Below are 72,089 nucleotides of genomic sequence, written 5' to 3' on the forward strand. Positions count from 1 at the left end.
ACCCTTTAGTCTCACATTCCTTACACTTACATTACTCCTTACCCACATCCACTTGCCTTTTCATCACTCAAATTCGCGAATATATCACTCACCATGTCTCACCAAAACTTGCACCATGCCTCAATCAGCTCATCAATGTTTTTTTTTTCACTTCTCAGCACAACCACATATAGCTCATCTCCTCCCACCAAACTCATACTCATCATAAGGTGCCACTCACCACCCCATAAGATTGGGTAACTTACGTATCAAGACCAACATACATGTAAAACAATGCATAAAGAAGCAAAATAACAACTTTGAATTAAACATAATATGCAACTAAGTCCAAAGATAAGCATATGACCTGAATCATTGGTCACTAGATCGAGTACCGGCCACTCGATCGAGTAAGGGGCTTACTCGATCGAGTAGGTGATGATCAGAAGCACGTAAAACAAATCACCAGGGCTACTCGATCGAGTAACTAACGTACTTGATCGAGTTCCCCCTTACTCGATCGAGTACCAAGGCTACTCGATCGAGTAATTTAATTCTCAGCACTGTCCAATTTTCATAAAACAGTCATAACTCACTCATTACTTGGTCGTTTTGGGCGTGTGACCTATCGTTAGAATCGTAAAAGGAAAGGCTATCACCTCCAATTGGAATCACATCAAAATCATTTATGCATCTCAAGTTATAACAGTTTAAAGACAACCTCTTTATAATCGAAAAACACAACTACTTGATTTTACTTCCAAACAACTTAAACAACAACCAAGCAAACAATACCAGTCCAAAACTCATAAAACCAGTATTCATACTCATATGTTACTATTTTCAAGAGCCAAGCAACAACATTAATCATGCACATAGATTATTTAACTTGTCAATCACGATTTACCCACATGCTTTTATTTTATAACTTTACGTACACAATAACATAATATATATACGACATAAAATCCCCTATTCACATGTTACAAACATTGCAATATTATTAAAATCCATTATCCACATAACATGTTCCACACATGAATTTCATATTTTTATGCAATTACTTACTTAATCTCTTCCAACCAATTCATCCATTACAGTTACACACTTCTTACCACATATACACATGAACAATAGTGGACAAGTACATAAACTTATCATACAACCTTATGCAAACCAAATATACGTATACGACACAACATTCCTATGCACATGTTATTATTATGCCACATTATGAATCATCCATCCTGCAACATCATCATTCATCACATATTATCACGTATGAACTACTTCCTTTTTCTGCCACATCATTCATCATTCTCATATACTTTTCCTACAATTCAAAACAACATTGTAAACCAACTATCATGCTTTCAATCAATAGCTTACGAAATCACACCATCACCATCTTTTCTACACGTTCCCCATTCTCCACATACATACATCCACTGATTCATGCCACTCATCACCATATAGGTACACAATTCACAAGATAAACACATAGCGATCCCGACCCATATCCCATGGTGACCGGTTCAAAATTGTAGGGCGAGTTCGCGACTTTAGGACGTCTCCGAAGCCTTTGCATTATCTCCTACAACCTTTACCCCGGGTTCATTTTAATTGAATCCCTATATTCATTAAATTCATTGGTTACAGGTTTCAGGATCGTCGCTCTGATACCATTTGTAACACCCCCATACTCCAAGTGCCTTACCAGGACCACTCAGGTATAAGGATGCCACCATCTCGGTTTTCCGAGACAATGATAATCATAAGACAATAACGAAACATACTTAAAAGTAAATAATGTTTAATGTGATTACATAGCAATTCCAAACTGATAAAAAGAAATACAAGATTCTTAGACGGCCTACTGCTAAAACTATCAAAGCTATAAAACATCGTCTGACACAGCGGAAGACTTCTAACTGCCAGGTGATGACTCATCCCAGCTATCCCATACGCGTCATATCATACCTGCTCAATAACTGCTCACCACCCCCGAATGGATCACCACAGTTTTTAAAACATTTAAACGGGGTCAGTACTAATCACACAATTTATATAATCCAACAACACAGCTCAAACGGTGACACACACACAATCACACAACTCCCATCAATCTCCGTCACCGACTGTCCACTGGACCAGCCCTGCCAGTGGGGGACCGCAGCCGTTCCCACCTAAGCCCCGCTCATCACACCGAGCGATAACCCTGTCCCATTAATGTGCACATCCCCTCCCGTGGCGGGTTCCACGGAGGGCGAAACTATGGCGTGAAGCCACTCCCGCAAGTGACTCCACTCAGCCGAGAACGCATCTCGAGAACTAGAGACAAACAATCACATCCATCAACAACAATCAATCAACAACCGTCACGAAACCAATCAACAAGCACTAATTACAACACAATAACCACACATTATGTAACTAATACTGAGTAGGGAAACCCTACCTGGAAAGCACAACAGTCAGACGGTATCAACAGCTGTATCAAAAAGCCTCTTGTACAAAACCTCCTCCTATCATACAAACACATAAACACTACCAAATCACAATCTACACAAAACCCCAAAATCCCCATATTAGGGTTTAACCAACTTAAAGGAAATACTATAAAAACGGTACATAGATCTTACCCTCGACGCAAGGATCCCAACGGTATAACGAACGGTGAAATCCGACCTTCCAAACTCCGGGATTTGCTAACAATGCGATTAAAGTGAAGAACGTACTTTGCTTTCTCTCTTGACAGTAATCTAGGTTTTGAAAAGTGTTTAAGAACAATGACGGAAAATATTATATACCTAATCGCATAATTAACAAAACCCGAGAAATGACTCCCCGTAAACCGGCTACTCGATCGAGTAGCTAAGGTACTCGATCGAGTATCCTAGTTACTCGATCGAGTACCCAACAGGTCAGAAACTATTTTAAAATGCAAATCAACCTTACTCGACAGAGTAAGGCCTACTCGATAGAGTACCCAAAGACTCATAAATACGGAGTATTACAGTCAAGACTGCATATGACTGCGCTTCCACCCATTTTTGTGAAGTAGTCGATGGCGATGAGGACGAAGCAATGCCCTTTACTGCCTACCGGGTTGACTTTCTCGATGATGTCGATGCCCCAGGTTGAGAAAGGCCAGGGTGAGGTCATGGTGTATAAAAGGGATGGTGGTATATGTTGTATATTGGCGAAGATTTCGCAATTGTGGCAATGTTTGACGTAGTTACGGCAATCAGCTTCCATGGTGGTCCAGTAGTAACCTAGCAACTGTGGGGTAATATCCGTATAAAACCCTTAAATTGTAGGACTATAACGCAAATTTAATACGTGATTTATTGTCATAAACGAAAAACAATGAAAAACGATAAAGCACAAGAATTAACCTTCGGTCCTAGTGCAATTCGGCAATGAGAGATCAAAGTAGATCTCCTCCTAATTGTTGCACCCAAGATCGTCTGAGAATATGCCCTTGTGCTAGAAATGTGTTCTCTAATTGCCTTGCAATATTGAGAGAACTTGATGTGAGTTTTCTTTAGATGTGAGATCTGAATTTTTGAGAGGATATGTTTCTCAAAAACCCTAATTTTGTTGTTAAAAATGAATTAGGTCACAAAAGGAGAGAGGGCTCTCCTTTTGTTATCTAGCATTCGGCCAAACCGAGCTCATCATGGGGAAGTGGGCTTCCACTTCCTCTTAATTTAAACTCGTGGTCCGGTTCGTAAATTGCTAAAATGTATATGACGCGGTTTTGTTATAAATTGACATCGGTTATCGGTTATTAAAGCATCAACTAATAACACGGATTAGTTGAATTATTAATACATGTCCGACAAAGACAATATCGTATAATTAATTTATTCAATATACATTAATCAAATATAAATCGCTTTATATTTAATTTACGAATTAACCGCTTAATTCGTCTTAGCCATTTTTATTTAATCCGTATTAAATAATTATCTCAACATCGTGTTTGACTAATTACTAGTCAATAACTCCGACTAACTGGTTAGTCAAAATTTGGCATCAACATGACTGTATTTTCATACCGTCACATCTCTCAAACGTATCCTATAGGTGTGACTTTTAGGGACCAGTTGATCACTGCCATCTGTATGACAATAACGTCAAACTTATCTAGCAAGCCAACCGTTATTGATAAACGTGGACCAACTGATTATGATACAAAAGTATACCCTTTGATCCTTTTAGAGATTTATAAGTCCTTGCACTAATCGTAAGGACACCAGCCCAACAAGCTCCCACTTGTCCGTACAAGTGTATGTGCAATGACGTTATCCGCACTAACTGGAGGACACAGCTCCAACAAACTCCCACTTGTCCGTACAAGTGTACGTGCGATAACCGATTCTCATATTCATTTAAAATTTCTCCCACTCAATGTAAAACAATTTGCAGATCCGGATCCGCAAAGGTCGTATTTTACAATCGATCTGTATCTAGAGTGGTTTCCTCGACTAGAGTGTAACTCAACTGATAAAACGAATTCGTATTCGAGCATGGCCATGCATTTCAGTTACAGCTCCTCGAGTGGCCCTGAGAAATATCGAGTACCTGATAAAGGCTGAATATTTTCTTCAAATCGACTCCTTCCGATCTATGCACAACATGAAATGACCCAGAAAAAATCTACTTGGCCCCCTGTTACGGATGACCGTGAGAAAGAAACCAAAGTCACCCAAAATATGCCTTAGTCTCAAGAGACAGTCGATAGTCAAAAGAATCGACTCTTAGGATCACCATGGGGGTCCTATCCACGACCGGGCACCGAATGTTATAAAACATTTAGGACTCCACGTCGATGTCATCATTGTGTCCTATGAAATATCCGTATAAATCGCCTCTGTGATTGGTCAGTCAACCGGTTGACTTATGGCTCGTTGAACCCACCATCAACCAACGTCACAAAATAATTGCCAGAGTTATCAGCTCATGTGGGCAATTAAGGACTAAAAATATAATGTTTGTTCAGTTCACTTTGTGGTGTTCAAAATTGTCGTACAAATCCACATGAAAAACAAAATATATAAATATCAAAACGATGATGTCGTATAGAGTACAAAAGAGAATGAATCTAATCCATAAAAGAGTACTACAACTTAGGAACACGTTTAATTCCCATGGAATTAACATGCCCTTCATGCTTATCTTGTCGTAATGGTTTAGTGAGAGGATCTGCTATGTTATCATCTGTAGCAATCTTTTCTATCACTACTTCCTTTTGCTCCACGTAATCTCGGATTAGATGAGCTTTCCGTTGTACATGTCTAGACTTGTTGCTAGACTTTGGCTCTTTAGCTTGGAAGATGGCACCTCTATTGTCGCAATAGATGGTGATCGGGTCATTCGAACTAGGCACTACAGATAGTCCTTGTAAGAATTGACGCATCCATATCGCTTCCTTTGTAGCTTCACGCGGCATAGTACTCGACTCGATCGTAGAATCTGCTTTGTAACACTTTGTTTGGAACTCTTCCACTGATCAGTGCCATTAAGAGTAAAAAACGAATCGAGACCGAGATTTCGAGTCATCTCGATCCGTTTGGAAGCTAGCATCTGCGTAACCGGTTGCGCATAGCTTTGATCGCCTCCATAAGTCAATGCCCAATCTTTAGTCCTCCGTAGGTACTTAAGAATGTTCTTGACACCATCCAATGTGATTCACCCGGATGCTTTGTTGGAATCGACTTGTCATACTCAATGCATATGCCACGTCCGGACGTGTGCATATCATGGCATACATGATTGATCCTATAGCCGAGGCATAAGGAATCCGTGTCATGCGCTCTTTCTCTTCCGGTGTCTCTGGTGCCTGAGACTTGCTCAAATGCACCCCTGGAGCCATAGGAAGAAACCCCTTCTTGGAGTTAGTCATGCTGAATCTCTCTAGGACTTTGTCTATGTAAGACTCTGATCGAGAGATAACATCCGTCGTGATCTATCTCGATAGATACGGATGCCTAGAATTCTTTGTGCCTCTCCCAGATCTTTCATCCGGAAATGGTTTTTCAACCATACTTTCACCGAAGTTAAGAGAGGTATGTCATTCCCAATCAGGAGTATGTCATCGACATACAATATTAGGAAGACAATCTTGCTCCCACTCGACTTGATATAAAGACATGGTTCCTCGACCGATCGAGTAAAACCATTTTCTTTAATCACTTGGTCGAAGCGATGATTCCAACTCCGAGATGCTTGCTTAAGTCCATAAATGGAACGCTTAAGCTTGCACACTTTCTTAGGATTTTGTGGATCGATGAAACCTTCGGGTTGTACCATGTACAACTCTTCCTCCAAAAAGCCGTTTAAGAAGGCGGTTTTCACATCCATCTGCCAAATTTCATAGTCATGAAAAGCGGCAATCGCTAAGATAATCCGAATGGAACGCAAAGATGACTACGGGTGCAAAAATTTCATCGTAGTGCACTGCACTTGGTGAAACCTTTAGCAACTAGTCGTGCTTTATAGATATCTTGTCGACCTTCCACATAATGCTTTATCTTGTAAAGCCATTTGCATTGAAGGGGACGAACCTTATCAGGTAAGTCAACAAGATCCCATACGTTGTTCTCATACATAGAGTCCATCTCGGATTGAATGGCCTCAAGCCATAGCTTTGAGTCGGAACTGGTCATGGCACCTTTATAGGTTGCGGGTTCACTACTCGTTAAGAGTAGAATGTCATCTATGTCATGTTCCTCGACCATACCAATGTATCTGTCCGGAGGAATATAGACTCTTCCCGACCTCCTAGGTTCCTCAGGAATATTCACCGCAGCCGGGATTGAAGGAATTGGTTCCTCTAATGGTTGCTCGGTATTTGATTCTGGAATCTCCGACAGGTCGAAGGTTCTATCACTCTTTGCATTCTCGAGAAATTCCTTCTCTAAGAATGTCGCACTAGCCGCAACAAAAACACGTTGTTCGGTTGGCGAATAGAAGTAATGACCAAGTGTTCCTTTAGGATAACCTAAAAAGTATGTCTTGACCGATCGCGGGCCGAGCTTATCCTCGTGTCTCCACTTGACATAAGCCTCGCAGCCCCAAACCCGTATAAAGGACAAGTTAGGGACCGTTCCCTTCCATAGTTCATATGGAGTCTTGTCAACAGCTTTAGACGGACTTGGTTAAGTATTAGAGCAAATGACACAGAAGAGCATAACCCCACAATGAGTCAGGCAACACGGTGTGACTCATCATGGATCGAACCATATCAAGTAGTGTTCGATTTCTCCGTTCGGACACACCATTCAACTGAGGTGTTCCAGGTGGAGTTAACTGTAGGGCAATCCCACAGTCCTTAAGGTGTTGATCAAACTCGTGAGAAAGATACTCGCCACCACGGTCCGAGCGCATGTTTTAATCTTTCTGCCCGATGAGGTTCTGACCCGATTCTCGGTATTCCTTGAATTTCTCAAAGGATTCACTTTTGTGCTTCATTAAGTAGACATAGCCATATCTACTTAAATCATCCGTGAAAGTGATGAAATACCTATAGCCTTCTCGTGCGGTGATTGACATAGGCCCACATACATCCGTATGTATGAGTCCTAATAGGTCAGCAGCGCGCATTCCAACACCTTGGAAGGAAATTCGAGTCATCTTACCGATGAGACATGATACACACGTGCCAAATGATTGAAAATCAAAGGCCGAGATAGCTTCATTTTTGATGAGCTGTTTAACGCGTTTCTCATTAATGTGTCCCATACGGCAAAGCGATTACCATAGATACGTTTGATCTTTGTCACCTACCTTTAACTTTTTATTCATTACGTGTAATATTTCGGTGGTCTGATCTAAAACATAAATTCCGTTCATGGAGACTGCCTTGCCATAAATCATATCGTGTAATGAGAAAATGCAAGTATTATTCTCTATTACAAATTAAAATCCAAGTTTGTCAAGTGCGGCCGAAATAATGTTTTTGGAAAGACTGGGTACATAATAGCAGATTATATAAAAATAACTCAAATCCGTTAGGAAGTCGGATCACATATGTTCCCCTCGAGACGGCAGCCACTCGTGCTCCATTCCCGACACGCAGTCCACCTCACCCTTTACGAGGGGTTCGATGTTTCGAGCCCCGCACATGATTACACAGATGAGAAACACAACCAGTATCAAGTACCCAAGTTCCGTAATTTGCGTGGTTAATCTCAATCATATGAATAAAAGTAGAAGAGGATGAAGACATACCAACAGGTTTAACACGACCTGCCTTTAAGTCCTCATGATAAACAGGACATGTACGCCTCCAATGCCCAGTCTTGTGGCAATGATGGCATTCCATGTTTTCATTCTTGATCTTTGTCGCGCCTGATGAGGTGCTCGACTCACCAGGCCCACTCTTACCTGAACCCGACTTCTTGAACTTCGGTTTACCTCTCGTTAGGTTTGCCCGAGCTTTGCCCTTACCCTTGCCCTTGTTTGTCACGACGAGAACATCTTGTTTCATGCTCCCACTGAACTTCATGTCCTTCTCGGTGCATACGAGAAGGAGTGCGATTCATGGGGACTTTTCTTCAAATCATTCATATAGTAATTGGCTCTAAAGAGCGCAAAACCATCGTGGAGTGAATGAAGCATGCGGTCTATCACAATGTTCTCGCTGATTTTACAATGAAGCGCCTCCAGTCTCTCGACATTCTCAATCATGCAGAGAATGTGTGGGCTAACCGGTTGGCCCTTCTGGAGTCTCGCATCAAAGAAGCGAGTGGTATGCTCATAGGTCACGATTCTCGGTGCTTTCGAGAATTCCTTAGTGAGCGTGGTGAAAATCTTGTTTGCACCTTGGGCTATGAAGCGTTTCTGCAAATTGGATTCCATTGCAAAAATGAGTACGTTTTTAATCGCACCCGCTTCCATGACGAAGTCGCTATACGTGGAGACCTCGTTAACTCGAGTCGTGGGGCCTGGGGCTGGGAGGGGCTCGATCGATACTTCACTTCCCGTCAGCGGGCGCATTCTCGTAATGCCGCCTCCCATTCCGCGAAGTTTGATCCATCATTCTTCGCCTAGTGGACTGATTCATCTGATTCATGAAGATCCGAAGCCAGGACTCACGGTCCAATGCGGCACTTGGCATTGGGTCATCGAGGATGCCAGCCATTATGTTATTAGCAGTTTAAAAAACGCTATCTACGCTGAAAAAGAAAGAAAAACAAAAACGAAATAAGCAACTCATCGAGGTGATTTAAGTCTATTAGAATTCATTTTAATCGTGTAGACTCATTGCACTTGCATAATTGATCTCCCTCAAGAATAATACAAGTGATCCCAAGACTCAATTTTTGTAAATTGATAAGCCAACTGTTTAGCTAGTTCTTCCGTAAAAACTCTTGGTCGATAGATTTCCGTAAATCCTATCTATAGTCCACCATAATCACAGGATCGTACGAGTGACCATAGTGTTGAGATAAAATAGGTCAACCGGTTCCAACTTACCCGACGTAGAAGGGGTCATATTATGCCTGCCGACGAAGAAGGGATTCATTGGAGTTTGACCTATAAAGACCGTTCTCAATTTTTGTTTATACGAGGAAGATCCCATCGACTTAATTTTAATTCATTGTAAGTGAACGAATAACTAGCATTACGAGAATGAATTAATTTAGGTGATGGCTTAAAATGATCGTGTGACATAAGAATGTCATAGAAAACTAACGCGTGACCTCTATATGAGTCAGTTTTCATGCAATTATTAGGTGGTTTGGTTTTAGGCGGAATATGATGCAATCTATCGTTACGATAAAATAAATAAAAGAATGCAAAACGTAAATAAAAATTCCTAGTGTGGCCTATCCTAGTAAAAAGAACATAATACAACTTTGGAATCCACCGTTGGACCCGAGAAGCTTGTCTTGATGTTCCATCTTTTTCATGCAATGGAGTGAGCATCCGATCTCCATCTTTAGTCTTCTCAAAATTACAATTAAAATTTACAAAATATAAACCTATTTACATTCTAAATAAAACTGTAATTACAAAAAAATAAAATTGGAGATACGAGATCTCAAAATACAACCAAGACCGTGTTCCATCATTACGGTAACACGTTCTACTAAGGCCACACTAAGTTACAACTGTTTGTAAAATGAATAAATACGTAATAAAAAGCATTCAAGGCATTCAACAATAACGATAAAAAATGCATCAACTAAAAAAAATAATTTATTCGTGACATAATTCCGTAATTATGTTAAAATTAATCCAAACCACCAAAGATAATTAAAATTATGTGATAAAACCGCTTCTATCAGTTTAATTTTAATTCATCATAATCCGTTACTTTAAATTGTTTTAAAATAACTAAATGGTACGTGAGTGAACCGTTTCACTATTAAGCGAATGCATAAGATCCGTATTATGCACATGTTAAGGCCAAAAAATATAAAACTCAAATTTTTTTTTTTTTTTCTTTTCTTCACGTCTATAGTGAATAAGATTTCAAAATTTTTTTTTTTTTATAATGTTGCTGAATGCCGAGAGCAACAAATAAAACCCAAAAAAAATAATTTCGGCTCAAAACGTGAGCAACAACGATCAAAACAAAACGATTTGTTAAAACCCAATTGCAATTTTAATCTAATCCGTATAGAATTGAAACTACAATTGATACATCTTTAACATATTGCAACAATTATCGATTAAAATTACAATATGCAAAGAACAAAAAGATAACAAAAGATCGTCTGATCTAGCAAGAAATGTGTGGCACACATTTCTAGGCAAAAAAAGAAAAAAACAGGCCGAGAAAAACACCAATGGCCGCACGGTTTTCCAGAAAAAAATTTTGGCCGAGACAAAAAAATTTGTGCCGCACGAAATTTTATGCAAACCATTTGATAGATCTTTAACATATTGCAATGAATATCGATTACAAAACAATATGCAAAGATCAAATCGAAAACAAGACAAACAACAACCACCACCGTGTAAACTTAACACGGTTCCCAAGACAAAAAAACGCAACATAAAAAAAAAAAAAAATTCTGCGAGAGGAAAAATGGCGCCGCACGAATTTTTAAGCAAAAAATCATCGATTCAAAATTTGTTTGATGAAAATCACATAGAAAAATTTACGTGGCCTCGCTCTGATACCACTTGTGGGGTAATATCCGTATAAAACCCTTAAATTATAGGACTATAACGCAAATTTAATACGTGATTTATTGTCATAAACGAAAAACAATGAAAAACGATAAAGCACAAGAATTAACCTTCGGTCCTAGTGCAATTCAAAGAATGAGAGATCAAAGTAGATCTCCTCCTAATTGTTGCACCCAAGATCGTCTGAGAATATGCCCTTGTGCTAGAAATGTGTTCTCTAATTGCCTTGCAATATTGAGAGAACTTGATGTGAGTTTTCTTTAGATGTGAGATCTGAATTTTTGAGAGGATATGTTTCTCAAAAACCCTAATTTTGTTGTTAAAAATGAATTAGGTCACAAAAGGAGAGAAGGCTCTCCTTTTGTTCTCTAGCATTCGGCCAAACCGAGCTCATCATGGGGAAGTGGGCTTCCACTTCCTCTTAATTTTAACTCGTGGTCCGGTTCGTAAATTGCTAAAATGTATATGACGCGGTTTTGTTATAAATTGTCATCGGTTATCGGTTATTAAAGCATCAACTAATAACACGGATTAGTTGAATTATTAATACATGTCCGACAAAGACAATATCGTATAATTAATTTATTCAATATACATTAATCAAATATAAATCGCTTTATATTTAATTTACGAATTAACCGCTTAATTCGTCTTAGCCATTTTTATTTAATCCGTATTAAATAATTATCTCAACATCGTGTTTGACTAATTACTAGTCAATAACTCCGACTAACTGGTTAGTCAAAATTTGGCATCAACATGACTGTATTTTCATACCGTCACATCTCTCAAACGTATCCTATAGGTGTGACTTTTAGGGACCAGTTGATCACCGCCATCTGTATGACAATAACGTCAAACTTATCTAGCAAGCCAACCGTTATTGATAAACGTGGACCAACTGATTATGATACAAAAGTATACCCTTTGATCCTTTTAGAGATTTATAAGTCCTTGCACTAACTGTAAAGGACACCAGCCCCAACAGCAACATGATTTTCCGGGTAAGCATCATTGCACTCATGTGAGGGTCACATTCTCCATCGTGGACCTCTCCCATGACTTGGCTTTGTGATGGTCAATGTAAAGGAGGAGAATTCCTTGTGGTGTTCTTTTGTATAGTTGATTTTGGTTTATTACGAATTGTGATGCAAGTAAACGGATGGCTATTTGTCCTCTTTGATCAGAGTTGGGAGGGAATTTATTTTTGGTTTTGTAGTTGAGGATGGCTTGGTACCAAGGTTCATCATGGCTTTCCTCGTCGTCGATGATGGCACAAATGTGGGTTGGCTCACTCCTTCTCTCGACACAGAGGGGCATCGATGTCATGTCGTCAGGTATGTTGACGAGCGCGACAAGTTTTTCCAGGGCATGAGCAAATTGATTTTCCTCTCGCAGCAAGTGGAAATAATCGACTTGGTCGAAGAACTCGGCCTCTTGATTGATCTTTGCTCGGTAGGGAGCTTAGATGTCAGATCGAATTTCCCATGATCCGTATACCTGATTGATGATGAGTGAGGAATCGTCGTGGTCCCTGAGTCTCTTGCTGCCATGTGTGATGGCTGCTTGTAGGTTGATGAGACATGCTTCATATTCAGCGGCATTGTTGGTGAGGGCAAAGTCTAGCTTGACCGAGATCGAAACATGTTCTCCCTCCGGTGATATTAGAAGGATTCCTACCCCGAAGTCTCTCAGATTAGATGCACCGTCGAAGTATAGATCCCATGCGTCAGAATCGGCACAAAGGATGTCTTCGTCAGGAAGTGACCATGTGTCGGTCGTTGGATCTTCGTTGACGGGGTTCTCTGCTAGGAAATCGGCAAATGCTCTTCCCTTGATAACCTTGAGGGGTACAAACTTGAGATCGAACTCGGACAACATGAGTGTCCACCTAGACAGCCTTCCGTTTAGTACGGGTTTTTCGAAGATATATTTAACCGGGTCCATCTTGGAGTAGATGTGGACCGTGTAGTTGAGCATGTAATGCCACAGCTTCTTTGTTGACCATACTAGGGCAAGGCACGTCTTCTCCAGTTGTGTATACCTCGTCTCGTACTCAATGAACTTTTTGTTGATATAGTAGATGGCTCGCTTTTCACCGCCGACTGTTTATGCTAACATTGCTCCCATTGCTGTGTCGGTAACAGTCAGGTATAGGGATAAAGGAACCCCCGGTTGAGGTGGCATGAGGACAGGAGGTTTGGATAGGATTTCCTTTATCCTGTCGAAGGCCTTTTGACAATCGTTGTCCCAATCGGTGTGATCGGAGGCGCGAAGCTTCTTGAATATCGGTTCACAAATCATAGTGAGCTTAGCAATGAAACGGCTGATGTATTGGACTTGACCGAGAAATCCCCGAATCTCCTTCTCGTTCTTAGGCTGAGGCATTTGCTGGAGGGCTTTGATTTTGGTTGGATCAATCTTAATGCCTCTTTTGCTGACGACATGTCCCAAGAGTTTTCCGGAGGTGACCCCGAATGCACACTTATGAGGATTTAGTCTAATGTTATATTTCCGCAGACGAGCGAAGAATTTCCGGAGGGCATTGATGTGGCCGTCCCATTCTTTTGATTTGACAATCATGTCATCGACATACACCTCTACCTCCTTGTGCATCATATCATGTAGAAGAGTGGTAGCGGTTCTTTGATAGGTTGCTCCGGCATTGATGAGACCGAAGGGCATGACCGTGTAGCAATATGTAACCCACTGTGTAGTGAATGCTGTCTTGTGCATGTCTTCCTTAGCCATTTTAATCTGGTTGTATCCGGAATACCCGTCCATGATTGATAGGAGAGCATGTTCGGCAGTATTGTCCACCAGAATGTCAACATGTGGCAAAGGGAAGTCGTCCTTAGGACTAGCCTTTTTCAGATCCCTGAAGTCGACACAAACCCGAATTCTTCCGTCTTTCTTTGGTACGGGCACAATGTTGGCCACCCAATCAGAGTATTCAAACACTTTGATGAACCCAGCCTTGAACTGTTTGTCCACTTCTTCCTTGATTTTCAGGGCCCATTCAGGACGCATTCGACGTATCTTCTTTTTCATGGGTTTAGCTCCGGGTTTAATGGGTATCCGGTGCTCTACAATTTCCCTGTCAATCCCAGGCATATCTCTTTAGGACCAGGTGAACACGTCCTTGTATTCGTGGAGGAGGTCAATGAACTGTTGTCTTTCCGAGGGGTCCAGGGTTGTCCCTATCCTAAGTTCTTGAGGTGAGGTGGCTAGTCACTCAAGTCAAATTCCTTAAAGTCATTCAGGATTATGTTGCAGTTAAATTAAGACGAGTCATAAGCAAACTTAGCGTTTATTAAGTTGACACAAGCGAAAAGCTCGTAAAGGACAGACATCTCGTGGTCAGTCAGAGGCGATATAGCAGAGGAGGCGGCCCCTGGAACAGACTCCAGGTTGTCACCTTTCATAGGAGTGGGGGTGACCCTAGTAGACTCAGCCTCTAAATCAGCCACGACTTTGTGATAGAACAGTGGGAAGGGGACCTTGACTGGGACATCAGGAGTGTTAGGAGCTATGACAGACTCTGACTCCAACTCAGACTCAGATTCAGATTCTTCTTCATTTCCCTCCTTGCACATAGGGCCTTCTCCAGTTATGATCTTGAGAATGCGGCCTTGACGATTGGTCCACTTGACGGTCTTCCTCCAGCCTTGTGTAGCTTTCTCCGGGTCAGTGTCGGAGATCAAGGCGGTTGGGTCAAATTGATTGTCCTTCAGGGCGATGTTGATGATGTCCTCAGAGTCGAGGTGCTTGATGTTATTTTCCCCAAAGAGGACAGTGACAGCCTATCCATCGAGGCATGACGACGGCTTAGACTCGGTTGAAGCAGCTTCGGTGTTGTTGGGGATAAAGTAGCAGTCCTGGAAGGCTTCCACACCCGGGTACCTAGCCTAGGCCATAAAGTCATAGATTGGCTCCGGAAAGCCATGGTAGAGCTCTGATTCTCCCTCGGGGATAAAGTATCCATTGAGGGTCAGATGATAGGGACGGAGGATAACTCCGTGCTTCTTGCATTTTCGGACTAGGAGGTTCATCTCCTGGATATCTTCATCGGTAGGTTCATATCCCAGCCCGAAGGGAATGTTGGGGACCTTAGCCTATTTCAAGGGAGGTAAGGTGCTCTTCAGTGGATTGAGGGGCAAACCTGGGAAGTAACCCTGGCGCATCATGATGCGGTTGACTGTGAGGTTAGCAAACAGGTCACAATCAAAGGGTGTTGATTCATCAATTATGGCATTCACAGCTTGGAATGCCCATATTTCATTATCATCTTCCTCATTGGTCTAGAAGGCTATTCCCTTTCTCAAGACAGCTTTGATCGGGGAAGCAGGAATTGTGATTGTTTTCCCGTTGAAGGGGACCCTGATTTTCTGGTGGAGAGTTGAGGTAACCGCCTTGACGGCGTGAATCCAGGGACGTCCCAAGAGCATATTGAAGGAGGCGTCGATGTCGACCACTTACAAACTGGTTTGTCTTTCCAGTGGTCCGGTTGCGACAGTCAGAGTGACGAGCCCCGCGACCTTGCGATGAGTGTCGTTGTAGGCGAGTACTCCTTGGTTCGTTGGGACCAAATCAGCTTCCTTAATACCCAGCTTGTGATCAGTCTTGAGGGGAATGCCATTCACCGCGGATCCGTCATCTACAAGGACCATGGGCACATTTTTCTTGAGACATTGTACGTTAATGTACGAGCAAGGTTATGATTGGCTCCGAAGGGAGGGATATCTTCGTCGAAAAAGACGACTGGGTTGTTCAAGTCAGGGGCGTCCCTTGTCATGTGTGCCACTATTTCTTCAGGGGAGGAGGTGGAGGGCACGGTTATTTTCCTAAGGCCTGTAGCAAAGCATGTCGATGTTCAAAGGACGTTGCGATCAGTTGCCAGATTGAGATTTCGGCTTTCGCCTTCTGAAGCTGTTTGAGGATTGAATTCTCAGGAGCTCTTGGTTGAGTGTCTACTTCCGGGACAACTTGGTCATTCGTTGTTGGAACGACCGTTGGATTGTTCGGGTTCTGATAGGGGCGTCCGGACCGGGTAAGGTGGTCAATCTGTTTCGCCCGTTTCTCCTTCTCTGGGACAAGGTAGACATCTTCAACATCATCTCTCCAGATGCCATTGATTTCAGGATCTCGAAGGCACCTTAGAGAGGTATTTTTTGGTGGGTAGTTTTTGTGAGGGATATTTTTGTGAGGGTAATTTTTGTGGGGGTAGTTTTTGTGGGGTTGATTATTGTGGGGTTGATTATTGTAAGGTGCATGCCATAATGGTCGCGGGAGCAATCCGTCCTGGTGAGGGTAGTTTTGGGCGATCGGGGGACTCTCCCTCGGGCGTGCTGGCGGAGGATTGAAGATAAGTCGACGGTAGGCATCGTCAACTCGGGTGATCCTCTCGGAGAGACTGGCTATGGCTTCCTCAACCTGTTGGAACATAGTGAGCATAGTGGCAGCACTGAACATAAACACCCCGTCCGAGGGATCTTTCTCCAAGGCGTTCACCTCGTCATCAACTGGCAGGATGAGCTGTGAGCAGTCCAGAGTTGGCTCATCGTCGGAGATGGCGTGGATCCCCAGAGGGTTTGTTTTGTTGTTTGGCTTAGTCGGTGGGGGTAAAGGCAAATCTCCTATCTCAATCATGTCTTGGATGATGTGTTTGAGTTTGAAGCAGGTTTCAGTATCATGCCCCTTCTCTTGATGGTACTGACAGTAGGTATTGGGGTTCTAGAAGCGGGATTTCTCAGCATCGACCGGATCCGGGGTGGTCCGATTGGTTGTAACTTTCCCTGGTCCATGAGCCTCTTCAGAGCACTTGCGTAAGTTGATCCTATATTAGTGAACACTCTCTGGGGGCGCTCAGCTCTCTTAGCAGATGGTTCAAAGAGGTTGACCTCATCAATCTTGTTCGTCTGGCCGTAAGGGAGGTGGATCCTTGGTAGCCTCTACCAGTAGTCTTGGCCAAGACACCCTTCCGGAGGTCATCTTCAATGCGTGTCCCCATAATTTGCAGATCCTGGAAGGTCTTAATATTTTGATACCTCAGTAATTTGGCATACACTGGGCAGAGATTGTTGACGAACTTTTCCACCAAAGTTGATTCACTCGGTTTACTGACCAATTGAGTACTCACCCTCCTCCAACGGGTTAAGAACTCGGTGAACCCTGGGTTAGAACCTCAAGAGTACGGGTATTGGCTTGGATTTCAACATTGTCAGCGTATTGTTTGGCGAGTTCAACCGCGACCTCATCCCAAGTAGTATGGTTTTTTGGATCAAGGGAGTAGTACCACTGGCGAGGGATCGGTTCCAAGGAGGACGGAAAGATCCAGGTGAAAAGTTCCGGTTTGACCCCTTTAATGGCCATGTAATCTTTGAAGGGACGGATATGATTGAGCGGGTCCTCCACTCCTTTGAACTTAGGTACATCGGTTAGGGTAAAGTTATCGGGTAGTTGATCCCCAACAGGTTCAAACCTTCATTTGTTCTCAAGATGGATATTGTTACCCCGGGCTAGGAGCTGTTCTTCCAAGTGCTTTAGCCTCTTCTCAGTTTCAGTCAGAGGTGGAGTATTGTGTTCTCCAAGTTCCTTGTTCTCCGGGGCGTCGATACGGGTCTCGACACGATCCAGGGTGACCTTAAGACGGGGCTAGTTGATCAGTCGTGACATCTCTGTTTTTATCATTGTTGTTGTGGTTGACAGACGAAGTTGAAGATGGGGCCATGGCTCTGAGGCTGAAAAACGGCTCACATTACAACTCAATCTGACACGGTTCAAAGACTGAACACAGACAACACAAGGGACGAGACAAAGATGAGACTCAACAGGTCGAGGATGACCGTGTGTGGTTCCTCGGTTCTGACTCGATTTATGACGTGACGGTGTTGACCGAACTTTTGACATGCGTCCAATGTAACGGCGTAACGCCATTGGATGGGTCTCATGGTGAGACGACTCATAAGTAAAGACCCATAAGTATGTTTGCTTTGACTCGATAGACACGAGGCGGAATTGGACTGAAATTTTCGAAAATAGAAATTTTCAAAAAGATTCATTTGTCGCTTTATGGACGGCTTCCGAAGATAGAGATCTCCGCAAGTCGATCAGTTGAAAGGGGTCGTCTTAAGTTTATTTGCAAAAGACGGTTTTGAGGTTGAGTCGGCTCGGAAAACGGTGTATTGTCTCCCAAGACGGTTTTTGAAATTCAAAATTGTATGTTTTGAAAATCGAGTTTGAAATGTTTGAAGAGGTCTCGGGGATGGTGCATGGTCCTCGGGATCTCGAAAGTGTCTCGAGAAAAGGGTGTGTGCTTTTCTCGGGTTTTGAAAGAGCCATTGTCGGCATAAAAAGGTGATTTGAAATGGTTGTAGAAAACCGGGTTTGAAAATCGTCATTACGACGGCCTAGAAAGGCGTGCAACGGTCGGCGGAAGACCGAGGTTTGAAACGGCCATTATAACGGCGCAAAAGGGTGTTTTTGAAAGTTTGAAAATGACACGGAAGGACTTATGATCAAGTAGCACATAAGCACTCACAGATCATTATATTATGCATTATGCTGAATGAGAAAACTCACGCCGACGAGACGAGCCAATTGGTCGAAAAGGGTTAGGTTATGGGCCTGGACAAGGAATCCGACCGTAACCATAATATCAATTAATGCATTCCAACCAAGACCTCGTTCGAGTCTCACCATCTAGGGATCACAACGACGTAAGTGTCCTAGTTTTCCCCGGCGGAGTCGCCAATCTGTGGACATGGGCCACGTCTCTGTCAGTGGATTTGGGCCACCTACCGGTCCGTAGTCACGGTCCACCTTCACGCCAGGCCAATCTGTGGACATGTAGCGGTCTATTGAAAGCCACGCTCAGCGGCGTAAAAATGCTTTCAACCGGATCATTTTAGATCGGTCGGTTTCATCTCGGTAAGGGTCTCGAAATGATTAGAGATGTTCGAAGTCGCCACCAATCATTTGTGGGATGCTTGGAACCCGTTTGAATTCCACTTTCTACCTCGGTCAAATCGAAGAACAAAGCAGCGTTTGACATAGGTACTAAAGATAAGGAAATCGTCCCTCTTTAGCATCCTATCTCTAGAATGACTCTCGTACGCCCTGGTTAAGGTCGTCCACTATCCAAAGTTTCTGATTAAGAGGTGAAGGTACATATTGGGAAGCCCTTTAATCAGACACCCAATCCCGCCCACGGTAGCGGCCTCTACTGATCGATCTTGGTTGGTTGAATGCAAAAGTTGATAAAACGGTTTAAATGCATGAATGCGCATCCAATAATTTAAACCTAACATGTGAGAGCTTTCTAAGTTGGTTGATTTAATCCAAGTATCTAGTATTAGATGTCGAGTTGGATTAATGATTTATTTGCATGCAAGACGGAAATTAAACATCCATTTATCGTATTAGGTTTAGGGTGCATAACGTGATCCATTTGTCTTAGTAAGGCGTTTTGCAAATATGATATTGAATGAAGGAATAGTCATCTGATCCGTCTTATATCCGGGCTAACCAGAGTCGGGATCGTCCTAGACTAATGCTAGAAAGGGAACAGGTCCTGTACCAGACGACTACATGAAGCGCGAGCCAGCCGGTGATACAAGGGGCCTCCCCCTGGTTTTGAAAATGAGAAAGAAAAGGCATGCTTGAGGCGCGGGTCAGCCTACGGTTATATGCCGTATTCTGACCATTTAGAAAACATTATAAAACGTGTTGAGAAATAGGTATTTAAACCCGGCTTGGTTTAAAGGGGGTCGTTTAGACCGCATTTGTTGATTTGAAGAACTAGATTCGAATAATCATCATTATTTTGATAATATTCGGTGTCGGGCTCGACTTGACAAGCTTGACATGAATAGTTTTGAAAATAATAATGAACTAATTGTTTTATGTTCATTTGACTATAATTAGTCGATATTCATCATCGTACCCGGGTTAAAATCCGGCATGGTATGTAGAACCAAGTATGACTTTGTGTTGGTGACTAATATGTTTATTTTGAAAATGTGATGAAATGATGAAAGGCTTTAAAATACCTCCCAAAAATAAACTAAAAGGCTTTAAAATACCTTTTAAATGTTATTAACGAAATATTATCACCGAAACATGGATTTAACCGTCATGGTATGAGGAACCAAGGGTGAAAAATGTTTTATGGTTAAAACAAATATAAAGAAATAAAAAGGGTTTAAAGTATTTGAAATGGTAAAAACCGATTACAAATATGGAAATGAATTAAAGGGGAAAACGAGAATAAACACGGTTGATCTCTGACCTGGACACCCCATTTAGGCGCGGGCAAGCCGGCGAACCAAGGGCTTCTGTCTCTAGCCAAAAATCAGGATTTTTACACCCACATACTCACATGTTTGGTTATGGCGAGTGACCGACGTAAGTGTAACAACTCAATTGGTCGGAAAAAACTCGGTTTATAACCGTTTTGGTAAGTAAAAAGAGTGTTTTAAGATTAGTGACGGTGTAGTGGTCGAAGTGGTCGGTCAAGTGATTTAATGCACGATGACGGTACCAAAAAAATGTGTAAGGCTTGTATTTACGATTGGTAGGTCGTAAATACGCGTCGGATTGTGACTTAAGAAGTCGAGTCGTAAATTTTAAGGGAGAAAAGAGGGGGCGGACACTCGCGTAAGTCTCAAATGGGGGGCATTTGAGGGGTATTTATAGGGAAATGAGTGGTTGTGTGAGTTATGAGCGACGTGGCCACTTGGGCTGCTCGAAGAGGCGCGAGCCACATCGCGGGTCTTCGACGTGTGTTGTCGCTTTCACACAAATGCAATCATGATTTGTTCTATCCTAGGTTTTGTAGTCATATGTTTGGTACTTGACCAAACATAAATCCGGGAAAACTTAAAGTAGAAGGTTTGAAATGTTTTGTTTTTGGTGGTTGACTCGGTTTGACTCGTCGTTGGAGTCGGGATTTGAATTTTTGAGTCGGTTTTTGGTCCGGTGTCGGTTTTGACTCTAGTTAATGTCATTCGATCCCGTCGTCATGCATTAAACACTCCAGGTATTTTTGAAATGTTTTGAAATATTTTATTTTCAAAATCGTTTTAAGTTTTCCGACGTAAAGTTGTACACAAAGAGTCGGTCAAACGCCGCGATTCACAAACATTTTATAGTCCGATAATCATCGGGTGTTTGTTGGAGTCTCAGCAGATACTGGGTATCTACACAATCATACCTCAATACACATTTTCTGTAATACTCTTACCCTTCTCATCTTTGTCCAATTTGGACGTGGATACCATGGGTGTAGTGAAGGAGTTGTGTTTAGTCATCGTAAACTTTTTGAGCATTTCTTTAATGTACTTTTGTTGATGGGTCATGATTCCATCTTTGGATTGCTTGATTTAGGGCCGAAGAAAGAATCCTAGCTCACCCATCATACTCATTTCGAACTCTGATTTCAATAGTTCCAAGAAATAAGCATAAAGGAGCTCATTTGTTGCACCAAATATAATGTCATCGACATATACTTGTACAACAAACAGTTCACTCCACTGTGACTTTAAAAACAATGATTTATCAACAGATTCTCTTCTAAAACCATTTTCAAATAGGAATTTAGACAACCTATCATACCAACACCTATCTCCAAATCTTGAGAGCAAAAACAATTGCACCCAACTCTAGATCATGCGTCGGATAGTTCTCCTCATAGGACTTCAATTGCCTAGAAGCATAGGCAATTACTTTCCTGTTCTGTATCAACACACAACCTAACCCGTTCCTCGAAGCATCTTTATACACCTCGAAATTCTCACTCCCTTCAGGTAAAGCCAAGACTGGAGCTGTGGTCCAACGCTCCTTTAATGTTTGGAACACCGTCTCACAACTTTCATCCTAACAAAACCTGTTCTCTTTCCTCATCAAAGTAGTCATAGGTCTTGCAATCTTTCAAAAGTGTTTCACGAACCGTCGATAGCATCTTAAACACCGCTCCAATCTTGCTAGGATCAACAGCTACACCCTCTTTAGAAATAACATGGCTCAGAAAAGCCACTTTCTCTAAACACAACTCCCACTTAAACAACTTTGCATACAATTCGTTGTCACGTAGAGTTTGCAACACCAACTGAAAGTGCTCCTTGTGCTCCTCCTAGTCTTGGAATAGACTAAGATGTCATCTATAAACACCACCACAAACTGAGTTAAGTACTGGCTGAAAACCCAGTTCATCAGATCCATAAACACTGCTGGCGCATTAGCCAACCCAAACAGCATCACCACATACTCATAGTGACCATACCGCGATCGAAAAGCCATCTTTGGTATGTCTTCATCCCGAATCCTCACATGATGGTACCCCGACCTTAGATCAATCTTCGAAAAGACACCAGCACCACTCAACTGGTCAAAAAGATCATCTATCCTTGGTAAAGGATACCTATTCTTCACTGTAACATGGTTCAACTCTCCGTAGTCGATAGAAAAGCTCAAACTCCCAGCCTTCTGCGTCACAAATAAGACTGGTGCACCCCAAGGCGATACACTTGGTCTAATGTACCCCTTCCCCACCATATCATTCAGCTGTTTCTTTAAATCCTCTAACTCCTTAGGACCCATACGGTACGGGGCCTTAGAGATTGGTCTCGTCCCTGGTTTCAACTCCACACTGAAGTCGATCTCTCTCTTCGGCGTTAAATCCGTATGTCATCTGGATAGACATCTGGAAATTCTCCCACCACTGGTATTTCAGCTGCTGTTGGTTCTACCATGCGAGTATCTTTCACATGGCATATTATCAAAGGACACCTCTTTCTCAAGTAAGATTTCAATGTCACCACTGCAATCACTTTGACTTTGGGTTTGACAAAAAACCCACGATAACACACACTAGCCCCCTTAAGATCTCCCAAACACACTTTCTTTTGGTGACAGTCTATTCTAGCCTTATACTTACCCAACCAGTCCATCCCGACTATCATCTCAAAACCATCCATAGGAAACTCCAACATGTCAATTAGAAGATCAACTTGGCCAATAACCATGGACACCCCTTTATACAGTTTCCAACAAGACACTGACTCCCCATACGGTATAAAAACTTCATCTTTTACAGACACAAACTCTCCCAAACCAATAGACTTAGCATGACTTTTCAATACAAACGAATGTGACGCTACTGAATCAAACAAAACAAAAGTAGGAACGTTGTTAACAAGAAAAGTGCCCGTGATAATGTGAGAATTATCCTCTGCAGCTTGCTTAATAATAATAATAAAGAGTTTTCCACTGCTCTTTTACCCCCCCCCCCCCCCCCCTTGCGCTGTACTAGCTGATGTAGAAGGCTTGGCAGCTGACACTTTATTGGTATTAGCCGCCAGTCTTTGATAATAATTACCGCCATTGCTGTTGGAACCACCGTTGTTGTTACTCTACCCTCCTTGGTTATTCCACGACCCAGCTGGCCGGTTGCTAGCATAACTCTGCGTCGGTCCCTGATAATAGTTCCCCTGAGACTGTCTCTGAAAGCCCCTCCCAACTGCACTAGTACACTCATTCCTCTTGTGGCCAACACCGCTACAGTTAAAACATGCGATACTCCAGTTGCTGCTACTACCACGACCACACCCATAAGAAGATCCTCCACTGAAGCCCAACCCAAAAGAATAAGCCTTTAACTGATTGTGGTTATCACGCTTGTAACCAGATTGGACACCGCCATCACTCTCAGCCTTCCTCTTTTCCGAGCTTTTCTTCCTAGTTTCCTTAGCCATTTCGACCAACCTCTCAGCCCATCCAGCTATCTCATAGACCTCCTTAACATCAGTAAGAGTCCCTGCCGGTAGCTTCTCCATGATCTGGTAAGTCAACCCTTTCTCAAAACGAAGTGCTAAATTCTTCAGACTTAGCCCCACATCCTTAGTATACCTTGACTTCTCGTTTAACTTGTGGTAGTTCTCTGTCACTGTCATATCCTCGGACATCTTGAAAGAGTCAAACTCATCACGTATCTTAGTGCAAACATGCTCCGGAACGAACTCTTGCCTCATAGATCTTTTGAACTCGGACCACGGAATTGCAGTCTTACCCTGTTTCAGATACATGTTTAAGGCACTGTCTTTCACATTATCCCACCACTCTCTAGTTGAATCACTTAGGTAGAACGCAACTTGTTCCACCTTAAACTCCTATGGACAATGCACCACTCCAAATATATTCTCCATCTCACGATGCCAGTTGTCGAGCCGAATTGGCGCACCTGTACCCATATAGTTAGTGGGGTTGAAGCGAGATATCGTAGTGCTTATCTAGGCAAAGTCTACCCCAGCCTCCTTATCTTTCCCCATCTTCTTGAGGGTCTCAGTTAGCGCGTCTTGGTGCTCAAGCATTTTAGCAATATCCTCAATGCTCATCTCTTGAACCTTAGCATACATGGCTGATCTCTTTGGCGGCATATATTTGAGCTATAAAAGGGAGATAAACGTAAGCAAATAGCTTACGGTTTAAAGCGAATATGACCCGCACCAGGACTTACTCAATCGAGTAACCACACATACTCGATCGAGTAGGAGTCACTCGATCGAGTAACCTACACACTCGATCGATTACCCCAACTCCAGAAGTTGTCCAGAACTGACATAAAACATACTCGATCGAGTCACTTACGTACTCGGTCGGGTACACGACACTCGATCGAGTACTCCCCTTACTCGATCGAGTAACACGACTCCAGTAGCTACTGCCCAACACGTACACATACCCACTCGATCGAGCCAAGCCTACTCGATCGAGTCCACCCTACTAGATCGAGTTACCCCCACTAGATCGAGTCATGCTCACGTACTATACTACCCGCATGCTTTTATAACTTTATGTAAAACAATAACATAAATATATAACATCACATCCCCTAATCACATGTTACTAATATAACCACATTATAAATTCACCTTCCATCACATAAACATGTTTCCACATAAATTCGATATCCTCATGCAATTACTACTTCCATCTATTCCAACAAATTCATCCATTCCACCACACACTTCATCCAACATATGCATATGAAACAACACTAAACAAGTAGCGATCCCATCACACCCCATAGTGACCGGTTCAAAGTTGTAGGGCAAGTTCGCGACTTTAGGACGTCTCCCAAGCCTTTGCATTAGCTCCTAACAACTCCTACCCGGGTTTATTTTAATTTGACTCTCTACATTCATTGGGTTCATTCGTTACAGATTCCAAAATTATCGCTCTAATACCACTTTGTAACACCCCCATATACCAAGGTACCTTACCAAGACCACCCTAGCACATGGAGATGCTACCATCTCGGTTACCCGAGGCATAGTAATCAAAGAAGACCATAAAGAAATGAACTTTAAGTAATTAAGTTTAATGTGCGTACAAGAAAATCAAAAATTGAAAGTGAAATACAACTATTCTCAAACTGCAAACCAACAAAGTAAAACTGTCTTAACAAAAGACAGCGGGAGACTAAAGACTCTGTTATGTGAAGACTCCATCCCCAGCTAGATCCCAGGCGTACTCCAAAGAAATACTTGTGGATCAATTTCTCACTATCACCGAATGGACCACCACAGTTTTTAAAACATTTAAACCGGGCCAGTTACTACATAAACAAAATAAGAAATCAGCAACACATCCAATTACACAATCACATTCCTCTAACTCTATCTCCACACCAATCATCTGACTACACATTAAAGTGTGTAACCCTGCCAGAATACCCATCGCAACAGATATTTCTCGCAGCCAGTGGGGACCGCAACTGTACCACCTAAGCCCCGCTCAGCACCATAGAGCGAATAACCCATGTTCATTAATGTGCATATCCCCCTTGTGACGGGAACCACAAGGGGCGAATAAAGGGTGTAAAGCCACTCCCGCAAATAACTCCACTCAGCTGAGGGTGCATCTTATGAACCATAGACAAACAAATAACCAATCCACAATACCAATGTAAACAAGGCCAATTCAATTAACGATAACAGTAAACATGCCAATCAACCTATCATGCCATCTTATAATATTTACACAATCAACTGAGTAGGAAAACCCTACTTAAAACAGAATCACCAATAATCAACGCAGTAGATCAAAAAGGCTCCTCTACGAAATCACCTCCTATAATCAAAATTACATAATAACAAAGCTATCACATAATACTCCCCAAAACCCCGAACTTACCCAATTAGTGTTAAACCAACATAAACTATCTGATATAAAAACAATATAGAAATATTACCCACAATACAACGATCACAAAAGTACGATGAACTCCAAAATTCGACAACCCTAGCCCTTGATTTGATAGGAAAGAGTGAAGAGAATGAACGTCGTTGTTTTTCTTTTGTAAAAATTTTCGAGAATAAAGTAGAAAGTAAAAGTAACTGTCGAAATAACTTTATATAGCTCTTTACGCATTACTATCAAACCCGGCTGAAAACCGTAAAACCCGACTTACTCGATCGAGTAACAAACGTACTCGATCGAGTACCTGCTACTCGATCGAGTTGCTCTTAATCGATTGAGTAACTATGAAGTAGAACACTGTCCAGAACGCGACAAAGACTTACTCGATAGAATAAGCCTTACTCGATAGAGTACCCAACAGCCCTAATATCTGAGGTATTACATTGTGAGCCGCAAAAGCTATTAGAAATAGTATGGCCTTAAGCCTAGCTACCGGTGCATAGGTTTCATCATAATCAATTCCTTCTTGTGATTATATCCTTGCACCACTAGTCTAGCTTTATTCCTTACGATTTCACCGGAATCATCAGGCCTATTGCGAAAGGCCCACCTAGTACCGATGATAGTACGGTTAGGTGGTCTAAAGACCAAATGCTATACCTCATTCCTTTTGAAATGATTGAGTTCTTCATCCATTGCAATTAACTAGTCAGCATCAGTCACGGCGACTATTACATTGGCTGGTTCAATTTGAGAGAGAAAAGCATTGTGAGCACAAAATTCATCGAGAGATGCAAGTTTGTTGAGGGAGGCTCTTGTTCTAACTCCAGATATCAAGTCACTTGTTAGATTTGAGAGTGGATGGGAGATTTGATGCTTCCACTTTCTTGGAACAATAGTGTTTTGTTCCCCCTCAGATATAACAATCTCCATGACTGTTGTTTACTGGTCAAAAGATGGCTCCATATTAGAGTTTGAGGACTCTCCTGGAGTAACAGTGTCTTGGACTGTTGTTGTTCTAGAATTGGATGCAATAGTGGTTGGGACTGTTACTGATTGGGAGGAGGAACTAGCAGTAGTAGTGTCACTGTTTGTTGCCTCTGAGTTGTTACTTATATCAGTAGGTAACAGTCCCTGTGACTGTTACATGGCGTCATTGTTTGGAACTTCCTCATCTTCAAACACGAAATATTTTCGCATAAGACCAATCTCAAATTCCTCATCTTCATCATCTTCATCCTCATTTTGTACCTGTCCAAGAACACTAGATTCTTCAAATATGACATGGACACTTTCCTCAATTAGCATGGTTCGTTTATTGTAGACTTTATAGGCCTTGTTATGGTCGGAATAACCAATAAAAACTGCTTCATCACTAAGTGGATCAAATTTTCTCAAGTTATCTTTACCATTGTTATGAACAAAATATTTGCTCTCAAAGCATCTAAAATATGAAATATTGGGCTTTCTTCCACGTAGTATTTCATAGGGTGTTTTATTGATTATACTCCTTTTCATGACTCGATTATGAATGTAGCAAGTAGTGTTTACCGCATCGGCCCAAAAGTTCCTAGGCAATTTACTACATAACTACATGGTTCTGGACATACTTTCAAGGGTCCTATTCATTCGTTCAACCACTCCATTTTGTTGTGGAATTCTAGGAGCCGAAAAGTTATGATCTACACCATTGTCATTACAATAATCACTAAATAATGAGTTTTCAAATTCGGTTCCATGATCTGTTCTTATGAAAACAAGTTTAAAATCAAGTTTATTTTGAATCTTTTTCAACCAAATTAAAAACTCATCAAATGCCTCATCATTGGAAGTAAAGAAAAGTGCCCAAACAAATCTAGAATAATCATCAACAATGACACACACATACGACTACCACCTCTACTTCAAGTTCTCATTGATCCACATAAGTCGATATGCAAAAGTTGTAAAGGACAAAGAGTACTAACAATTCTTTTGGTTTTAAATGAGTTTCAAACATGTTTACATCTTGCACATTCACCACATACTTTGTCAAAGTCAGGCTTCATGTTAGTAAAACCTTCAACTAAGTCAAGTCTTTTAGGAGTATTAAGAGTTTTAGCACTAACATGTCCAAACCTTTTATGCCACAACCAAGGGTCGTTTTTTATTACACTCATGCATGACATGGTATAACCGGATAACATGCTTAAGTTGGTTAAGTACACATCTATAACACCTCTTCCTTCGAGAATAATTTCTTGAGTTGTGGCATCAATTATTCGGCACAAATTAGCACTAAACTCCACAACATTACCTTTATCACATAGTTGAGAATTGCTAAGGAAATTATGTTTCAAACCTTTGACAAGCCACACATTGCCGACACAAGTAATGATGACTTACCAACCTTCCCCATGCCTATTACTTCACCTTTCTTGTTGTCACCAAATGTTACCGTTCCACCATTATAAGCTTCTAGTGAGAGGAATTGAGTTCTATCTCCCATCATGTGACGAGAACATCCACTATCCAAGTACCAATTGGGACCGCCTCTCACCAAGCCTTACACAAGATTACACTTTGACTTTAGGAACCCAAATAAATTTGGGTCCCTTCTTACCATCTACTTGTCTCAAAATATCCTTTCTAATCCACATTTGTTTTACAACTTTAATGTTCTTGTTAATGTCATTATGTCTCTTCTTGCAAGCATTGAAGACATGACCGGTTTTACCAAAATAGTTGCAAATTATGTACTCGGGAAGACCAACATATTTCCATCTTCGAAAATCGGTTTTCATTGGATCCGACTTTTGAATATAACAGTCTTACTGACTGTTCCGTTTAAATTCCAAACCCGCAAAATGGTCACATCTTTTGGTTTGATTAGTGAGGAAATTTAGGACCGTTTGACTACCATCCCATCCTTTGGACACATTTTTGGCCTCGACACGTTCTTTGCTTAGTTTCTCAATTTTCAAAGAAAAAATTTTGTTCTTCTCTTTAGAATTTTCAAACTCCTTTTTCAATGCAACATACTCGGATGTAATCTCCATGATTTTCAGATTTTTTTCAACATTAAGCTTAAGACATGAGATGCATCTATCTAGGTGAACAATCTTGGATTTAGAAGAACCACATTCGGGAGATTCATTTTAAACTTTGACAAACTTTTCATGAACCATTCTAATCTCCCTTTTGTAGGCATCTATGTTAACTTTAAGATACCCATCCTCATTTGTTAGGTTAATGAGTAGTTCATTTGAGGTTTCCTATGTACTGTCAGGGAAAACAGTCTGGGACACTGTTGCTTTTAAGTTCCTCTACCTCATCAACTAAGTCATTTAATGCCTCTAAGCATAACTTGATCCTTTATAAGGTCATCACGTTACTTAGTTATCATAGACATTTGCATAACCAAGGTTGTGTTGACGTTCTCAAGATCAGAGACATCATTGGAAGTCGTCTTAAGAGGTTCTAGTTCTTTTTTTTTTTTTGCAAGAAAAGCAAGCCCATATTATTCATCCATAAAGGGAATAAAGATGCCTATTACAAAGTATAACCAACTAACTTCAAAATAGCTTAAGATTTAAAAGAATCTAGTATTTCATCCTCATAGGATGAATGATGAGCATATAATAATCTTATACTAACTAAATATTGGACTCTCCTCACAATATAGTCCTCATTATGTTCAACATCTCTGAAAATACGTGAATTCCGTTCTTCCTAGATGCTGTAAGCTAAGGCTATAAGACAACTTGATACCCACTGAACTTTCCAATGACGTCTAATCCTCCTGCCAGCTAACCAGTGAAGCTCTCTGCTTAAACTATCTGTCCGTCCTCTAAGCTTCATCCACTACAATAATCTATGCCATATTTGAGAGCAAACAGACATTTGAAAAATAAATCTGATGAGACTCATTTGCAGCCTTACAAAGAGGGCAACGATTGACCATATGCAGACCCCAGTGATTCAGTTTATCAATGGTGGCTAGTTTGTGCTGCATAGCCAGGACCACCAACACACTATGCTTAGGAAGAGCAACCCTATTCCAGACAGCCTTCACCCAACTGATGCTTCTATCATGTTCCCTCAGCTGCTTGTAAATTAAACTTAGTTTCAATTTTCCTCCTGCAAAACAACTGGACAGCAAGGTACGAGCATTATCTATACTGCCTGTCCTCTCCAATAACAGGTCTCTAACCTTCAAAATGCTCTTCCAACTTTCAGAGTGGAAGCTTTTAACCTGCATTGTCCAAAAACATATTTTGTTTAATGTTGTAAGTGTGGTTCCAGAGAACCCAGGAACTGTCAGAATGATTCTCAATAGCCCAAATCCACTTGCAGAGTATGCATTTGTTCCAAGCCAAAATCTCTTTAATGTTAAACCCACCTTCAATATGTGACTTGGAGCAAGAAGTTGTAATACCCCGCATTTTGATAATAATTTATGAGAATAATTTATGTAATTTAATAATTAAGTAAAGGCATTTCTAATAATAATTACAAGTAAGACGTTAATTAAATAATAAATTAAGTAAACAAGTCGGGAATTGGGCTTAGCTAATAGTACAGTATTGGGCCGTGTGATATAATTGGGGGATAGGTTTTATAGGCTTAATAAATAAGTAATCAGTTTTTGTATCGGGAATTAATAATAAATAAGATGGAAATAATAATTATATCAATAATTATCATAATAATAATGTTATGGCAATAATAAGATAATTGGTGAAAATTCTAGTTATGGTAAGACTAGTAATATATGAATATAATAATAATAATAATAATAATAATAATAATAATAATAATAATAATAATAATAATAATAATAATAATAATAATAATAATAATAATAATAATAATAATAATAATAATGGTAATTCCTATAATAATTAGAATAAGGTAATTAGAATAAGTTTCCTAATTGATCTCACATACTCTTTAATCCTACACTATAAATACCTTATTAAATCTGAAAAATTAATCACAAAATTAAAAAGGACGAGCTTTAGGAGACGGAAAGAAGAAGGAATTAACAAAACCAATTAATCGACTCAACGTAATATTTCAGACCATCTTATGTATACACTTTAGCATATTATAACCTGTAATCTAGACCACCTTAGATCAGGCCGTAAGTACCGTTGTGACCGTGGATGAACAAGGATCACCGTTGACTTTATTTTATCTCTGTTGACCGACGGGGAATGGGTGTTTTCGAGGGTGGTTTAAAGGGGGTTGTAGTATGGGTTTACTCGGGTTTAAACCCTTGTTTGTGACTGGTATTGAGTCAGGCCTGGGTTGGTTCGTTCCTAGAGGTTGGGTCGACCATAGTGGGAGTGTCGGTAGGGTGGCTGGTGGTGGTGGTGGCCGGATTTTCGCGAAAACATGGGAGAGTAGGGGAATTGTCGCGGCTGGGTTAGGACGGGAATCACGGTTGATTTTGTGGCTGTATTAGGGGTTAGGAAGGGAATCACGGTTGATTTTGTGGCTGTCACCGTGAGACAGTGGTGTCAACGGTGGTGGCCAGAGGTGGTAATGGTGGCTGTGGTGGTATTGGCGAGGGGTTCTTTACACGGTGTTTGTGTATGTCGGGTTTTCGGTAATTGGTTTTGTTCGTGATTGTTGTTGCTATGGCGTGAGGTTGTGAGTGGTAGGGGACGGCTAGGCTGGTGGTTAATTATCGTTGGAAGTCATGGTGTTGCGGTCTGTTGGCGACGGGGTTGGGTGGTGTTAGTAGTGGTGCGTGGTGGCGTTCGTTGGGTTTTGTCGAGGGTGTCATGGAAAGGTGTTGGCTTTGTTGTTGTGTCGTGGGTTTTAAGGAGTGTTAGGGCAAGGAGTTTGGGAGTGTGGTGGCTGGGTATAGGCGGTCCATGGTGGGGCTGCCTGGTGGTTGCCATGGCCGGGGAAAGGGGAGCATGGGATTATGGTTTAATGGTGATCAAACACTTTTTAAACCGTGTATGTTGGGAGAAGTTTGCTTGGTTGTTGAGTCGGGTTAGTTTGGGTGTGTGTTTATAACGGTTGGAACATGGGTAGTGTGAGTTAGGTATTGTGAGATGATTTGGTTTATTTTTTAGACGGGTTTTGCTTTGGGCGACTCGGGTTTTAGTTTGGATATTCGGGTTTTAATATCGTAACCTTTAATAGTGATAATAAAAAAATAATTAATTTGAATAATAAATATAATTTATAAATAATAGTGGAAGGTGATAATTAATATATAATTGAAGGAAATTATATTATTTTGATTTGGTGACGGTTGTGAAGAATTATATTTGGATTGATTTAATTATTTGGATTGCTTAAATTGCTTAATTGGAATCGCTTGCTAGGTAGAAATAAATCCTACTCAACTTTTACTCGATAATGTTTGTTGGATGATTTATATTAAAGTGAATTGATCATATGAGAATTGTGTTGGTTGATATCATTGAAATTGTTGGAGGGGAGAATTATACTGTAAATGGTGGTTGGATTAGTTATGATGGAGTTACTGTTATTTCATCGGTTATTCAGTTTAATACTGGCAGACATCCCTTCGTGGTGATGTAGATTATTATTGAGGTTATATTGGCAAACGTCGTGTAAGAGCCTTAGGGTGACGTATTTCAGATTTATTCTGGCAGACGATATTTTATCATATTTACTCGAGGCAGGCCCAGATTGGTCTGCAGGCCATCTGGTGGATATTACTCAACTATATGTTGAGGCAGACATTACCTTTTGATAATGTAGTGTGTGTTTACTCACCATCGGGTTGAGGCTGCCCCGGCCAGGGATTGGCGATATGATTAGTGTAACGCTTAAGTAAAAGAAAGGAGCACGTTGCCAGGGGGTTGTGCAATGAAAAAGGAAATTGGATTGTTTATCGTATGTTTTTGTTGTTAGTATTTATTCCTACTCAACCTCGCGGTTGACTGTGTATTCGTGAACACCTGCGGTGAACCGTTTTATGGGGAGCAGATTTTACAAGTACTAAAGATTAGCTGACTTGGGAGCATATGGGAATGCGTGGACTTGGACAACCTACCTAGAAGTCTAGACCACATAGAATGATTTATCACTTTATTTATTTCCGCTGCGAGTTGTAATTATTTTATGTTAAGTTTTAGTTGGTTAAGTTGTACTAAAACATTTAATCATTAAATTTTAATTAAAGTACTCTGGGTTGTTGTACTTTGTTATTCACTACCTCGGGAAACCGAGATGGTAACAGTTCTATTTATTTGGGAATGTCTAGCTAAAGGCTCCTGGATAAATGGGGTTGTTACAGAAGTTCAAGTCTTCATGATAAGCTTTCGTTGACCCTCCACAATACCCCAGAGAAAAGTCCTGCAGAATTTAGTTACAAGTTTAATAACACCCTTAGGAATCAGTAAAGTGGAACACCAGAATTGTTCCAAGCCAAAGATCACCGTGTTAATCAAACTGATCTTACCAGCAGACGTTCTAGTTCTTTGGTCAACTCATTGTTCAATTTATTTACTCTTTTTACTTCATCATGTGTTTCAGAAGTAACAGTTACATTGTCTGTTGTTTTAAGCTCATTTTCTAGGTGAAAATTTTCTTGAGCAATTTCTACTATCTCGTCTTACATGACATCTAATTTTTTAGTTTGTGAACGACACATATCAAAGAGTTAATCAAGAAGCTTACACACTTTCTTTTTGGAGTAAGTCCTAACCATGGCTTTTAGATGTTTTACCTCGTTGTCGGAATCTGAGTCAGAATCATCGGGATGAGCCATGAGACATCTAAGATGTTCAATTTTTGAAGATTTAGAGACTTTGTTTTTGAGATGATGTGTAAGACACATTTTAGCCTCTAATTGCTCCTCGATCGGTTCATCGTCCTTGCAGTCGGACATTCCCCAAATGGTGGACATGACCTTATGCTTGTATTCCTTCTTAGCTTTGTCACCCTTATCCTTTGATTTGATTTACTCCTACTTTGGACATTCTTTGATTTGGTAAATTTTATAACCACATTTGAAGCATCCAATAGTGGAAGTAGATCGTTTCTTAGGAAATCAGTTTTTCGAGTAATTATTGTTGAACCTTCTATTTCCTTGGTGATTTTCCATTCCCACTATGTTCCTTGAGAACATGGCAACTTCATCTTCGTCTTCGTCTTTCACATAACTTCGAGTGGACATTAGAGTTAGTCTCTTTCCCTTTAAGGATTCACTAGAATTCTTCTCGAGATTAAACTCGTGAGCCATTAGTGATCTTATTAGTTCATGAAGAGTTAAGATGGATAGGTCACGAGCTTCCTCAATGGAGGTGACCTTAGGTTGCCACTTGGGTGTAAGACTACGAAGAATTTTTCGAACTATGTCCTCGTACTCAAAATCTCTTCCTAGACCTTTCAGTTCATTACTAATACAAGAAAAGCGAGATGAAAAGCCATCTATGGATTCGTCCTTTGACATACGAAACATCTCATATTGTTGCATGAGAAGGTCAATACGGTGTTTTTTAACTTGAGACGTCCCTTCATAGGCAAGTACAAGGGAGTCCCAAATTAGTTTACCCATAGGACATCCGGAAATTCGACTGACTTCCGCCTCACCTACACATCGTTGAAGAATCGACATCGCTTTCTAGTTTTTCTCGGCCAACTTGAAGTCATTTTCATTATAATCCTTCTCGGCCTTGACTTTTGAAAAACCCATAAAGATATCGGTTTCCTCAATAACGAGAGGTCCATCCTCAATGATTTTCCAACATTGATAATCGATAGTTTTGATATAGTGCTCCATTTTGAGCTTCCACCATCCAAAATTATCACCGGTAAAGACCTGGATCTTGGAGTGTTTTGAGGAATCCATATCCCAAGAATCAAACTCTATGGCGATTAGCCTCGATCAAGAGCATGAGGCTCTGATAAGAATTGAAGAGTTTAGGATTCTAAGTACCTAAGAGGGGGAGGGGGTAAATTAGGTACTATTTTAAGAATTCAACTTAATCATTATTGTTTTCAAGTAAGTTGATCAACAATATGAGAAACAAATAGATACATCAAATAAATTGAGTAACTAGAAGTGTATCACGTCGTTAAATGAAATGTTAAAATCTGGAAGCAACATATGTTTTGATTGTTACTTATTTGTCTTAGCAAATGAAGTGAAGGCTACAGACTGAAAGTAAAAGTATTCAGGACTGTTGCTAACTAAAAGCGCAAATGAAGAACAAGTAAATTAATTGCAGTGAAATTTAAAGTAACGAGAGATCAACACAATGATTTTTGAATTGGTTCGGCCAACGCTCTAAGGGTCTCCAACCAATATTCTTTTTTGTAATACTACGGTTTTTCTAAGTCTGTTACTCGGCCGAATATGGCTTACTTGGCCGAGTAAGTGCGTCGTGTATTTCTGGTCAAGACTGTCATAGGAATACTTAGCCGAGTATGGGAATACTCGACCGAGTAGGGGATACTCGGCCGAGTATACTGCATACTCGACCGAGTATCCGGTCTGACGGAGATTATTTCCTCGGTTTGATTAGAGACGATTAGAGTTATAAATTAAGATTTAGTGTTTCACTTTTTACGTTTGACAAAGCCTAAAACATTCTACGTAACTCTAATCCTCTCTAATCTCTCCCAAGACCGTCGATGGTTCGTGAGTCCTTGTTTATTTCTATCTTATGTCGATTTCTTTGGTAAGTCTCTAATACCTTGTAATCAGTTAATAGGTTGTCTTTTAGGGTTTTGCCCTAATTATTGATTAGGGTTAAATTGGGGGAATGTTTATAGTGATGGTATGTGATTATTGTGTGTAGGTGACAGTGTCATGGAGAATCGCTATTGATTGCTTGTGTGTGCTTGGATTGCAAAAAGGTAGGGGTTCCCTACTCGGTTTACTGTATAATTGATTTAATGCATTGTTGTGATTGATTGATTTAATTTATGCTATTGATTGATTGTTGTTCGTGGATTGGAGTATGGGTGTTCGAGATATGATGGTTGTTGATATTCGCGAGGTGCGTCCTCAGCTGAGTGAAGTAATTGGCGGGAGTGGCTTCACGCCCATGATTCACTCTCTGTGGAACCCGCCACAGGAGGGGATGTGCACATTAATGAACTTGGGTTTTCGCTCATGTGATGAGCGGGGCTTAGGTGGGCGATGGGTAGTCTGGCAGGGCTACACACTTTAGTGTGTAGTCAGTTATGAGATGTGATTGGGTGTTGGAGATGGTTGTGGAATAGCTGTTTACCTTTGTTGCACTTTGTCTTATTTTAATTAGCCTCGAGAAACCGAGATGGTAACAGTCTCTCATGCTAGGGTGGTCCTTGGTAAGGCACCTTGGTATGTGGGGGTGTTACAAAGTGGTATCAGAGCAACGATTCTGAACCTAAAACCAATGAACCTAATGAACATAGGGAGTCTAAATAAAATGAACCCGGGGAGAGTTGTTTGGAGCTACCGCAAAGATCTGTGAGACGTCCCAAAGTCGCATTGAGGCCCTTACAATTTCTAGCCGGTCAACGTGGGGGTCTTTTAGGAATCGTTGTGTGTTTAAAGTAATGTGTGTTGTAATTGTAGCCGTGATTTTTGTGAAATTGTTGGATGAAATGAGAAAGTAATGTGTGTTGTACTTGTACCTTTAAGTATATGTTGGATGAAGTATATTTTTGGGTTGAATAGAAGTGATTGGAGTATATGTAATGTGATGTGGGGTATGTGTATATGATCATGATGATGTTAATGTTTGGTTTGTTGGTAGTAGCATGTGATTAAGGTCATGCGTCTATATATATATATATATATATATATATATATATATATATATATATATATATATATATATATATATATATATATATATATGAATGTTGTGTTTAATTTACATATAGGCATGATAAAAGTTCACCTATATGCTAGTTTTTAGAAGTATTGAGTTGTTATTGTTTGCCTTGTTCATGTTCATGTTCATGTTTTTTGTTTAGAAAATTTGATTTGTATGAAGACCAATTATGGAAGGGCTGTCTTAAAACTGTCATAATTCGAGTTCTAGAAATGATATTGCTGTAATTCCAATTGGAGGTGATAGCTTGTCCTCTTACGATTCTAACGATAGGTCACACGCCCAAAATTACCAGGTAACGAGTGAGATATGACTGTTTTACAAAAAGTGGACATTGTTGAGAACCGTACCGTTACTCGACCGAGTAGGCCCTACTCGGCCGAGTATCGTTCATACTCGACCGAGTAACCCATATTCGGCCGAGTAATCTTTCCGTGATAATTTTGTTCAGCTTCTGGAGTCGTGAACTCGGCCGAGTAGTCTCATTACTCGACCGAGTACGTTATGCACTCGACCGAGTATCTCTTTGGGCGGTTGTTTTGAGTCGGCGGCTACGTTCTTACATATGTTCTGAGTCATAGGTTATGTTCACACGTATGTTTTGGGTCTTAAAGCATTTTTTTACATATGTGACGGTCTTGATACGTAAGTTACCAGGTGCTATGATGTGGGGAATGTCGGCTTATGAGGGATATGTGTTGGGTAGGGAGGACATGAGTTATACGTGGTTGTGAGCGATAGTGAAAAAGGAAAGGGAATATTGATGAACTTATCAAGGCAGGGAGCATGTTTTGTGAGATATGGTGAGTGATATAGTCGCGCGTTGAGTAATGTAAAGTAAGTGTATATGGGCAAGGGTGATGTAAGTGTAAAGAAACGTGGGAATGCAAAGATTGAGATGAGGGATGCGAATTGTGGCAAATTGGAATATGTAAGGATTTATGGTGGGAGACGGTTAGGATTGTGTTGGTTAAGGATATATGTGATGGAGGTCGTTATAAAGGGATGGAAACAAATGGTCTATAGTGAGATCGACTTATGCCGTGATGTGTAGATAGCTGCCGAGTTTGGAAATTTGGATTATCAAGAGGTGAGCCTAGTGTGTAATTCTTTGAGCAATTAACGGTATGAGGTGAATTTTTGGTTTTCTAGGGATACGAAAGGGAGATACAACTAATTGAAGAGTAACTGTTAGTTGTGTAGACTTGATGGTGATAAGTGTGAGTGAGTAGTATGATGGGAGAGGATCAGTGATAAGAAAGAATGAGAGGATATTGATATGAATTAAGGGGATTTGAGTTGTGGAGCAACAAGAAGGTAAGCGGATTACTAAAGAGTTAGGTACAAGAAGGAAGGAGATGAATTATTAATTGGTATTATTAGATGGAAGTAAGCTGGGAGAACGTTGACCAAAGTTATGGAACATGAAAGTAAGGAATCATAGAAATGTACGATAGCATCATGAGAGGGTGTGAGTTAATGGTTATATAAGAGTGCATGACGACATGTTAGTCGTGAGTTTCGAGTTATCAAGGGAGTAAGAAGCTGGTAAAGTGCTTGCACGATATGAGATTTTGGTGGAGAGTTAGGTGATGATATAATTAAGGATAGAATTGGAAAGAATGTTGAGGTAAATTTTGTTGATGGAATTGATGTTCGTTATTTGAGATCATAGCCAAAGAGAGGAAACGGATTGTTATATTAAGAAGTGATAGTAAGAGAGTAGTTGCATGAAATATGGTCGTGTCGTAGTGTTGTCACTAGTGGTTACGGATGATGTTAAATAGGGAAGTTGGTCGTTCTAAAAGGTTGATTTTTTGGAGGCCTGATTGGTATGTATGGATGTGAGGGAGTATAAGATGTGGATAAAGGAGGTGTTTGCTAGTAGTTGGGTACTTATGATATGGTTACGTTTGTCAGGTGGTGATAGTTGTGTCGATGAGAGGATATGTTATGAAGGGCATCTGAGTTAAGTTCGGGTGAGAGATATCCATTGTCAAGTGGTAACTTACGTGATCAGGATTGGCTAGTTAGATTCGCTTATGAGTCTATGATGTGTGTAAATGTTTGTGTGAGGTTCTGACCTCACGAGTAATGGTATGGTATGATGGTTAAAAGTCGTTATATGAGTATTCCACGTCATATGTTGTGTACGATAACCTAATAGGATGGTATTCAAACAGTGGTAATTTGGGTGATCTGGATGGCAAGTTATACTTGTATGTGTATGTATGATATCGGTAAATGATAGTGTGAGGTTCCGGCCTCATCAATAATAGTATGGATAAGATTCATAAGGTTAGTATCTGTTTATTCCATGTTATATGTTGTGTTGTGATCTAGAAAAGCAGTCTTAAGGGAGTTTTCTTGTCAAGGAAGTTGTACTGAGTCATTGTTTATGGAATTGTATAAGTTGCGATGATTATCAATGTGGTTGTTGTTCCTCGAGTGGCGATCAAGGCACGGTACTTTGTGTCGTGATACGAGTATTTTCGCGCTGCGCTGCGGCTGTTGGTGGCGGTGTTGCAATGCCGACATCAGTCGTGGTGGAGTAGGCGGGATACGGATGAGACGAACTTTCGAAAGTATATATGAGTTATATAGATTGTTGTTTGTCAACTGATGTTTCCTGTCAGTGTCGGTCTTGGCATATAGGGTGTTGTATTGTTATTAATGTTTCTTATCAGTTTCGGCTTGGGAGTGAGTGTAATACCACGTATTTTAATAATAATTTATAAGAATATTTTATGTAATTTAATAATTTATTAAAGACATTTCTAACATTAAATACAAGTAAGACGTTAATTATTTAATAAATTAATAATTCAAGTCGGGAATTGGGCTTAGCTAATAATCGAGTGTTGGGCCATGTGCCATTGATTAATTGGACCGAAATTTATTAAATTGGGGTGAGTGTAATCAGGATTTATATCGGGAATTAATAATAATATATTATGGAAATAATAATATATAAAAGTAATAATAATTATATCAAAAATAATAATAAGTTATGGCAAATAATAAATTAGTAAATATTGTATGGGGAAATCCTATTTATTGTAAGATTAACATATATAATAATAATAATAATAATAATAATAATAATAATAATAATAATAATAATAATAATAATAATAATAATAATAATAATAATAATAATAATAATAATAATAAGATTATTAATAATAATAATAATAATAATAATAATAATAATAATAATAATAATAATGATAATAATAATAATAATAATAATAATAATAATAATAATAATAATAATAATAATAATAATAATAATAATAATAATAATAATAATAATAATAATAATAATAATAATAATAATAATAATAATAATAATAATAATAATAATAATAATAATAATAATAATAATAATAATAATATAATGGTAATTATAAGAATGATAATTCCTATACTAATTAGAATAAGGTAAATTATATAGTTTCCTAATTGACCTCGCATTCTCTATATTCCTACACTATAAATACCCTATTAAATTTGAGAAATAAATCAAAAATTAAAGAGGAGGAGCTTTAGGAGACGGAAAGAAGAAGAATTAACAAAACCAATTAATCGCCTCAAGGTAATATTTCAGACCATCTTATGTATATACTTTAACATGTTATAACTCGATAACTAGACCACCATAGGACTCGGGATTTGGACCTAGAGCAACCTTAGACTGTCAAGATTAAGACCTGAGCATTATTGACCGTTGTTGACTGGGGTTGGGGTGGTTTTGAGGCGGCTAAAGGTGGCTGGTCAGGAGGGGTGCTGCGGGTTTGACCGTGGGTTTGGGATGGGTAGTTGAACCCTTATTTTGACCCGTCATGACCTGGGCAAGGTTGGTTGTGATGGGGGACGATGGGCGGTCTGGTTGGGGGTGGCTGAGTGGTGGCAGCTGGTGGTTTGTGCGGGTGGTGGCTGGAATCTCGCATAGAGCAGGGGAAAACAAGGGAGGAGGTATTGTCGTTGTCACTGTCGGTTTTAAGGAGTTGTGGTGGTGTTGCAGTCAGTTCGAGGGAATGGTAGGGACAACTATGGAACCGCCGTGAGTCATTGGTGACAACGGTGGTGCCAGAGGTGGTATGGTGCCGTGTGGTGATGATGGTAGCGGGGTAGAATAGTGACGGGTTTTCGGTATTGGCCTGGTAGTGTTTGTTGCTGATTGTTATCTATTGTTGTTACGGTGGTGGGTGGAGGTGTCATGGGATTAGGTCGGGTCTGGCGGTTGTGGCTGGGCTGGCGGTTGTGGTTGGTCTGGTGTTTGTGGGTTGTCGAGGTGTCATTGTTGTTGGGTGTGTGTGTCTCTCACGTGTGCACCGTGTATGGGAGTTAGTATATGAGTTGGACATAAGTTAGTTATGAGTTAGTTATAGTTATGAGTCGGGAGTGGAGTTGGGTATGAAACGGGTTTTTGAATTATATTATACGAGATTATAATTGACGTAATTAATTAATTTATAATAAGTGAATCGAGTTTTAATAATCGCAAACCTTTAATAATTATAATAAATAAATTGGTTTGAATAATTTGTATACTAAACGGAATAAATAAATAAATAAATTGAATTGAATTATGATATTTTGTTTAGGTGATGGTTGTGAAGAATTATAGTCGGGTTGCTTTAATTATTTGGATTTCTTAAAGCTGCTTAATTGGAATCGCTTGTCAGGTTGGAATAAATCCTACTCAACTTTTACTCGATAATGTTTGTTGGATGATTTATATTAAAGTGAATTGATCATATGAGAATTGTGTTGGTTGATATCATTGAAATTGTTGGAGGGGAGAATTATATTGTAAATGTTGGTTGGATTAGTTATGATGGAGTTACTGTTATTGCATCGGTTATTCAGTTTAATACTGGCAGACATCCCTTCGTGGTGACTTAGATTATTATTGAGGTTATATTGGCAGACGTCGTGTAAGAGCCTTCAGGTGACGTATTTCAAATTTATTCTGGCAAAACGATTTTAAATCGTGTTTACTCGAGGCATCCCCCAGATTGGTCTGCAGGCCATCTGGTGTATATTACTCAACTATATGTTGAGGCAGACATTACCTTTGATATTGTAGTGTGTGTTTACTCACCTTCGGTATGAGGCTGCCCCAGCCAGGGATTGACGGGATGATTAGTGTAACGAGTAAGTAAAAGAAAGGAGCACGTGGTCAGAGGGTTGTGCAATGAAAAAGGAAATTGGATTATTTATCGTATGTTTTTGTTGTTAGTATTTATTCCTACTCAACCTCGTGGTTGACTGTGTATTCGTGAACACCTGTGGTGAACCGTTTTATGGGGAGTAGATTTGACAAGTACCAAAGATTAGCTGACTTGGGAGCATTGGGATGAGAGCCAAACTTGGAACCTTAGTTGAAGTCTAGATCACATAGAACAATTATATCACTTTATTTATTTCCGCTGCGAGTTGTAAATATTTTATATTAAGTTTTAGTTGGTTAATTTGTAATAAACATGTAATCATTAAAGTTTTTAATTTAAATTACTTTGGTGAGTTGGTCTTTGTTATTCACTACCTCGGGAAACCGAGATGGTAACAGTCCTATTTATTTGGGAATGTCTAGCTAAAGGCTCCTAAATAAATGGGGGTGTTACAAAGTGGTATCAGAGCAAAACGATCCTCAGGCCTAACCAATGAACAACAATGAACTTAGGATGTGTCCAAATAAAATGAACCCCGGGTAGAAACTGTTAGGAGCCCCTCTTAGTACCGTTAGGAAAGCTCGCCTAATTCGTACCTTGTCCCTTCCAGTTTTGAACCGGGTACTTTGAGAGATATTTCAGTGTGGGGTAAATTAAAATGAATATAGTATATTTCCTTTGGGAATTTGTTTATCTTGTTTGAAAGAATGTTTTCGTTAATGATTGCGGATTCTTTCTTTTTAAGCATTGTGATAAGCATGTATTTGATATGGGGAAGGTATGTTGGCATGTATGTGGGAGGTGTGAGTATGATTAATATGTGAAGTGTTAAAGAAATTGCGTGAAATTGTGAAGAATGTGATTTTGGTTGATTTCTCGAAATTTTACTGTTGATTGTTTTGGCTGCCATTTACTGTCTGTTTCAAATCCTGGTACGGAAATTTTATGTATAGTACCTTTTTAAGTTAGCTTTCATATGCCACTGGTTTCTTATTCAAATAATATAGGGTTTAGGAGAAATAAATATTTTAGTGGACAGTGGTCGGAATGTTCCTGTACAGTTATGTTTTCGCGCCATGTTTTTGTAAAATTTTCCATTTAAAAACTACTTAATGATTTGTTATAATTCCAACTCTACTGTTTAATAGACTCATGTAGGTTTCCAAATTGATAATCCACGTTGCAATTTATTATTTTAACAATTTATGGTGATTTTTAGAATTTGACCTAAGTTTCTGACAAGTTGTTGTAAAATCTCTGTTCCGACCAAGTAGTTTGTAAAATGCATTATAAATTAACCTTATGTGCTTTTGACTTTATTCTTTCTCTCATGCATTGTTAACTCGCTGTATTTTCTAAAAATTAAAGGTCCTCAAGAATTAATTATGTTATTAATTATTTATGATTTTTTTTTAGTTGTAGCATGTTTTCCTTAGTCTCGAACAAATAGAAGTTTTTGTTTCATGTTATTTTGGTATTGTGAATTCTGTGAAGTAGGATGACATGTTTAGTGATATGCGGAATGTGTTTCCCTAAGCCTAAGTATTTATATTAGTTGCATCCATGTTTAAGTTAGATATCATTATTAAGAAAAGACTAAACAATTATGCGTATTTTGTTATAGATTATTATTTAGTCTGGCAATGTATTCGTCGATAGCTAAAGTAAGAAGTTTAAGTTTACGTAAAGATTTGTTCGAATATCTTATATGATTAGTTTTGCTATTTAGAAGTAACTCAAAGATTTTATTATTCATTTAGCCATTAATTGGTGTTATGTTGGAAATAAGTGTTTTCTTATGTTACAATGTGCGTTTCATGTTTTGTGACGTTACAACAATGATTTGGTTGTTCCTATTGTTTGATATTCCGAACATCGTGGACGAAGTTTATTTTTAGGGGGAAGGAATGTAATACTACGAGTGTTTTAAGTTATTATTGTGATACCTTGTTATAAGATTGGCATGATTGATAATCGTAAAATGCATAATTGTGTTGGATGATGCTTAGTTATGAGAATGTCTATGAGTGTTGTGGGCGAACTTCGGGACGAAGTTCATTTTAAGGAGGGAATAGTGTAATACCACGTAATTTAATAACAATTTATAAGAATATTTTATGTAATTTAACAATTTATTAAAGACATTTCTAATAATAAATACAAGTAAGACGTTAATTAATTAATAAATTAATAATTCAAGTCCGGAATTGGGCTTAGCTAATAATCGAGTGTTGGGCCGTGTGCCATTGATTAATTGGACCGAAATTTATTAAATTGGGGTGAGTGTAATCAGGATTTATATCAGGAATTAATAATAATATATTTTGGAAATAATAATATATAAAAGTAACAATAATTATATCAAAAAAAATAATAAGTTATGGCAAATAATAAATTAGTAAATATTATATGGGGAGATCCTATTTATTGTAAAATTAACATATATAATAATAATAATAATAATAATAATAATAATAATAATAATAATAATAATAATAATAATAATAATAATAATAATAATAATAATAATAATAATAATAATAATAATAATAATAATAATAATAATAATAATAATAATAATAATAATAATAATAATAATAATAATAATAATAATAATAATAACAATAGTAACATGGGAGGGAGGGGAGGGCGATTAGGTGATTGGCGTTTTCCTCGAACATCGTGCTTTTCCTCAGGCGTTTTCTTGGCTGCCACTCCCCGTCACCACCTTCGCCGTCTCACGCCGCCATCCCTGCCGGTGTCTGTCGGCTTTGTTGGTGTCATTTGGCCGTCTTGGGATCGTTTTTGGTGTAGGGCATGGGTGTTTTCATTTAGGGCTTTCGTTTAGGGCATCGCTAATCTGGGGTTTTCTTCCACCGTTGGCGGCCAACAACCACCCCACGTCGACCATTAGACCTCACGTCGCCAGTCAGGGGCTGTTGTTGTGGTTGTTTCGAACGGTGTTGCGTGGTGAGGGGAGCGGCTGTGTTTCGTTTTTCAAGGGCATTTGTCGCCTTCTTTGCGTCATTTGTCGACCTACGCTGCCACCAGTTGGCTTTTAGACCTCAAGTCGCCGGTCATTTTGGTGGTGGCTGACGGCACGGCTTTGTTTTACCTCCCACCGGTGAGTTTTTTTTTGTGTTCTTTACCGTTTGTTTTTTTCTCCTTTTCGCTGTTTCTTTTGTGCTGCTTGTTTGCCGTGCTGTGGTGGTCCTGTTCCCTGCCAGTGATCGGCCACAACTCCTGCCACTGCCTTGGGTGTGTGGGGTTAGGTTTGTTGTGGGTGTTGTGGTTTGTGTGGTGTGGAGGTTCGGGTTGTCTGAGTCTTGGGCCGGTTGTAATCAGATTTTGGTGGTGGTCCTTGGTTGTTCAACGCCACCGTGTGCGAGGAAGGGTGTTGGGTTTTTGTTGTCCTTACATGCCTGAGCTAGTACGGTACCATTGTCCTTTTTTCGAGTCTTCACGGGTGTCGGGATGGTTACGGCAATGGCCTTACAAAGGCAGCGTGGCAGAAACGTTTCCAGGTCCGACATTGTCATGGCGGTGCGTTGGACCTTACGCGTCAGACTCTTTCTGATAGTTTGACTGTTTACTCCAATGCCGAGAGTTCTTTGAGACGGATGGGGCTCTGGCTGTGTGGGGTGTGCTTTATGACCCGTACTGTTAGAGCAAGATGTCGGCATAATCGGGGTGATATTGTGGAGCATCCAGGGTGTGTTGATGGCATTTACACCTTCCATATTTATGGTATTCCGAGACCTTTGGCTCCTTCTATTTCGGTTTCTTCTGATGATAGTGTGGAGCTCGTTCAGTGGTCTATATCTTCGCTGCATCGTTTGCTGTCTTTAGGCCTACGCACTGTGAAATCTATTCCTCCCAAGTGCCGTCTTGGGTTTGCTCGGGCTTTGAAAGGGGCCTTGGACGCGGTGTTTGATGCCCCTACTGATCTCTCCCGTTGGATTCGTTTGCTTGCTTTACCTCTTTGTTTGCTCAGGACTTTCGCTCCTCGGAGTAATCATGAGTGTCGGTCTGCTATTCGGCGTCAGCATCAGGAGGAGAGTATTGTCAGGGCCATACTTGCTTGGGGGACACCTGGGGGGTTTGCAGTTGTTAGAGGAGTGCTTTGATGAGGGACCTTCTTCTTTTTCAGTGGATGAGGATCTGGATTTGAGTGACCTCAACCTCCGCCAATGCCGGCGGAAGATTTCTGATGGCCATTATACTGCTGCTGTACGGGTGCTTTCTTCCTCTGGGGTCGCCCCCTACTCCGATGCCACTCTCGTAGCCCTGCGTGAGAAGCATCCTGTTGCCCCGCCTCCTTCATTGCCTCCTCTGTCTGGGGATCATCATCCTCTGGTTGCCTCTTCGGCGGTGGTCTTGGATATGATTCGGAGCTTTCCTCGTGGTACTTCCTGTGGGAGGGATGGTTTTCGTGCCCAGCACCTTATGGACTGTTTGAGTGGCGCTGCTGTGGCTATCTTCGATGATTTGATCACTTCTATTACTAGGGTGGTTAATCTTTTTCTTGAGGGTCGGTGTCCTCTTCCTCTGGGTGAGTACATTGCCAGCGCCCCTCTCACACCACTAAACCGGGTGGTGGAGTTCGTCCTATTGCTGTTGGTATGGTCTGGAGATGGCTTGTCTCTAAGGTTGGTGCTTCTATGGTTGGTCCGTCTTTATCTTCTTATTTTGATGGGCTTCAGTTCGGGGTGGGTGTGTCCGGTGGAGGAGAGGCTATCGTGCATGCCTTGAACCGGCTCATTGAGGCTCGTGGGACTCAGGAGGGGCTTTCTATGCTGCTGGTTGATTTCCAGAATGCGTTCAACCTTGTTGACCGTTCGACCATGCTTCTGGAGGTCCGCCGTCGTTGCCCGGCTCTCTCCCGTTGGGTGGAGTTTTGTTATTCCAGCCCGGCCCGCCTTTTTATGGGGAGCACTGCTTGTGGTCTTGTCAGGGTGTTCAGCAGGGTGATCCGTTGGGGCCTTTGCTTTTCGCGTTGGTTTTGCATCCCTTGGTTTGCAAGATCCGGGACACTTTTGACCTCACTTTGCAGGCATGGTACTTAGATGATGGCACCATTGTGGGTGATACTTTGGAGGTGGGGAAGGTTTTGGACTTAATTCTGTTGGATGGCCCTCGTTTTGGATTACATCTTAATGTCTCCAAGACGGAGGTCTTTTGGCCTGTTGAGGATCCACGGAGTCGGCTCCCTAGGGTTTTCCCCACTTCTATTTCTCCGCCATTGCGTGGTGTTACTGTTTTGGGAGGACCTGTCAGTACTTGTCCTGGTTTTAGCAGTGAGATTGTGGCGACGAGAGTAACTAAGACCATTGAGCTAATGGACTTGGTTGCGAGGATTGAGGACCCGCAATGTGAGTTGCTTCTTCTTCGAGCTTGTACTGGTATTTCTAAGCTCTACTTCTCCCTTCGTACTTGCTCCCCTAGTGTTTTTGGGTCTGTCCATCTTCCTTTTGATGCCGCTCTTCGTTCTAGCTTGGAACGTATTGTCACCGCATCGGGAGTAGGGTTTTGGGGATTGCGGTGGCGCCTTGCTACTTTCCCTTTTCATCTTGATGGTCTTGGTGTCTATGCGGCGGGAGATGTTTTATTTTATGCTTTTATTGCGTCCCACTTGCGATCTGGCTGGTTTGCGCTAAGCTCCTCGCCCTTCCGGTATTGTAGTTACTCGGCCCCGCCTTTGATGATGCCGCGCAGTGTTTATCGCGACTACGTGTTCTCGTGTATTAGGTCACCCTAGTGAAATTGCGCCCCAAACTTATGAAGAAATTGGCGGACATTTATTTCACGACGGTTCTTTCTTTGCCTCGTAGTCCTGTTTTCTCTTTGACACCACGCAAGCTTGCTTTATGGCGCCTCGGCAGGTTCTCACTCCTCCGATTGGTTACGTGCGGTTCCTATCTCCGGTTTGGGGCGGACTATGAACGGAGGACTTACCGTAGTGTGTTGGGGTATCGTCTGGGTGTTCCGTTATTCACGGTATCTAGGCCATGTCCCGCTTGCTCTCGGGTTTTTTCTTTGGGGATGTTTTTGGGGACCACGCTGTTTCTTATCTTTGGTCTTGTGGGCGTTAAACATCGGCATAACCTTGTCCGGACACCCTTTTCGACATCCTGCTATAGATCCGTATTTCATGCGGGGAAGGAGGTTGATATCGGTTTGGTGGATGGGCATGGTGGCTCTCTTCGTCCTGGATGTTTTGCTTTATTCTTGGGACGGGGCGTGATGTGTGCGTCGACCGACAGGTTCTTCACCTTTGACTCGATCGGGTTGGCGATTTTGGGCGGGCCGGGTTGTCGTTGATCTTTGCTCAAATGAAAGTGTGCTAAGTATGGGGATTTGTGCGCGGTAGTGGGTTATGGTTTCCTACCTTTCTCTTTCTCTTCACTTGGGGAGCTGGGTTCGGATGCTGTTGTCTTGCTCAAGCGGATCCATAAATTCTCGGTATCTCAGGATGCGGGGACTCGGGTGGCTGCTTACATTTTTACTAGACTTAGCTTTGCTATTGCTAAGGGTGTGGGAGCCCAGATTGTCTCTCGGCTCCCCACCAATTTCATGTAAACTTTTATTTTTATTTTAATGAAAGCTGCGCGCATAACAACATAATAATAACATAATAATAATAATAATAATAATAATAATAATAATAATAATAATAATAATAATAATAATAATAATAATAATAATAATAATAATAATAATAATAATAATAATAATAATAATAATAATAATAATAATAATAATAATAATAATAATAATAATAATAATAATAATAATAATAATAATAATAATAATAATAATAATAATATAATGGTAATTATATGAATGATAATTCTTATACTAATTAGAATAAGGTAAATTATATAGTTTCCTAATTGACCTCGCATTCTCTATATTTCTACACTATAAATACCCTATTAAATTTGAGAAATAAATCACAAATTAAAGAGGAGGAGCTTTAGGAGACGGAAAGAAGAAGAACTAACAAAACTAATTAATCGCCTCAAGGTAATATTTCAGACCATCTTATGTATATACTTTAGCATGTTATAACTCGATAACTAGACCACCATAGGACTCAGGATTTGGACCTAGAGTAACCTTGGACTGCCAAGATTAAGACCTGTTCATTATTCACCGTCGTTGACTGGGGTTGGGGTGGTTTTAAGGCGGCTAAATGTGGCTGGTCAGGAGGGGTGCTGCGGGTTTCACTGTGGGTGTGGGATGGGTAGTTGAACCCTTATTTTGATCCGTCGTGACCTGGGCAAGTGTTAGTTGTGATAGGAGACGATGGGCGGTCTGGTTGGTGGTGGCAGCTGGTGGTTTTTGAGGGTGGTGGCTGGAATCTCGCGTAGAGTAGGAGAAAACAGGGGAGGAGGTATTGTCGTTGTCACTGTCAGTTTTAGGGAGTTGTTGTGGTGGTGCAGATAGTTCGAGTGAACGGTAGGGACACTCATGGAACCACCGTGAGTCATTGGTGACGACGGTGGCGGCCAGAGGTAGTATGGTGCCGTGTGGTGTTGATGGTAGCGGGGTAGAATAGTGACGGGTTTTCGGTATTGACATAGTAGTGTTTGTTGCTGATTGTTGTCTATTGTTGTTACGGTGGTGAGTGGAGGTGTCATAGGAGAAGGTCGGGTCTGGCGGTTGTGGCTGGGCTGGCGGTTGTGGTTGGTCTGGTGTTTGTGGGTTGTCGAGGTGTCATTGTTGTTGGGTGTGTGTGTCTCTCACGTGTGAACCGTGTATGGGAGTTAGTATATGAGTTGACATAAGTTAGTTATGAGTTAGTTATAGTTATGAGTCGGGAGTGGAGTTGGGTATGAAACGGGTTTTTGAATTATATTATACAAGATTATAATTGACGTAATTAATTAATTTATAATAAGTGAATCGAGTTTTAATAATCGCAAACCTTTATTAAGTATAATAAATAAATTGGTTTGAATAATTTGTATACTAAACGGAATAAATAAATAAATAACTAAATTGAATTGAATTATGATATTTTGTTTAGGTGATGGTTGTGAAGAATTATAGTCTGGTTGCTTTAATTATTTGGATTTCTTAAAGCTGCTTAATTGGAATCGCTTGCCAGGTAGGGATAAATCCTACTCAACTTTTACTCGATAATGTTTGTTGGATGATTTATATTAAAGTGAATTGATCATATGAGAATTGTGTTGGTTCATATCATTGAAATTGTTGGAGGGGAGAATTATATTGTAAATGGTTGTTGGATTAGTTATGATGGAGTTACTGTTATTGCATCGGTTATTCAGTGTAATACTGGCCGACATCCCTTCGTGGTGATGTAGATTATTATTGAGGTTATATTGGCAGACGTCGTGTAAGAGCCTTCGAGTGACGTATTTCAGATTTATTTTGGCAGACGATTTTAAAACGTGTTTACTCGAGGCAGGCCCTAGATTGGTCTGCAGGCCATCTGGTGGATATTACTCAACTATATGTTGAGGCTGACATTACCTTTGGTAATGTAGTGTGTGTTTACTCACCTTCGGGTTGAGGCTGCCCCGGCCAGGGATTGGCGGGAAGATTAGTGTAACGAGTAAGTAAAAGAAAGGAGCACGTTGTCAGGGGGTTGTGCAATGAAAAAGGAAATTAGATTATTTATCGTATGTTTTTGTTGTTAGTATTTATTCATACTCAACCTCGTGGTTGACTGTGTATTTGTGAACACCTGCGGTTAACCGTTTTATGGGGAGCAGATTTGACAGGAACCAAAGAGTAGCTGACTTGGGAGCATTGAGATGAGAGCCAAACTTGGAACCTTAGTTGAAGTCTAGATCACATAGAACAATTATATCACTTTATTTATTTCCGCTGCGAGTTGTAAATATTTTATATTAAGTTTTAGTTGGTTAATTTGTAATAAACATGTAATCATTAAAGTTTTTAATTTAAAGTACTTTGGTGAGTTGGTCTTTGTTATTCACTACCTCGGGAAACCGAGATGGTAACATTCCTATTTATTTGGGAATGTCTAGCTAAAGGCTCCTAAATAAATGGGGGTGTTACAATGTGGTATCAGAGCAAAACGATCATCAGGCCTAACCAATGAACAACAATGAACTTAGGATGTGTCCAAATAAAATGAACCCCGGGTAGAAACTGTTAGGAGCCTCTCTTAGTACCGTTAGGAAAGTGCGCCTAATTCGTACCTTGGCCCTTCCAGTTTTGAACCGGGTACCTTGAGAGATATTTCAGTGTGGGGTAATTTAAAATGAATATAGTATATTTCCCTTAGGAATTTGTTTATCTTGTTTGAATGAATGTTTTCGTTAATGATTGCGGATGCTTTCTTATTAAGCATTGTGATAAGCATGTATTTGATATGGGGAAGGTATGTTGGCATGTATGTGGGAGGTGTGAGTTTGATTAATATGTGAAGTGTTAAAGAAATTGCGTGAAATTGTGAAGAATGTGATTTTGGTTGATTTCTCGAAATTTTACTGTTGATTGTTTTGGCAGCCATTTACTGTCTGTTTCAAATCCTGGTACAGAAATTTTATGTGTAGTACCTTTTTAAGTTAGCTTTCATATGCCACTGGTCTCATATTCAAATAATATAGGGTTTAGGAGAAATAAATATTTTAGTGGACAGTGGTCGGAATGTTCCTGTACAGTTATGTTTTCGCGCCATGTTTTTGTAAAATTTTCCATTTAAAAACTACTTAATGATTTATTATAATTCCAACTCTACTGTTTAATAGACTCATGTAAGTTTCCAAATTGATAATCCACGTTTCAATTTATTATATTAACAATATATGGTGATTTTTAAAATTTGACCTAAGTTTCTGACAAGTTGTTGTAAAATCTCTGTTCCGACCAAGTAGTTTGTAAAATGCATTATAAATTAACCTTATGTGTTTTTGACTTTACTGTTTCTCTCATGCATTGTTAACTCGCTGTATTTTCTAAAAATTAAAGGTCCTCAAGAATTAATTATGTTATTAATTATTTATGATTTTTTTAGTTGTAGCTGTTTTTCTTAGTCTCGAACAAATAGAAGTTTTTGTTTCATGTTATTTTGGTATTGTGAATTCTGTGAAGTAGGATGACATGTCTAGTGATATGCGGAATGTGTTTCCCTAAGCCTAAGTATTTATATTAGTTGCATCCATGTTTAAGTTAGATATCATTATTAAGAAAAGACCAACAATTATGCGTATTTTGTTATAGATTATTATTTAGTCTGGCAATGTATTCGTCGATAGCTAAAGTAAGAAGTTTAAGTTTACGTAAAGATTAGTTCGAATATCTTATATGATTAGTTTTGCTATTTAGAAGTAACTCAAAGATTTTGTTATTCATTTAGCCATTAATTGGTGTTATGTTGGAAATAAGTGTTTTCTTATGTTACAATGTGCGTTTCATGTTTTGTGACGTTACAACAATGATTTGGTTGTTCCTATTGTTTGATATTCCGAACTTCGTGGACGAAGTTTATTTTTAGGGGGAAGGAATGTAATACTACGAGTGTTTTAAGTTATTATTGTGATACCTTGTTATAAGATTGGCATGATTGATAATCGTAAAATGCATAATTGTGTTGGATGATGCTTAGTTATGAGAATGTCTATGAGTGTTGTGGTAGTACTTGTGGGCGAACTTCGGGACGAAGTTCATTTTAAGGAGGGAATAGTGTAATACCACGTAATTTAATAACAATTTATAAGAATATTTTATGTAATTTAACAATTTATTAAACACATTTCTAATAATAAATACAAGTAAGACGTTAATTAATTAATAAATTAATAATTCAAGTCGGGAATTGGGCTTAGCTAATAATCGAGTGTTGGGCCGTGTGCCATTGATTAATTGGACCGAAATTTATTAAATTGGGGTGAGTGTAATCAGGATTTATATTGAGAATTAATAATAATATATTATGGAAATAATAATATATAAAAGTAATAATAATTATATCAAAAATAATAATAAGTTATGGCAAGTAATAAATTAGTAAATATTATATGGGGAAATCCTATTTATTGTAAGATTAACATATATAATAATAATAATAATAATAATTAATAATAATAATAATAATAATAATAGTAATAGTAGTAGTAGTAATAATAATAATAATAATAATAATAATAATAATAATAATAATAATAATAATAATAATAATAATAATAATAATAATAATAATAATAATAATAATAATAATAATAATAATATAATGGTAATTATATGAATGATAATTCCTATGCTAATTAGAATAAGGTAAATTATATAGTTTCCTAATTGACCTCGCATTCTCTATATTCCTACACTATAAATACCCTATTAAATTTGAGAAATAAATCACAAATTAAAGAGGAGGAACTTTAGGAGACGGAAAGAAGAAGAATTAACAAAACTAAGTAATCGCCTCAAGGTAATATTTCAGACCATCTTATGTATATACTTTAGCATGTTATAAATCGATAACTAGACCACCATAGGACTCAGGATTTGGACCTAGAGCAACCTTGGACTGCCAAGATTAAGACCTGACCATTATTGACCGTCGTTGACTGGGGTTGGGGTGGTTTTGAGGCGGCTAAATGTGGCTGGTCAGGAGGGGTGCTGCGGGTTTGACTGTGGGTGTGGGATGGGTACTTGAACCCTTATTTTGACCCGTCGTGACCTGGGCAAGTGTTAGTTGTGATGGGGGACGATGGGCAGTCTGGTTGGTAGTGGCAGCTGGTGGTTTTTGCGGGTGGTGGCTGGAATCTCGCATAGAGTAGGGGATAACAGGGGAGGAGGTATTGTCGTTGTCACTGTCGGTTTTAGGGAGTTGTTGTGGTGGTGCAGACAGTTCGAGGGAATGGTAGGGACACCCATGGAACCGCCATGAGTCATTGGTGACGACGGTGGCGGCCAGAGGTAGTATGGTGCCGTGTGGTGTTGATGGTAGCGGGGTAGAATAGTGACGGGTTTCCGGTATTGGCATGGTAGTGTTTGTTGCTGATTGTTGTCTATTGTTGTTACGGTGGTGGGTAGAGGTGTCATAGGAGAAGGTCGGGTCTGGCGGTTGTGGTTGGGCTGGCGGTTGTGGTTGGTCTGGTGTTTGTGGGTTGTCGAGGTGTCATTGTTGTTGGGTGTGTGTGTCTCTCACGTGTGAACCGTGTATGGGAGTTAGTATATGAGTTGACATAAGTTAGTTATGAGTTAGTTATAGTTATGAGTCGGGAGTGGAGTTGGGTATGAAACGGGCTTTTGAATTATATTATACAAGATTATAATTGACGTAATTAATTAATTTATAATAAGTGAATCGAGTTTTAATAATCGCAAACCTTTATTAAGTATAATAAATAAATTGGTTTGAATAATTTGTATACTAAACGGAATAAATAAATAAATAAATAACTAAACTGAATTGAATTATGATATTTTGTTTAGGTGATGGTTGTGAAAAATTATAGTCGGGTTGCTTTAATTATTTGGATTTCTTAAAGCTGCTTAATTGGAATCGCTTGCCAGGTAGGGATAAATCCTACTCAACTTTTACTCGATAATGTTTGTTGGATGATTTATATTAAAGTGAATTGATCATATGAGAATTGTGTTGGTTCATATCATTGAAATTGTTGGAGGGGAGAATTATATTGTAAATGTTGGTTGGATTAGTTATGATGGAGTTATTGTTATTGCATCGGTTATTCAGTTTAATACTGACAGACATCCCTTCGTGGTGATGTAGATTATTATTGAGGTTATATTGGCAGACGTCGTGTAAGAGCCTTCGAGTGACGTATTTTAGATTTATTTTGGCAGACGATTTTAAAACGTGTTTACTCGAGGCAGGCCCCAGATTGGTCTGCAGGCCATCTGGTGGATATTACTCAACTATATGTTGAGGCAGACATTACCTTTGGTAATGTAGTGTGTGTTTACACACCTTCGGGTTGAGGCTACCCCGGCCAGGGATTGGCGGGATGATTAGTTTAACGAGTATGTAAAAGAAAGGAGCACGTTGTCAGGGGGTTGTGCAATGAAAAAGGAAATTGGATTATTTATCGTATGTTTTTGTTGTTAGTATTTATTCCTACTCAACCTCGTGGTTGACTGTGTATTCGTGAACACCTGCGGTGAACCGTTTTATGGGGAGCAGATTTGACAGGTACCAAAGATTAGCTGACTTGGGAGCATTGGGATAAGAGCCAAACTTGGAACCTTAGATGAAGTCTAGATCACATAGAACAATTATATCACTTTATTTATTTCCGCTGCGAGTTGTAAATATTTATATTAAGTTTTAGTTGGTTAATTTGTAATAAACATGTAATCATTAAAGTTTTTAATTTAAAGTACTTTGGTGAGTTGGTCTTTGTTATTCACTACCTCGGGAAATCGAGATGGTAACAGTCGTATTTATTTGGGAATGTCTAGCTAAAGGCTCCTAAATAAATGGGGGTTTTACAGTGAGGGTAGAGTATGATATGGAAGGAAGTTGGGTATGTTTTCGTTGTTGTCATGGTATAGTGATATTCTGTTTATGGGACACAGTTGTGAGAAGTTGTAGGGTACTCTCGATCTTGTTGTAGATGAGGCATTGGTTGACATAGTTGTTGCAAGAGTTTTCTGGAATGTGTGTGCACTGAGCTGGAAGCGGCAAGTGGTTCGTAATATTTATTGGGAACTAGTGTTATGTTAATGTGGAGCCTATTGATCAAATACGAAAGAGGGGGGGGGGGGGGTGAATTGAGTATTAAAAACGATGACCGCTTTTTCGAAATATATGATATAAATTAATTACTTGATTTTATTGATTAAAATCAACTAATTAAATTATTAACAATAAATGCAAAATCGAAATAACAATAATAAAGAGAGAGAGAAAGAGAGACACACAGGATTTTGAAGTGGTTCAGTTTCACAAGTCGAAACCTACGTCCACTATTCTCGATTAATAATTTTTAGTACCTTTTTCCGGATTACAAAAATTATCAATCCACTCGTATAATTAACTATATGATTATAACTCAGATTGAGTATCGCTAAATATTCTAGGTTGCTCTTACATTAATAAGAAAAATACAACGACAAATACTAATCTCACGTTATGCGAGTGAGTATACTATCCTTGTGTATTTAATATCCTATAACGATTTTTCTTTGAGTGATTGACAAATTTGATGCGTAATTTTTGTATAAGCAAATTTGGAAAATAAGAATTAAAGCTCAAATGATTTTTGCTTAAAATATTTTTCTCTCTTGAAATTTTTAGATGTGTGTGTCAACAATTAATGTTGAATGAATGAGAGTATTTATAGTAGAGTGAATTAGGGTTTGGAATGTTCTGGAATTAGGGCATAGGAATGTTCTGGAAATATAAAACTTGAAGAACAAGTAAGGTGCAAAGGAATGGAGTTTGGCCTCCTAGGGTTCGGCCTCCTAGGGTTCGACCACCTAGGGTTTCGGCCTCCCTAGGGTTCGGCCGGCCCAAGGCCTCCTTCGGTCCATTCTTGCTTCTATAGCCCGCAACAAATCGAGATAGAATTTAGTTAAACCCCTAGGTTGCATGACGATATAAATATCGTGTTACAAACTAATAGTTTATTTAACTTAAATTCTAATTAATTAATTCCAATTAAAATAAATACTCTCTTATTTTTATAAACCATTAAAAAAATATTTTCCAAAAATTAACGCATCATTTTTGTCTAGTAATGAAGTTATGTCTATTAGGTCATAACTTCACTAACCTTTAAATCAAACAAAGTAAAACCATTACCGGATGACGACCTATACTATCTAATCTTCAGTAGATCTTCAGTAAACGAATCGTCTCTTCACAAGTCTCTCATCCTGAGTCTCGTGGTTGATTTCCAATCTTGATCTCGCTTGAAAATATCGATCAAGTATATTTGAAGTTGTACCTCCTTGGTCCAAACTTCAAGCTTGCGTCATTGTAATTGTTCCTTTCTAAATAAAGACTTAAGCACACAATTACACGCATATGTTTATATATTAAGTCCACATACAAATCATTACTGTCATTATCAAAACAATTAATTAGGACTAAAGGTCCAACAAATTCCCACTTTTTGATGATGACAAGTCTCCTATGATTTGTGTCTAAGTCTAGTTCCCCCTGAACATAATACTTCCCAAAATATAGAACAGTTGAGCGCAGAAACTAATGATCTCTTCAAAGTTATAACTATAGAACGCCATCAGAGAATTAACTTTGAGACGGTCGCAAATCATAAAAACAATTCCCCCTCTTGGCATCATTGAAAAGATAAGAACAAACATAAAACGACCAGAATAATATATTATGAGACAAGAATTAATCATGAAAAACATATTATATTAAACGCAATCTAGTTCTTAATTAGCATAATAATAATATAAACTTGCAATCACAAAAGGAATAATGCAGAATTAAAAAAGCTAATATCCATAAGAATGGATTTTTATTGTGCGCAAAGGAATTAAAAAGATAAGGCTAGGTTGAATGGATTAGGGCAAGATGGTCAAGGGTAGCGTGGGCTTGGCGGGTTGGACCTAGGTCGGGTGCGGTATTCCAAGTCCTCGAGTCGCGCATGACAATGGTCTAGGAGTGCATCTTGGGCAGTCAATCGAGTATCAAAGTTACCAATCCTCAAAGTCATTGCTTTAACTGCTTCATATATAGTTTGCATCTCAGACCTCATCTCCTTCCCAGATTGCAAAAGATCATCACCAAACTTAACCAAACTAGCCATACCTTCCTTTATTTGAGTAGACTCGGAGTGAGTTCGTACGGCGGCTTTAAAAACACTTTCGAGGCGTGTATCAAACCGTGACAACACGGTATTTAGACGAGCCGGGCTAATTTCACTTGGTCCACTAGTATCAACTCTCCTTCCTTTTTAATTAGGTCAAACAATTCTTCCAATTTCTTGTCTTGTTCATTAATCCGTCCAAGAATAGAAGTAAAGTTTGAATCCATCTTTGAATCCAACATATCAAAACTCACATTGCTTTTTCCTTCTTTTTCTCCTTTATCTCCTTTTGTCTCAAAACCTAATTCGTTGCCATTAATAACGAGCTTCATATAAGATAGGTAAAGATCGCTCATCTCGTCATTAGTGATAACTCCATAACTATGCTTCCCAATTACTCCTTTCTTCTCTAAAATTCGAGATATCCAATTCCCATAAGGCAAACTTAAAGTAGAAGCGAAATCATCCATCTTAGCCGTTACACTAGCTTGTATAATTTTATGAAACACAAGCAAGGGTAGACTAACCTTTTCTCCTTTAAGCCAAGCCTTCATAATAATCATCTCATGTGCCCCGAATTTATCTCTACCTTCTTTTCGAGGAACAATGGTTTTCCAAAGAAAGTTCAAAAAGAACCTCAATTTTGGCGACAACTTCGCAGTTAAGATAGTCTAAGACGAAGTTGCATCTTGTTTGAAATACCGTTTCACTATCAACCTTTTTTCAGGTGACACACCTCCCCATTCTACGCTTGGATTGATCTCAGTTCCTCCTTCAGGAACTCGAGCCAAGTCGCAGAAATCACCAGGTGAGACTTTTATGGAAGTCTCATTAACCACAACAAACAAATTTCCTTCCTTAAGATGAACAGAAGCATAAAATTGATATACCTCAATAGGAAAGACAGGACCACTTACAACAACAATATTTTCCCATCCTTGATCTTTGAGAAAATTTCTGAAAAACCCAAGTGCTTTGTATTTCTTTAACCAATCAATCGAATATACTCGTCCTGCGTGAATGCGATATTGAGCAACTTGATTGACATCTCTTCTTTCTACTTGAGTTAGTCTAAGATTATTCAGTCCATTGTTGGTGTAATCATCTATATCTTTGTGCGTAAAGAACTCGTGAAGAACCATCTTGAAGTTTATAGTTTTCAGTCTTTGAACTTACCTCAATTTCCGAAACCGTCTTTCCCTTACCCTTAAACAATTTTCGTCGCTTGGTGAGGTTGGCGGGTTGGTCGACGAAGGACCGTGGGGAGCGAGGGGGTTCGGCCGGTGAGGTGGAGCGAGTTCGAGGCGGTGATTGGCTTACCTTCTTTCTAATAACAACATGTTTCTTTGATTGAAAACGGGTTGTAGGTTGATTAGTCATTATTAAAATTGAAGATAGTAGTAAAAGATAATTAGGGTTTAGAGGATTAGAATTGATGAGAATTATGGAGAGATTGAAGGGGTATATATAGCATAAGGAATTTGAGTTTAGGTAAGAATAGGATTCCTAAAAGATAGAAAATAATACCAATTTCCTTAAATTCTTTAATGCCTTTCCCTTTTTTTTTCGGCATCTTTCCCTTTTTTTTTTCGTGCGTTTTTCCTTTTTTTTTTTTAAACGGCACTTTCCTTTTTTTTTTCGTGCGTTTTTCCTTTTTTTTTCGCGCCTTCCTCCGGTATTATCTCCTATTAAATGTAAGATTAGGAAAGAAAATCTTGAGATGGAGTTTGTGCAGGATTTGTGTAGGAATATAATAAGATAGAAATATCTTTATTATATTAAGGCAGTTTATTGTAGATTTTGTCGATTTTTGTAAGGAAATGTGATTATGCAGAATTTAAAATACTACCATACACATAAGCAAGATATAACACGTAAAATAAATATTATTTAACATAATTAAACTTGCAACAAAAATATACGGACACAATCGTACAATCTTATCTTCCTAGCTAGTCATTCAGGTTCCCAGACATAATTATGACGGATTTAATTATCACTAATTAAACCAATCTCAAGTCTCAATAACTCAAAGCGTTTTCTAGCTAATGCCTTAGCCAAGATATCAGCCCATTGCCTTTCAGTACTACAAAATTCAAGTGAAATGTTGCCTTTCTCTACATGATCCCGTAGAAAATGGTGTCGAATATCTATATGTTTGGTCCTCGAGTCTTTGGCGGGTTTTTAGAAATTACTATAGCACTCGTATTGTCACACATAATAGGCATACGACCTACATTTATACCATAATCACAGAGTTGTCGCTTTAACCAAAGTAATTGAGAACATACCAGTCCCGCAGATATATACTCGGCTTTAGCAGTAGACATTGCAACTGAATTTTGCTTCTTTGATCCCCATGTGATAATACAAGGTCCAACAAACGTTGCATACCCAGAAGTGCTTTTCCTATCTAAAGAACATCCTGCATAATCTGCATCAGAATATCCTACTAGATCGAAATTACACTCAAGTGGATACCATAAGTATAAATTAGATGTACCAATTAAATATCTCAAAATACGTTTAACTGCAATCATATGTGATTCTTTAGGGCACGATTGAAATCGAGCACGAGACACATACGCTAAACATTATATCGGGGCGACTTGCGATTAAATATAAAAGTGAACCAATCATACCTCGATATGTAGTCTCATCGACACACTTACCATGTTCATCTATAGTCATCTTCTTTTCAGGTACCATAGGTGTATCGTATGATTTTGCATTTTCCATACCGAACTTTCGGATTAGTTCCTTGATATATTTCTGTTGGTGTATCTTTATACCATCCTTTGTTTGTTGAATTTGTAAGCCTAGAAAGTACTTCAGTTTTCCCATCATGCTCATTTCAAACTCAGAATTCATTAGATCAGAAAAATACTTGCACAATTTTTCATTAGTAGAACCGAATATAATATCGTCTACATAAATTTGTACAACAAGTAAATTAGAACCCTCGGATTTTAGGAACAGGGTTTTATCGACAGATCCTCTTGTAAAATTATTTTGTAACAAAAACTTGGATAATCTGTCATACCATGCCCTTGGAGCTTGTTTCAAACCATATAGAGCTTTGTCTAATTTATAGACATGGTTTTGAAACTTGCTATCTAAAAATCCAGGAGGTTGTTCTACATAGACTTCTTCCTCCAAATAACCATTAAGAAATGCTGTCTTAACGTCCATTTGGAACAGGCATTCCTTTATGAGCAGTAAAGGCAATAATGAGACGTATAGCCTCAAGTCTTGCTACAGGTGCAAAGGTCTCGTCATAATCGATCCCTTCCTGTTGATTGTAGCCTTGGACAACTAGTCGTGCCTTGTTTCTTGTAATAAGTCCTGTATCGTCCAATTTGTTTCTAAACACCCATCTAGTACCAATAACAGTTCGATCACTAGGTCGTGGCACTAAGTGCCATACCTTATTGCGTTCGAATTGTTGAAGCTCATCTTGCATAGCGGTTATCCAATCAGGTTCAGCAAGAGCTTCTTTAATATTGGTAGGTTCAATAGTTGATAGAAACGAGAAGAACGAGCAGAAATTATTCAAGGACCTTCTAGTTTTAATGCCTTGCTGTAGATCCCCTAGGATTTTGTCCAAAGGGTGGGAACTTTGATGTTTCCATTTTTTGAGAACTCTAGGCTCATTATCATTTGATGGACTAGCATCATCTGCAGACGAAGAATCATGATTTGTTCCCCCTGAGTTGGACTCGGGATTTTCTTCAGAAGCATCACTCACTTCATTAGAAATATCATGATTTGGATCGGAAGTTACAACCTCATTAGGTATAACTTCAGGATCTCTTTCTTTATCCAAGGAAGGGTCGATAGTATCATTAACTATGGACTCATCACTTCTCTTAGGATTGTTTGCAGAATTTTCTAGTTCATCATTGATACCTTGAATATCTTCATCTTCATTTAAAGGCTCATTTCTTGCTAGAAAGAAATCGGGCTCATCTGGATCCTCTTCTTCCTGTTCAGCTTTATCAAACACATTATCTTCGTGAAAGAGAACATGAACACTTTCTTCTATGCACAAGGTTCTTTTATTGAACACTTTGTAAGCTTTACTATGATCCGAATATCCCAGAAAAACAGCTTCATCACTTCGGGGGTCAAATTTTCCTAAATTTTCTTTTCCATTATTGTGAACAAAGCATTTACTCCGAAGCAACGGAGATGTGATATATTGGGTTTTCTCCCTCTTAAAAGTTCATAGGGAGTCTTTTTCAAAATGGGTCGGATCATAGCTCTATTATGCACATAGCATGCGGTACTAACAGCTTCTGCCCAAAAGCTTCTAGGAAGGCCACTACACAAAAGCATAGTACGAGCCATATCCTCTAGGGTTCGATTCATACGTTCCACGACACCATTTTGTTGTGGGGTACGTGGTGCGGAGAAGTTATGCCCCACACCATTTTCCCTACAATATTCTATAAATAATTGATTATCAAATTCCGTGCCGTGATCCGTCCGAATCGAAATAAGCTTATTATCAAATCTATTTTGGTCAAGCTTCATTAATACCACAAATTCATCGAAAGTTTCATCTTTAGAGGAAAGAAAGATTGGCCAGACATACCTTGAGTAATCATCGACTAGAACAAATACATACTTTGATCCACCACGGCTTCTAACTCTCATAGGTCCACATAAATCCATGTGTACCATCTCAAGTGGTCGTTTAGTGCTAACTATTCTTTTAGGTTTAAAAGTGGATCTAACATGTTTGCAACGGGCACATGAGTCACACATTGTCTCTTGCTCGAATTTAATTGAGGGCAAGCCTTCAACTAAATCCATGGACTTAAATTTCTTTAAAATAATTGGACTAACGTGTGCAAACCTCTTGTGCCACAAGCAAGACTCATCGGAAGTTACTTTCATACACGCAAAGGAATTTGTATTGACAGCATTTAAGTCAATCATATACACATTCCTCATACGGTGACCCTCAAGTAAAACATTACTAGTACCTTCAATTATGATACGACAAACATCGGCATGAAAAACAACTCTATTTCCTTTGTCACATAATTGAGAAATACTAAGTAAATTATGTTTAAGACCACTTACCAGATATACTTTATCAATTGAATGAGAGGTTGAAATTCCAATTTTTCCTACTCCAATAATTGTACCCTTCTTATTATCTCCAAAGGTAACCTTGCCACCAAAGAAGGGCTCTAGTGAAAGAAAAAGATTTCTGTCTCCTGTCATGTGTCTCGAGCATCCACTGTCAAGATACCATAGATTATTTTCTTTCACTTCTACCTGCAAATGAATCAAATACAACTTTTAGGTACCCAAGCTAAGTTGGGTCCTTTATGGTTAGTAATTCTATATATTTGATCCTTTCTAACCCACACTTGTCTTATTATTCTTTTGGCTTTAACATTGGGTTGTCTTGGTCTTTGTCTAACAATCGAAACATAAGGTACTCTAGGTTTTGTTCTATCGAAAGTAGCTTTAGGTCTAGTACCTTCATGAGACGCTCTAGGTTTAGAGTTATGAACTTTAGGCTTGAATGTATGCTTTCGATTCTCATTTATTTTGTTTGATTTTGAAGGAACAGATGAGTAATCAAAAGCCATATCGTAAGTCCATCTAAACTCATTATTGCGTTCTTCATTGTCGTTAGGTTCATCTATAGTAGAGACATCATCTTCCACTATGAAATCACAAGTCTTAACAGTTTCAACTTCTTTTTCTTATCCCAAGCGAGTTTGACACAATTGACTTGTATATGTCAAGTAGAGCCACAGTAATTGCAAATCAAGTATTCTGGAAGATTAACGTATTTTCTTTTTCTGAAATCATTTTCAGAAGGATTGGATTTGCATTTATCATGGTCTCTACGGCTATAGCATTCATGACCAAGTCCCATCTTCATGTTATTGTCAGATTGTTCAGTAAGGAAGTTTAGAACCTTTGTGCTTCCTTCCCACTTATCATGAACTTTTCGAGCATGTAAAAGTAATTCTTTCAAGGACTCAATTTCTTTTTCACATTTTGAATTATCTACATTTGAATCCTTGGAAGAGCTACCTTTCTCAAAGTCTTCATGAAACTTATCAAAACGTTCATTCAAGATACGTTTCTCTTTTTCATGTTGTACCTTGAGTTGAGACATACTTTTGCTAGTTTCATCTAATTGCTTAGAGAGATACAATTTATTTCTTGTGTTCGGAAACCACAATATCTTTGCCATTAAGCTCATCTTTTAAAATCTCATTGACTTTCTTCAACTCAGAAGTTATAGCATCACTAGCTGTAACTTTAGCCTGAAGATGCTTAATGTTGAGTTTAAGCTTTGAAGTTATGGCATCACTAGCCGTAACTTTAGCTTGAAGATTCTTAATGTTAAGTTTAAGCTCTGAAGTTATGGCATCACTAGCCTTAACTTTTAATTCAAGAGCGTTCTTCTCAGCATTTGTCATGTCTGAAGTTGTAGCTGGAGTAGGCATAACTTTAGATTTGAGCTTTTTGGCGTTGGCTTTTAGAAGTTGGTTTACCTCAGCAATATCTAAAATCTGTTCCTTAAGGTCTCTTAACTCTAGACTTTGTTCATGACAATGATCAAGGTAATGTTCACAACACTTAATTAAATTATCCTTAGAAAGTTTCTTAACACGCTTTTTAATTTCAAGATAATTTACCTCTTCATCCTCTGAATCTGAATCTGAATTTCCAACAAGACACTTCTCAGCATTTGAAGCATTGCTTTCATTGTCGCTTTCGGAGAATAGGTCAAGACTGACGCTACTTAGACAGGACGTTGGCGCTTTTCTTCTTCGTCTTCGGATTCGCCATCTTCAGAGTCCAAGTCTCCCCAACAGTATGCCATCATAACTTGCTTGAATTCTCTCTTTGTTTTGTCACGTTGGTTTTTGTCTTTAATTTTCTTCCATGTAGGGCAATCTTTGATCATGTGATTATCATCACCACACTTGAAGCATCCACGATTAGAGAAAGACCCTTTTGACTCAAACGATTTCTTAGGGGTTTGCTTTGATTTGTTGTTTGTCTTATTTTGATTTTGAAAGAAGGGCTTTTTCCTAAGACGTTTAACAAACAATACAGTTTCATCTTCAATATCTGAAGAATCATCAACTTTGCTAGACTCAGCTTGTAAGGCCATCTTTTTGCTTGTGCCAACTTCCTCCTCATCCTGATTCAGAGTAATCTCGTGAGCCATTAAGGTTCCGAGTAGCTCCTGATAGGATAATGAAGTTAGGTCCTTACATTCTTCTATGACAGATACTTTATGTCTCCATCTCATGAGACATACTTCCGAGTATTTTTCTAGCAATTTCCTCAGAGTCAAAAGTTCTTCCTAAATTCTTTAGCTCATTGATGATGCTAGAAAAGCGAGAGGACATGCTATCAACGACTCGTTTTGCTCCATGGCAAACAGCTCGTATTTTCGCATTAGTAATGCCATACGTTGCTTTTTGACAACAATGGTTCCCTCATAGGCTAATTCTAGACCATCCCATATTTCCTTGCGGATGAACCGGTTGAGAAACGATCGAATTCCGTGGCAATCATACCGTTTTGCAATAAGCTTATTGCTTTTGAATTCTTCTCAGCCTTTTTATAATCCGCCTCAATATAGTCTTCTTTCTTTTCGACGGTAGTGCCATTACTGGTTGCAAGTAAGATCTTATTCGGACCATTCTTGATAATCAACCAACACTCCCAGTCGTTTCCCTTATTGAAGTTGGTCATCATATTTTTCCATAGACCATAGTTCTTCCCATTGAATATAGGACACTTTAGGTGTTTGGAATCCATTTGATAAAAAATAAATGCAGCGGAAAAGACGATAAATAGACTACAAAAAAACGATCAACTCTAGCTGTTAGGCTATCAAGAGCACGAGGCTCTGATACCAATTGTGGAGTCTATTGATCGAATACGAAAGAGGGGGGGTGAATTGAGTATTAAAAACGATGACCGCTTTTTCGAAATATATGATATAAATTAATTACTTGATTTTATTGATTAAAATCAACTAATTAAATTATTAACAATAAATGCAAAATCAAAATAACAATAATAAAGAGAGAGAGAAAGAGAGACACACAGGATTTTGAAGTGGTTCAGTTTCACAAGTCGAAACCTACGTCCACTATTCTCGATTAATAATTTTTAGTACCTTTCTCCGGATTACAAAAATTATCAATCCACTCGTATAATCAACTATATGATTATAACTCAGATTGAGTATCGCTAAATACTCTAGGTTGCTCTTACGTTAATAAGAAAAATACAACGACAAATACTAATCTCACGTTATGCGAGTGAGTATACTATCCTTGTGTATTTAATATCCTATAACGATTTTTCTTTGAGTGATTGACAAATTTGATGCGTAATTTTTGTATAAGCAAATTTGGAAAATAAGAATTAAAGCTCAAATGATTTTTGCTTAAAATATTTTTCTCTCTTGAAATTTGTAGATGTGTGTGTCAACAATTAATGTTGAATGAATGAGAGTATTTATAGTAGAGTGAATTAGGGTTTGGAATGTTCTGGAATTAGGGCATAGGAATGTTCTGAAAATATAAAACTTGAAGAACAAGTAAGGAGCAAAGGAATGGAGTTTGGCCTCCTAGGGTTCGGCCTCCTAGGGTTCGACCACCTAGGGTTTCGGCCTCCCTAGGGTTCGGCCGGCCCAAGGCCTCCTTCGGTCCATTCTTGCTTCTATAGCCCGCAACAAATCGAGATAGAATTTAGTTAAAACCCTAGGTTGCATGACGATATAAATATCGTGTTACAAACAAATAGTTTATTTAACTTAAATTCTAATTAATTAATTCCAATTAAAATAAATACTCTCTTATTTTTATAAACCATTAAAAATATATTTTTCAAAAATTAACGCATCATTTTTGTCTAGTAATGAAGTTATGTCTATTAGGTCATAACTTCACTAACCTTTAAATCAAACAAAGTAAAACCATTACCGGATGACGACCTATACTATCTAATCTTCAGTAGATCTTCAGTAAACGAATCGTCTCTTCACAAGTCTCTCATCTTGAGTCTCGTGGTTGATTTCCAATCTTGATCTCGCTTGAAAACATCGATCAAGTATATTTGAAGTTGTACCTCCTTGGTCCAAACTTCAAGCTTGCGTCATTGTAATTGTTCCTTTCTAAATAAAGACTTAAGCACACAATTACACGCATATGTTTATATATTAAGTCCACATACAAATCATTACTGTCATTATCAAAACAATTAATTAGGACTAAAGGTCCAACAGTTAAGTTATGGATGAGTCTTACGGTAATAAACAGGAGAACTTGAGGATCTAATGTGAGTGTGTGTAACAATTGTGGATCGCGAATTATGATTGTGGGGATCAGTGCAGGTATAAAGAAGTATGTCATTTGCGGTAATGGTTATGCTAAGGACTTTGTGGTATAGGTTAGGTGGTGTGCCGAATGAATTGAGGTATGAGAACAGCTAGACTAAGAAAATATTGGATATAGGAATGGATGTAGGTAGGTGTTAAGGCTATAGGCGGATATCGTTGACATACGGTGGTGATTAGGATAATTAGAAGATATAGATGAGGATCTAGTATTAGTGAGTTACAAGGACATAACATTTATCTTAAGAGGAGTAGGAAGCGATAAAGTGAGTTTGATGGTTATACATATTGTAATAATTGGAAGTTTGAGAGTTAGTGAAGAATAAAGGATGGATTTGTGTGGTGGTTGATTTTATTACAGGTGATGGCAGTGAGTATGGTGTTTATGAGTGTGAGAAAACTTCGATAGTGTTGATGGATTGGGTGATGATGTTTATGTGTATGAGTAAACTTCGAGGACGAGTTCGTCTTAAGGGTGGTAGAATGTAACATTCCGTCTTGGTGTTGATCTTGTTTGGTGGATTGTCTTGGTATTCAGTTTGCTAGTGAGCGTTATAGAGTTAAGACAGTGTTGGCAACACTTATGTTGTGGGTATTTGATAGTATTATGGAGTTAGTATCGAGAGGCTATGCAATAGTTGAGACGATATCGTGAGCCGTGTTGTGGAAGTAACCATGGTTGGTGGAGTTAGTTTTAGGTGTTCATGTTTTATAGTTGGGTTGGAACTTCGGGGACGAAATTCTTTTTAAGGGGGGAAGGATGTAATACTACGGTTTTTCTAAGTCTGTTACTCGGCCGAATATGGCTTACTCGGCCGAGTAAGTGCGTCGTGTATTTCTGGTCCGAATTTAGTTTACTAAACTAATGAAGGTTTGAAGGAAAGAGCAATAAGGAAAGAGCAATAAAAGACAGAAAATGTAGTAAAAGTGATCAATAGAGAGGGAACATGTCAGGATTTCGGTTCACCATGATAGTCTAGCGACTCAACTGCAAATATCCTAGATAATTTACTGTGAGACGGATACAGGAAAGGTCCTTCCGGTCCACTTTCTATCCTAGATTTCCACTAACTTAACTTCCGTCCTCTTCAGGGTAGTCTTGTTGGGGTTAGTGTCCTTAACAGTTAGTGCAAGGACTTATAAATCTCTAAAAGGATCAAAGGGTATACTTTGTATCATAATCAGTTGATCCACGTTTATCAATAACGGTTGGCTTGCTAGATAAGTTTGACGTTATTGTCATACAGATGGCGGTGATCAACTGGTCCCTAAAAGTCACACCTATAGGATACGTTTTGAGTGATGTGACGGTATGAAAATACAGTCATGTAGATGCCAAATTTGACTAACCAGTTAGTCTGAGTTATTTGACTAATAATTAGTCAAAATGTGATGTTGAGATATTATATTTAATACGGATTAAATATCATGGGCTAAAGGCGAATTAACCAGTTAATTCGTAAAATTAAATATAAGCGTTTTATATTTAATTAAATGTATATTGAATATAATTATACAATACTGTTTTGTCGGACATGTATTAATAATTCAACTAACCCGTATTATTAGTTGATGCCTTAATTTCCGATAACCGATAACAGTTTATAATGAAACCGCGTCGTATACACTTAGCAAGCTATGGACCGGACCACGAGTTTAAGTGAAGAGGAAATGAAAAGCCCATTTCCCTCCTCTCACTCGGTTTGGCCGAGACTTGCATAGACAAAAGGGGAGTTTTCTCCTCTTGTCTAACCTAATTCATTTTGCTAAAAATTATTAGGGTTTTGGGAATTGTGCCTCCCGAAATTCGGATCTCTCATCCAACACAAACTCACAAAACAATTCCCTCGATATTGCAAGGCAATTAGGGGATTCTCTCTAGCACAAGGGCATTACTCGGACATCTTGGGTGCAACGATTAGGAGGAGATCTAACTTGATCTCTCATTGCCTTTTGCACTAGGACCGAAGGTTATTTCTATATCTTTATCGTTTCATTATGTTTTTCGTTTTATGACTATAATCACATGTAAATTTTGCGTTATAATCCTATAATTAAAGGGTATTATACGGACATTACCCTACAAGTCTACTGTTCATAGCAGGTCTACTTAGTCCAATCTTCCGATCCATGAGTAAATTTAACCAGATTAAAAGTAACTTAGAAGCATGCACTCAACTAAGTCGGCATTATAATTAAATTGCCATGGGTACAGATTCTCACAAATAAATCATCTAGCCTATTCGCTACATCGTCACAATCCTACCATGGATTCCCTAATCCCAACATGAATGGATTTAGTTACTCATATCGTTAATGATGTCAATAATAACAATAATGAATGAACTAATTGGAAACATGATGAAATAATGATAATAATGCATAAATGAAATTAGGGCAGAAATTAATTAAGAGAGAAAAAAGGAAATTAGAGCAATAAAAACGAGATTAAGATTAATAAAGAGAAGAGAGATTACAATCACAATAATTCCGGCGTAAAGAACAACCAAGATCCAAGCAAAATAAATCTGAGAGCAAAGTTACAGTAGAAAAGTTTAAGGGAGAGATTAAGAGTAAAGAGTAGCGTTCTAAGATGAAAAAAACGTCCTTATTAAACCTAATTATGAAAGCAAAAATAGAAAAACTAAAGTCTTCTTGAAAATAAGCCCAACACGGGTTAATTAATCCCGCGTGACATCAAAACCTCTCGATCGAGCAGTATAAAACCACTCGATCGAGGACTTCAGCAACAAATCCTCTCGATCGAGCAGAAAAGTTACTCGATCGAGGAAACCTCTAAAATAGCATTTCGATCGAGTGAAGTAAAGTACTCGATCGACCTCTTCAGCACATAAAACCACTCTATCGAACCAAAATGCTTCTTGATCGAGTGTTCTTCCTCCAAATCAGCTTCAAACTCGTCGCCGACTGCTTTGTTGACCATCCTTCACGCATCCCAATGCATAAGTCTCGCTCTAACATTCCCGTCTCCTCAAAATGCATGCAAAACAGGACAAAAAGAGTACGGTTTCACCACTTTCAGGTTCATTCCTGCAAAACAGACAAAACAAACCAAAGTAGCCAATTCGGGATATATTGCAATACAAAATTTTTTTTTTTTGCCCTTAGAGGCTCTCGGCATTTCAGCCGATTTTAAAAAAAAAAAAAAAAAATTTTTTTGGCCACTGGTACTGTTCACGTACAGCAGTACAGAAGAAAAAAAAAAAAAATTTCTGTTTTTTTTTTTCGGCGCCTTTTAATGCATAAAACGGTTTTTATGCTCTCGCTTGTTAGTGAAACGGTTCACCCACGTAAAATAAAGTTACTTTAAAACGATTTATTGTAACGGATTATCTCGGATTAAAATTAATTTGACTAAAGCGGTTTTGTCATATAATTTTAATTATCTTTGGTGGTTTGGATAAAAATTTAACATAATTACGGAATTATGTCACGAATAAATTTAATTTTTAGTTGATGCATTTTAATTTATCGTTCTTGTTTATATTTTGAATGTTTTGAATGCCTTTTAATTACGTATTTAATTATTTTGCAAACAGTTGTAACTTAGTGTGGCCTTAGTAGAACGTGTTACCGTAATGATGGAACACGGTCTTGGTTGTATTTTGAGATCTCGTATCTCCATTTTATTTCTTTTAATTACAGTTTTTTATTTAGAATGTAAATAGGTTTATATTTGTAAATTTTAAATTGTAATTTTTGAGAAGACTAAAGATGGAGACCGGATGCTCACTCCCGCTACATGGACAAAGATGGAACACCAAGACAAGCTTTTCGGGTCCAACGGTGGATTCCAAAGTTGTATTTTGTTCTTTTTACTAGGATAGGCCACACTAGGAAATTCTTATTTACGTATTGCATTCATTTATTTATTTTATTGTAACGATAGTATGCATCATATTCCGCCTAAAAACCAAACCACCTAATTATTGCATGAAAACTGACACATATAGAGGTCACGAGTTAGTTTTCTTTGACATTCGCATGTCACACGATTTTAAGCCATCATCCAAATTAATTCATTCACGCAAACGCTAGTTATTCGTTCACTTAATATGAATTAGAATTTAGTTGATGGGATCTTCCTCGTATAAACAAAAATTGAGAATAGTCTTTATAGGTCAAACTCCAATGAGTCCCTTCTTCGTCGGTAGGCATAATATGACCCCCTCTACGTCGGGTAAGTTGGAACCGATTGACCTATTTTATCTCAACACTATTGTCACTCGTACGATCCTGTGACGATGGTGGACTATAGATAGGATTTACGGAAATCTATCGACCAAGAGTTCTTCCAGAAGAATTAGCTAAACAGTTGGCTTATCAATTTACAGAAATTGAGTCTTGGGATCACTTGTATCATTCTTGAGGGAGATCAATTATGCAAGTGCATTGAGTCTACACGTTAAAATGAATTTTAAAATAGACTTAAATCACCTCGATGAGTTGCTTATTACGTTTTGTTTTTCTTTCTTTTTCAGTGTAGATCACGTTCTTTAAACTGCAAATAACAAATGGCTGGTTCTGCTGATAACCCAATGCCAAGTGCCACATTGGACCGTGAGTCCTGGCTTCGGATCTTCATGAATCGGATGAATCGTCTACTCGA

Source organism: Silene latifolia, chromosome Y (assembly GCF_048544455.1).
Source record: "Silene latifolia isolate original U9 population chromosome Y, ASM4854445v1, whole genome shotgun sequence".
Lineage (NCBI taxonomy): Eukaryota > Viridiplantae > Streptophyta > Magnoliopsida > Caryophyllales > Caryophyllaceae > Silene > Silene latifolia.